The 71,771-nt window shown below is 43.7% G+C and overlaps 3 protein-coding genes across 7 annotated transcripts; 1 reads left to right on the forward strand and 2 right to left on the reverse strand.

Moving 5' to 3' along the window:
• Positions 1-13,149: 13,149 nt before the first annotated feature.
• On the reverse strand, positions 13,150-24,949 carry C4H5orf15 (chromosome 4 C5orf15 homolog). The gene is made up of 3 exons (XM_061188170.1): positions 24,762-24,949; positions 16,178-16,704; positions 13,150-14,647 (listed from the first exon to the last, which is right to left on the reverse strand). Exons 1-3 carry the CDS (start codon positions 24,898-24,900, stop codon positions 14,516-14,518), a joined length of 798 nt encoding a protein of 265 aa, XP_061044153.1. The 5' UTR covers positions 24,901-24,949; the 3' UTR covers positions 13,150-14,515.
• A 3,202-nt stretch (positions 24,950-28,151) lies between these two features.
• VDAC1 (voltage dependent anion channel 1) lies at positions 28,152-53,456 on the reverse strand. 5 transcript variants are annotated; one of them, XM_061189600.1, is made up of 10 exons: positions 53,215-53,423; positions 45,002-45,118; positions 42,285-42,357; positions 41,702-41,751; positions 40,873-41,025; positions 40,726-40,778; positions 35,283-35,510; positions 31,770-31,920; positions 30,045-30,102; positions 28,152-29,098 (listed from the first exon to the last, which is right to left on the reverse strand). In XM_061189600.1, exons 3-10 carry the CDS (start codon positions 42,349-42,351, stop codon positions 29,007-29,009), a joined length of 852 nt encoding a protein of 283 aa, XP_061045583.1. In that variant the 5' UTR covers positions 42,352-42,357; positions 45,002-45,118; positions 53,215-53,423; the 3' UTR covers positions 28,152-29,006. The 5 variants fall into 5 exon arrangements, with proteins under 5 accessions (XP_061045583.1, XP_061045585.1, XP_061045584.1 ...); XM_061189602.1 differs by lacking the exons at positions 45,002-45,118; positions 53,215-53,423 and adding an exon at positions 53,438-53,456 and having other exon boundaries at positions 42,285-42,354; XM_061189601.1 differs by lacking the exon at positions 45,002-45,118 and having other exon boundaries at positions 42,285-42,354.
• Positions 47,745-48,478, forward strand: LOC133089951 (CDGSH iron-sulfur domain-containing protein 2). The gene has a single exon (XM_061188171.1). The coding sequence runs from the start codon at positions 47,865-47,867 to the stop codon at positions 48,270-48,272; it is 408 nt and encodes a 135-aa protein (XP_061044154.1). The 5' UTR covers positions 47,745-47,864; the 3' UTR covers positions 48,273-48,478.
• Positions 53,457-71,771: the final 18,315 nt, after the last annotated feature.

A 71,771-nucleotide genomic window follows, 5' to 3' on the forward strand; every position in this document is an offset into this window, starting at 1 on the left:
CCTGTGCTCCGCAACAAGAGAGGCCACGATAGTGAGAGGCCCACGCACCGCGATGAAGAGTGGCCCCCACTTGCCACAACTAGAGAAAGCCCTCGCACAGAAACGAAGACCCAACACAACCAAAAAAATAATTAATTAATTTTTTTAAAAAAAGAATAGCTCTTTTAAAAAAAAAATTAACTAAACACAAAATAAGGCAGTAACAGAGGAATGAGGGACCCAAAAAAAAAGTATAAGACATACAGAAGATGGGAGGAGATCAAGATGGCAAAGTAGGAGGATGTGGAGCTCAGCTTCCCACATGAACACATCAAAAATATATCCACAGTTCAGACCTTTTGAGCATAGCTGCCCATAATTCTCGCTGGGCCCTGCAATCAACAAATGCTGTACTTCCCTTCACCAAAAAAAAAAAAGTCTACATATGGAGCAATTCTCACTGAAAAACAAACTGGAGACTGGCAGAAAGACTCTTATACAACCAAGACTGTAAGAAAGATCTACACGGAATCAGATAGGAAGGGAAGAGAAGCAAGCAGTTCAGGATCTGCACCCCTGGGAGGGGACACAGAAGAGAAAGGAGGTTACATGGGCTCAGAGATCCTCCCTGGGGAGTAAGCAGTTCCAACTACATATTGGGCACCTCAGTTCTGGGGTTCAACACTGGGAGGACGAGTCCCCCTAGCTGATTTGAAAACCAGTGGGAATGACAGTGGGGCTGTAAGAAATCTAGACTCCACTCATGAAAAGTGCACACACTTGCTTACCCTCAAAACAAGGCAGAAGAAACTGCCCTGGACTCTGGCCGATGTCCTGCAATCACCTAAGTGTGCACCCCAGCCCAAGCTAAGCACCTATTCCAGCCCACCTGCTCCAAGGCACAGCTCCACACTAAGGTGAAGGCTACCACAGCCAAAGAAAGTGAGCAGCTGTAGAGGACAGAGCCAGCTCAGACCCAACACAGCATCTGAACAGGGTGAGGGCAGCCATTGCTGGTGTTCATGGAGGCAGCCAATCAGGAGTGGCCTGGAACTCTGACTGACGATGGGACCACCCCAGCCTGCACCCCAGCCCATACCAAATACCCACTCCAGCCCCTCTTGCTCTAGCACTGCTCCTCTCTGGGGCAAAGCTACCAATGCTGGGGGTGGGGGGGAAGCACACATTTAGAGGGGACCAAGACAGCATGGACCTGAGCCTCAGGGCTGCCACTCCAGAAACTTGGGACCCAACCCCACCCCCAATAGGGTGGTGATGGTCAGTGAGCAGAGGAGAAGCCCTGCCTCACACCTGGCTGGCTCTAGCCCCTCCATCTCCAGCCCCACCTCAGTGATAGCTGCCAGCACACCCTAGGGGAAAACATGACTCATACTCATGTCAGACCCACTCTCCCAGCAAAGCCACTGGGCACACACAGACTGTATAGGGACATTCCCACACAAGGACACCCTTCAAGACCAGGATAGGTAACTGTTTCACCTAATTTAATAGATACAGAGAAAGTTAAGCAAAATGACAAGACAGAGGAATTTGTTTCAAATAAAAGAACATGAAAGAACATGAAAAAAGAACGCTGAAAAAACAAATAATGAAACAAAGATAAATAATTTACTAGATAAATAGTTCAAAGAATTAGTAATAAGAGTGCTAACTGAATTAGGAAAGATAAGAGATAAACACAGTGAGAATTTTAATGAGGAACTAAAAAAAATTTTTTAAAAGACAATCAAAACCGAAAAATACAATAACAGAAATGAAAAACACACTAAAAGGAATTAACAGTAGACTAGGTGATACAAAAGAATGCATAAATGATCTGGAAGATAGAATAATGGAAATCACCCTATCAGAACAGCAAAAAGGAAAACAAATTTTTTTAAATGATAACAGTTTAAGGGACCTCTGGGACAACATCAAGTGTACCAACATTCTCATTATAGGGGTCCCAGAAGGAAAAAAAGGGGTCAAAAATGTATTTGATGAAATTATGGCTGAAACCTTCCCAAACCTGAAAAAGGAAATAGATATCCAGGTACAGGAAGAACAGAGGATCTCAAACAAGATTAACCCAAATAGACCCACACCAAGACATATCATAGCTAAAATTACATACAGAAAACAAATAGTAAAATGGCAGAAGTAAGTCCTTCCTTATCAGTAATTATTTTAAATGTAATGGATTAACATCTTCAAGTGAAAAGGCAGAGATGGGTAGAATGGATTTAAAAGCATGATCCAACTACATGTTATATACACAAGAGATTCACTTTTTTAAAATATTTATTTATTTATTTGGCTGTGCTGGGTCTTAGTTGCGGCGTGTGGGATCTTTCGTCATGGCATGGGGGAATCTTTAGTTGCAGCATGCGGGATTTTTTTAGTTGCGGCATGTGGGCTCTTAGTTGTGGCATGAGGGATCTAGTTCCCTGACCAGGGATAGAACCCTGGCCACCTGCATTGGGAGCATGGAGTCTTAACCACTGGACCACCAGGGAAGTCCCGAGATTCACGTTAGATCCAAAGATACCAATGTGTTGAAAGTGAAAAGACAGAAAAAGAAATTCCATACAAAGTGTAACCAAAAGAGAGTTGGGATATCTATAGTAAATCAGACAAAATAGACTTTAAACCAAAAATTTTTGAAAGAGACCAAAAAAAAGACATTATATATTGAGAAAAAGGCCATCAAGAAGATATAACAATTATAAACATATATAAACCAAACAACAGAGCCTCAAAATATATAAAGCAAACATAAACAGAATTGAAGGAAGAACTAGACAGTTCTATAATAATAGCTAGAGACTTCAATACACCACTTTTGATAATGGGTAGGCAATCAGACAAAAGATCAACAAGAAAACAGAACACTTGAACAGCACTGTAAATCAACTAGACATAACAGACATACATAAAACACTCTATCCAACAACAGCATATACTTTCTTCTCAAATCCACATTGAACATTCTCCAGCATAGACCAAATATTAGGCCACAAAACAAGTCTCAATAAATTTTTTAACACTGAAATCTTTAAAAGTATATTTTCCAACCACCATGGGATTAAGCTAAAAATAAATAATTCAGAAGAGAAACCAGAAAATTCAACATACTCTTAATCAATGATCAAACAAGAAAGCAAAGATGAATGGAAATGACAACATATCAAAACTTATGAGATGCAGAGAAAGCAGTGCTCAGAAAGTTATAAATGTAAATGCCTATAATAATAAAAAAAAGGGAAAGAATCTAAAGTCAATAACTTAACTTTATTCCTTGAGGAACTAGAAGAAAGAAGAGCAAAGTAGCCCAAAGCTAGCAGAATAAAGAAAATAAAGATTAGAAAAGAGATAAATAAAATAGAGAATAGAAAAATAATAGAATCAATGAAACCAAAAGTTAGTTTTTAGAAAAGATCATAAAATTGACAAACTTTTAGCTAGACTGACAAGGGGAAAAGCCAGAAAATACACATAATTAAAATCAGAAATTAAAGTGGAGACATCACTACTGACCTTACAGAAATAAAAAGGATTATAAAAGAATACCATGAGCAATTGTATGCCAACAAATTGGATAACCTAGATGAAATGGACAAATTTCTAGGAACACACAAATTACCTAAATGATTCGAGATAAAATAGAACATTTCTACAGACCTATAACAAGTAATGAGACTGAATCAGTAAACAAAACCTTCTGACAGAAAAGGTCAGGGCCAGATGGCTTCACTGGTGAGTTCTACCACACATTTAAACAAGAATTAACACCAACCCTTCTCAAACTCTTCCAAAAAATAGAAGAGGAGGGAACACTTCCTCTCCTTCTATGAGGCCAGCCTTACCATGATACCAAAGCCAGATAAAAACCTCAGAAGAAAAAAAATATAGACCAATATCCCTATGAATATAGATTAAAAAATACTAGCAAACCAAATCCAACAGCATATTAAAAGGATTATAATTCATGACCGAGTGGAACCAATGCAAGGGTGGTTCAACGTAAGAAAACCAATCACTGTAACATACCACATTAATAGGAAAAGGGGGGAAAGATCATCTTAATTGATGCAGAAAAGGTATTTGACAAAATGAAAGAACTTCTCTTCATTTTAAAAAATACTCAGAAAACTAGGAATAAGGGGGAACTTACTTGACATGACAAAGAGCACTTACAAAAAATACACAGCTAAAATCATACTCAGTGGTGAAAGACTGATGAGGAATAAAACTAGAATACCCACTTTCACCATTGCTATTCAACATTGTACTGGAAGTTTTAGCCAGAGCAATTAGACAAGAAAAAGAAATTAAAAAATCCAAATTGGAAAGGAAGAAGTAAAACTATATTTGCAGATGATATTATCCTATATATTGAAAATCCTGAAGAATCCACAGAAAGCTGCTAAAACTAATAAGCAAGTTCAGGAAAGTTGCAGGGTACAAGATCAAAACACAAAAATCTATTTGTTTCTATACACCAGCAGTGAACAATCCAAAAATGAAATTAAGAAAGCAAATTCACTTACAATAGCATCTAACAGAATAAAATGCCTAGTAATGACTTTAACTAATGAGGTAAAAGCCTTATACACTGAAAACTTTAAATATTGCTGACAAAATTTTAAAAGACCTAAATAAATGGAAAGACACCCTATGTTCATAGGTAGGAAGACTTAATATTATTAAAATGTCTATACTACTCAAAGAGATCTACAGATTCAATTCAACCCCTATCAAAATTCCAACAGACTTTTTTGAAGAAATAGAAAAGCTGATGCTCAAATTCATATGGAACTGCAAGGGGCCCCAAACCACCAAAACAAACTTGAAAAAAAGAATAAATTCAGAGGACTTGTACTTTCTGATTTCAAAACTTATTACAAAGCTACAGAAATCAAAACAGTGTAATACTAGCATAAGGATAGAAATATAGACCAATGGAATAGAACAGAGAGTCCAGAAAAAAAACCCATATATCTATAGATACTATTTTTGACAAGGATGCTAAGCCTATTCAATGGAGAAAGAACAGTCTTTTCAACAAATGGTGCTGGAAAAAGAAAACAAATGGTCCTAAGACAACTGGATTTCCACATGCAGAAAAGAATGAAGTTGTAACCTTACCTCACAAGATGTTAAAACTAACTCTAAATGGGGAATTCCCTAGTGGTCCAGTGGTTAGGACTCTGCACTTCCACTGCCAGGGGCCCGGGTTCCATCCCTGGTCGGGGAACTAAGAGCCACAGGCCGTGTGGCCAAAAAAACAAAACAAAACAAAAACTAACTCCAAATGGATCAAGACTTAAATGTAAGAGCTAAAACCATTAACTCTTACAAGAAAACAATGTTTCATGACCTTGGATATGGCAGTGAATCCTTACAAAGTCAAAAGCATAAGCAAGAAAAGAAAAAACAGATAAATAAATTGAACCTTATCAAAATTAAAATCTTTTATGCATCAAAGAACATAAAATGGGAGAAAATATTTGCAAATCATATATCTGATAAGGGATTAAGATCCAAAATACAGGGCTTCCCTGGTGGCGCAGTGGTTGAGAGTCTGCCTGCCAATGCAGGGGACACAGGTTAGGGCCCTGGTCTGGGAGGATCCCACATGCCGCGGAGCAACTGGGCCCGTGAGCCACAACTACTGAGCCTGCACGTCTGGAGCCTGTGCTCCGCAACAAGAGAGGCTGCAATAGTGAGAGGCCCGCGCACCACGATGAGGAGTGGCCCCCACTTGCCGCAACTAGAGAGAGCCCTCGCACAGAAACGAGGACCCAACACAGCCAAAAATAAATAAATAAATAAATAAATAAATAATACAAAATACAAAAAGAACTCCTAAAACTTAACAACAAAAAGACAAACAACCCAATCAAAAAAAAGACAAAGAGATATACAAATAGCCAATAAACATATGAAAATATATTCAACATTCTTAGTCATTGGGGAAATGCAAATGGAAACTACAATAAGATACCACTTTATACCTATTAGGATACATATAAATAAATGAATGAATGAAAATAACAAGTGTTAGCAAAGATGTGGATTTAAAACCCTCCTACATTGTTAGCAGGAATGTAAAAACGGTGCAGCTTCTGTGGTAGTGTGGTAGTTCCTCAAAAAGCTAAACATAGTGTTACGATATGACACAGCAATTTCACTCCTAGGTATAAACCCACAAGAATTGAAAACAAGGACTCGGATATTTGTATGCCAGTGTTAATTGCAGCAATACACAATAGTCAAAAGGTAGAAACAACCTAAGTGACCATTAACAAACGAACAGATAAACAAAATGTAGTATATACATATAATGGAATATTAGTCATCCATTAAAAGGAATGAAGTTCTAATACAAGCTACAACATGAAAACATTATGCTAAGTGAAATATGCCAGATACTAAAGAATAAATAGTATATGATTCCATTTATGTAAAATATCTAGAATAGGCAAATTCATGGAGACAGAAAGTAGATTAGAGGTTACCAAGGTTTAGGGGGGTTTCTATTGCTTAATGATTGCAGAGTTTCTGTTGGGGTGATGAAAAAGTTTTGGAAACAGTTAGTGGTGATGGTTGCACAACAGTATGAATGTAATTAATGCCACTGAATTATATACTTAAAGTAGTTAAATGATAAATTTTAAGTTATATTTTACCACAATAAAAAAAAAAATTTTTTTAAAGCCAACAGCAAAAAAGCAAACATTCCAGTTACATAAAGAGACATTTCACCAAAGAGAATATACAGATGACAAGCACATGAAAAGATATTCTATATCATTATCTATTAGGGAAATACAAATTAAAACCATAATACGACATCACTACACACCTATCAGAATACCTAAGTAAAAAAATAGTGACAACACCAAATGTTGGTTGGAATGCAGAGAAACTGGATCATTCATTTGTTGCTGGTAGGAGTGCAAAATGAGACAATCACTCTGGAAAACTCTTTAGCACTTTCTTAAAAAACTAAATATGCAACTACCATATAACCCAGCAATTGCAGTCCTGGGCATTTATCCCAGAGAAATGAAAACTTATACTTACACAAAAATCTGTATATAAATGTTTATAAGCAGCTTTATTCATAATAGTCAAAAACTGGAAACAACCCAGACGTCCTTGAACAGGTGAATGGTTAAAAAATATGGGGTACACCCACACCATGGAATACCACTGGGCAATAAAAAGGAAGGAACTATTGCTACTCGCAATGACCTAGATGAATTTCCAGATGATTATGCTGAATGCAACAGTCAATCCCAAAACGTTATATACTATATGATTCTATTTATACAACATTCTTGAAATGACAAAATAACAGAAATGGAGAAGAGCTTAGTGGTTGCCAGGGATGAAAGAGGGTTCGAGGGTGGGAGGGAAGTGGGAGTGGCCATAAAAGGGCAACAAGTGAGACCCTTGTGGTGATGGAAATGCTCTGTATCTTGACTGTATCAAGATAACACCCTGGCTGTGATAGTGTATTATTCTTGTACTAGTTTTATAAAATGTTATCAAGGGAAACTGGGTAAAAGATACACAGGATCTTTATACTATTTCTTATAATTGCATATTAATCTATAATTATCTCAAAATTAAAAGTTTAATATTATATATTAATTATTAAACATAATTAAATTTCTAAAATATATTTAATATGTATAATATATATTAAATCCAGATATATGTGTATGACTATATCTAGAAAAAATACAAATGTCCATCAATAGAAGAATGAATAAATTATGGCCTATTAGTCCAATGACCACTACTCAGCAATAAAAAGTAATAAACTGCTGACAATGCAACAATATGGGTGAATTTAAAAACAAAAACCAAAAGTAAAACCATTGTGCTAATCAAAAGAAGTCAGACACAAGAGAATACATGCTTTTTACTCCACCTATATGAAGTTGTAGAACAGGCAGAGCTAATCTATGGTGAAAGAAATCAGAAAATGGTTACCTCTGAAAGGTGAATAAAGAAACACCTGGAAAGAGGCACTACGGAAATTTCTGGGGTGATGGATCTGTTGTCTGGGGTGGCAGTCACACAGATATATATAATTGTAAAAACTGATTGAACAACTTAAAATCTGTGAATTTAAGTATGCAAAGTAGACCTCAGTAAAACAGAGCTATAATTTCCTCAAAAAACCTTAAGAACTTCTGTTCATCAAAAAGACACCATTAAGACAGTGCTAAGGCAAGCCAGACACAAAGTAAGAGAAATGATGTCGCATATACAACCAACTAAGGGCTCATATCCAGAACAGAAAACTCCCACAAAACAGTAAGAAAAAGACACTCCAATAGAAAAATAGGTGAGAGACTTGAAAAAGAACTTCACAAAAGAGATATTCAAATGCCTGTTAAACATATGAAAAAATGATCAATATGATTAATCATTAAGGAACTGCAAAGTCAAACCACAATAATAGCACAATGAGATATCCACCAGATGAGCTAAAATTAAGAACACTAACCAATGCTAAGTGTTAGCAAGAATGTAGAGCAACAGGAACTCTCACACCCTGCTAGAAGAAGGAGTGTACATTGGTTCAATCAACTTGAGAAAATTGTTTGACATTAGCTATTCAAGTTGAATGTATGCATCCAGCAATTCAACTCCTAGGTATATACCCAGCAGAAATGCAAACACTCCTGCAAGCAACAAAAAATGTGTATATAAACGTGTATATGTATAAGAATGTTCCTAATAGTTTGAAACTGGAAATAACTCAAATGTCCATCAACAGTAGACTAGATAAATATATTGCAGTATATTTTTACAATAGAATACCATTCAGCAATGAAAGTGAATAAGCTACGGCTACATGCTGAACTAAGATGAATCTCACCATCATAACGTAGAATGAAAGAAGCTAGTCACGAAAGAATATACACAATGCATACTGTATGATTCAATTTATATGAAAGTCCAAAACTTACTAAATTGTAGTGTTTAGGAATATATATTTACATGGCAAATCTAAAAAGAAAAGCACGGTAGTGATTGCCATGAAGGTCAAAACAATAACTCCCTACGGAGGGAGGGGGAGGGTGATGATTGGGAAAAGGAGCGTGGGATGTTGGCAAAATTCTATTTCTCTGCTTGGACAATAGCTACATAAGCATTTGCTCTTTAATAATTTGTTAAGCTGTATATTTGTTTGATGCATTTTCTTATAGTGTGTTATGTTATATTCATAATAAAAGCAATTTTTAAAGGAAGAAAACGAGAATACACCTAAATGTTTAGGGCCTAAGGGGACAGGAGCTTTGGATAGTTTTTCTTCTTTTGTGTAGCTGTCTCATTTTCTATAATAACAGACAATTAGTGATTAAAAAAGAAAAAAAACAGGGAGTCTGGAGTCAGACCTTACCTTAATTCAAACTCCAGCTCTCTCTTATCAGCTCTATGACATCAGGCAAGTCGCTTGTGTGCTTGTTTCCTTATCTGTGAAATGGGGATAATAATAGTAACTACCTTATTTGGCCAGTGTGCACACACGGAAGAGTGAGTAGCTGATCCATGGGAAGCCCTCACTGTTAGTTGCTATTGTAATAAGTCTAAATTACCTTGACCATGAAGAAACAAAGGTGAGGGAATTCCCTGGCAGTCCAGTAGTTGGGACTCTGTGCTTTCACTGCCATGGGCCGGGGTTCAATCCCTGGTCAGGGAACTAATATCCCACAAGCCAAGCAGCGTGGTCAAAAAATTTTTTTTAAAAAAGGTGCAATCTGGTATTTGGCATATAACGTTCATCACACTTCACTGTGACTGCTTAATTCCTTTTCTTCTCTGCCTGACAGAGGGCACCATGGGGACAGAGACAGTGTCTGCCTTGACCTACTGGCACCCCTAGCTCACAGCACAGAGCCGGAGTGAAAGGAGCCCAGGTGTTTGGCTTTCAGTGCGATGCTGTGGTAATGGCAGAAGGTGGACACCTGAGGGTGAACCTCGGCTCCCAAGCCCTGCCTCCATCCTTGCACGCCTCCCAACCGTCACCCCCGGCAGAGCTGCAGGCTCCCTTAGCTCAGGCACACTGAGGAGCCTAAAAGCAACCCTCCCTGGGGTCCTGGGTCTCACTGCCTTTAGGCAAAGTTCTTGGGAACAGCCCAGGGCATGATGGGAAGGACCCTTTGGCCTTGCTTCAGGGAAAGGATGAGGATGGGAAGAGGGAATGGGGTTGGGAGGCTCCAAGGAAGCCCCATCTGTTCCCTAGCAGGCTGTACAAGCCTGGATGACAGGGTATAAACCCAGCTCTGACAAGCTGCGTGGTTCCAGGGAGCCCCGGGGGAGCTGGGCAGGCAGTCCCAGGACTGTGGGCAGCTTCTAGCAGCTCCTTCGGGCTCTCACTCCTTGGTGAGCCCAAGGCTCAAGCTGGCTCTTCTGTCGTCAGTGATATGTTGGAAACTCCTCCCCGTACACAAAGTCCTTTCACAAACATAAATCCATTTTTTCTTCCTGACAAACCCGGAAGCTAACCAGTTGCCCATTTTATAAGGTAGGAGGCTAATGCAAACACAGAGCTCAGACCAAAGTCATCCAGCCTTGACCTCATCCCACACTCCTCCTTCCCCTCCATTTCTCCCCATGTCTGGCTTCCTAGAAGAGCAGGTAGGTGCAATGTGGGCCAGGACGTCCTTAGCCTCAGCAAAGCCCAGGGACGTTCAAGTTAGCCCTGGAGATCCCGGACCCTTCCTCACTCCCAGGGGATCAGGAAATGTGTTTGGCTTCTCCCTGGAGGCTGCAAAATGGCACGTGAGGGACTCTGAGTCTAGAGGTCAGGCCTAGGGTGGGAATCCAACCCAGAACTGTCTGACACAGGGCCCACCAGAGCTCTAACCCACTGCAAGGCACTGCCTCCTTTGGAAGGGTCTCGGGAGTGCTGTCCAATCCACATTCTGAAGGGTAGCCTGGGAGAGAAGCACAAAGGGCCTTATTAGAAGGGCATGCAGGAAGTAAAGGATTCCCAGAACACGGCATCTCTAGGTTTCCCAGCAGAGAAATGAGGGAGTTTTGGGGTTTTGAGAGAAAGATCCATAGGGTTTCAGAGCAGAAATATTAGTGTGTTAGGTAGAGAAAGGCTTCCTAAGAAGCAAGGGCTTTTAAATCTGAAACCTCATCAATAGTGGCAGAGGGGTCTGGGACTCCTTAGGAGGGAGCTGGAAGAGAGGTGGATAAAAGCTGGGGTAAAAGCTGCTGCTTATGGGTCCAAATTCAGGCTCCCTGGAGTCACTTCAGCAGCCTAGACAGCAGGTCACCACCACACAGGGCTCTTGAGAGGCGAGTCGAAAATGGCCCCAGCTCCATTTCCACAATCTATCCTAGCAACTTCCCCTCCTCAAGTAAATGTCAAGTAAGTAAAACGACAGGTGAACAGAATCTAGCTACAGACTGACCTCAAACCTCAGGACAGCCCCATTTTCAGCTCCCTTGGAAGACGTCTGGCCCTCACAAGATACTTTTAACCTCTTGAATTTCTGCTGGGAAGTTCCCACACCGTTTTCAGCTTACTGCTGAAAAGAAGGCAAACTGTTGCACCACCAGATAGGACTGAGAGAGGGCAAAAGGCGAAATACAAAAGGCAAAGTCAGCCAGAGAGGTAGAGAGAACCAGAACACTTTAGCAGCTGTGCCTGCAGTAACCTTCTCCATGCCTTCACCTTCATGGGCAGCAGCTGCTTTGATCAGAACCTGGGATTTGAATGAAGAGGTGATATCTCACACAATTAATGTGGGCTTTAGCCTCATGTAGGAATGTGGATATTCAGATAAAGCTCACACACTACATCTTGGTTCTCCCCCACTGCCTGCAGTGCTAGGTCCCAGATGTTAGTAGTATTAGACTGTATGCCAACTACATGAGCCAGTGCAGGGCCTGTTTTCTCCTCATCTAATTTCGCAAGTATGTCATCGAATGATTTCAAGGGGCCTAGCAGGTGTCAGGCAGTGCTGAGTAAGGGGCTAGAGATGAGTAAGGGCCAGTCTCAGTTCTCAAGCTCACACTCTGTGGAGCAAACCATAGCGAGGGCCGCCTCCTGCACACATTCTACTAAAGAGCTTGCACTCACCCTCTTGAGTTCACATCTAAAATCAAAACCGCAGTCAAGACATGCCTGCCTGCACAAATTCTAAATGTCTGTTTCCGTCTGCCTCACAACTTTCAACACATTCTTTTTCAGATAAGATAGAGAAACAGGAACTAAAGTGTTTTCTATTTTGCCGTTAGTACCAACATTTGGTGCAGTGCTCCTGGCCTCTCCAGAAACTGACACTGAAAGAAGGCAACAGACAATACCACATGTAAGTAGGATGTATTAGTGCTGTAAGACTCAAATGTGGGTCTTATCTGTGCCATTCAATCCCGTTTACGCCTTTGCCTCATTTAACCCAACAAACCAATTCCAGTACAGAAATGTTCACCACAATATTATTTCTGAACCAAAAATTGGAAACCATCTAAACATTCAAGAGGAAAATAGCTAAATAAATTATGTAGCTATTAAATGTTTTTAAAGAATATTAATGATAGGATCTGTTAGGTAAAAAGCAAGATACAAAACGCTATAGAGGTCAAATTCATTTAAAAATTGTTAACATACACATATGTGTGAATTATATACACATTTATAGACCAGTGGCTTGGGTGCCTCTGTAAGACACTGGCAGCATTTTAAATCAACGTACAGTCTGATGCTCCAAAAGTCAGAGGCTACTTGATTGCAGCACTGGGACATGGGTAGCAAAGACTGTGCCATCAGGAAGCACCCAAGAACACCAGATCCACCAAGGGGGATGATCCTCCAGGATCGGGGGGCTTCAACAGGGAGACAACAGGGAAGCTAGGATGCTAGAAGTGCACATTGATTTAGCTGCTTTACTTTTCTTTGCAATCCTACTTTGCTACAGTTTTCAATAAACTTCAGTACATAACAGTAAACTAGACCTAAAGTAAGATCTAGAAATGTACGTGGAATTCATAGAAGCACAGTCCTATTGCTAAAAGGAATAAAAGCAAGCTAATCAGCTTACCTTCCTCCCAGACACAGCACTACCCATCTATCACCACCCAAATGAAGGACCCCATGCCATCATTAAAATGAAACACATTATAAAATCATGGATTTATATCTTTGCCATTTATTTTTTAAAATCTTATTCAAAATATTAAATAATACAATTTCAGATATGAAAAAAATTACTGCAATAAATCAGTTCAGGTGTACTTCCACTCTGCTTCCCTTCCTTATTGTAACAGTAAATTGTCCAGCCGAGAGCAACAATGGACTGCCCTGCCTCTTCCATCTCTACACAAACCGCATGCCCACTGGCTCATCCGGGCTTTGTGAGTGGTGTTTAACATATATCAGGGGTTATGTTTTCTAAAAAGTTGTCGTGACACTTGTAAGAAGTCAACCAGGTTTCAAATCACATATTTACATATTGATCAACACCTTATGATAGAAAGACAGGCTAAAATTAAATACAGTAAATAATTTCCAGTTTCTATTAAAAAAGAACAAGAAAACAAAACAAATACAGGGGGAGAAAGAGTCAGCGTACACATATATCCTTCATGTATACAAACAACTTCATTCAGGTATAATTTTAATTTGAAAGACTTAGATACAATATTATTTAAGTGATATGGCCCCTAAAATTTATTCAAACTTACTATAAAAAAATAAACAAGTGAACAAATATGGTATAATTTTAAACTCTGCCCCTAGCTTGAAAGCTTGGAGAAACCCATGCTACAATCAGTTGCTAAGTAAAAGCAATTATTCACGTATTTAAAATTTTATGACAATTTCTACCTCTAAATTTAATTCAGTAATTCAAACCAAAAAATGCTCTCTATAACATTTTATTTATGTCCACTGCAAACTGCAGAGTCTCTACTGCCAGAATTTCTAGACAAATTTATTAATGTGTTACTTAAAATTGTGGTCAGAATGAGCAATAATAAATTATGTATAAGTTATCCAAAAATATCCAAAGCAATTTTCCTGGAAGAAAAAAATGTTACTTATATATAAAGCATTATTACATACATCCTTACATACATAGATACAGTTTGACAGCACAAAGAAATGTGTGCTTAAGAAACAGTATTTGGATGGCAGAAAGAGAATCTGAGTCAGCAGTATCAGATGTGTTACAATTTAATTGTAAGTTTGGGATCTTTTAAAAGTAGCATTACTAACACTTCCAGAAAAAGCACAATAAAGAAATCTAAAACAATAAAAACAGGTAATGCTTAGCTCCACATTTTGGACACCTGATTGAATTCAACTCTAAAAATGTAGATAAAAAAATTATATACTCCTTGTTCATGATACTTAACTTCCAAAGCACCAAGGCAAAATAAAGAGAGGCCCACCTCTCATTTAAGTACTAACTGCCAATGGTGAACATCTGCACAATATCATATAAAAAGTCAAGCAAATAAAATTACGTAATAAGCAAACGCAAATCACAGTGCTTTAAAATATATAATCATTGGTAATCTTCAGAGAAGGCATTGCCTCATTAACATTCTGGTCTAGACGATGATATTCCACTGTTTTGGAACAAAGACCATCACGCCATTTCCTGCTTTGAACCAGAAGGAAAATCTGGAATAAAGCAAAATAAATCAGATATGCAAAAAAGAAAATAGAGGACATGCTAAAAGTTTTTTATAACAAGTGAAGTATCTCTCTCCTAGGTTCCCAAATACAAAAGTAAAATGTCAACAAAAGGGCTACTTTGTTTTCCATCTTGTAAACAAGGTGAGACAGTGCTTTTTAAATTTTAATGTACATAGGAATGCCTATTAAAGACTGATTCCTGGCCTCTCTCTTCAGAGGTGAGTTACTAGATTGCAGTGGAGTCCAGGAACCTACCTGTTTAACAAGTCCCTTAGGTATTTATAATAGAGATGGTCCAACACTAAACACTGGAATAAAATATCACTGGCATTCAAAATTTTGTCCACCTACAAATATTTACAGAGCTAGTGATAGACCACTAAACCACAAATAACCAAAGGGTTTGTTTGCTTGTTTTCTAAGTCAAAACAACAAGCAAAATATTAGAATCACTGATTCTCAAAGCTGGAAGGCATTGTGAAATTCTCTGGTCCAGTTCTATCATTTCGCAAGTGAGAAAAAGGTCCCAAAGGGGAAGGTGGCTGCCAGGAATGACAAAGCAAGGTACAACAAAGTCAAGACTGAGATTTCCTGGTCAATAAGTATTAAAAAGGACATTGTGCTTGATCTCCCTTTAAATGTTTAAAAAGCTTAACTATTTAGCTCTGGGACTACACAGTGCCCAGATGAACCCTCACACTAAATTATCCATCCAGTCCTATTTATGCCTCCTCTGCCTCATGTAGTCCAACACACCAATTCCAGTACAGCAGTGTTCATCACAACATTATTTCTGAACCAAAAATTGAAAACCATCTAAATACTCAGCAGGAAAAGGAAAATAGCCAAATAAATTATGTAGCTATTAAATCATGTTTTTAAAGAATATTAATGATATGAAAAATGCTCATGATTTGTTAGGTAAAAGGCAAGATACAAAACTCTATATGAAATAATCAAATTCATTTAAAAATTAACATACACATATATGTCTGAACTATACACACATTTACAGACCAGAAATATACCAAAATGTTAATAATGCTCAGCTTTGGGTAGTAGCTTATATTCTCTTTTCTACACTTTTCTGTGTCCCTAAAAAAGACATGTAATACTTTAACAACCAGGGGAAAAAGTTATCAAAATATCATTAAGTTCAGTGCTTAATAAATTAGAAGTCCTAAATTAACAATCTCTCTCCACAAGTACTCCCAATGAAGTAGCAATGCTAAGTTAAGATACAAAACCTTTTTTTTAAAAAATCACTGGGCTTTGGTTTTGCTCAATAAAAATATTTTGGCTTCTTTTTTTAGAAGCACATGTAGTAAAGCATTCTGTCTTTCATTTGTTAAAATACACCACAGATTTATAAACTGATATGAGACATCTTGATATTTTACCATCAATTGAAACCTGACCAAAAAAGAAAAAACTCTGAATCAGCAAAAGCATTAATAAGAAATATGACTGAGATGATAGAGGGCAACTAGAGGGGGTGAAAAATCCCAAACTTACCTTCCTTTTGTTGTGATATGTAATATAAACAACAGCAATACAAAAAGCAAAAATAATAAGATGGAAAAAGAAATGGCTATCTTCTTCTTCTATATTTGAGGGTGGGGTCTTAAAAGGTCTCACTGACTGTTCAATTTCCATATAGCTCCTGTTTTCTTCCAAGGCCTCATTGGACTCATCGTCCCGGGGGCTGGTGGTCCAGTCGTAGTCTGGTTCTCCATAATCTCCATTGTCCAGAGTGTCTTTGGCAGTGGACGGAGAACTATTCAGTGTGCGAAGATCCTCCTCCTCTATGCTAGGATCTTCATTGTTATCAGCTTCCTCTTGGGACAGAGAAGTAGTAGGCGAGGGATGAGGGGACAGAGATGCCACTCCACTTTTTTCTGTACTAGTTGTGGGAGGAAGAGTGGTGCTGATTTGGGAAATAGAAGGTTTGGTTTGGTTTTCATTTGTTAAAGCATTCGTATTTGGAGAAGAAACATGTGTCTCGAGTACAGTCTGGCTCAGCGCATCAGTCCGTGATAGAGCTAAAATAAGTAAATAAAGAACATTAAACTGAAATCTTCAAATTTATCTCCACCAAGCTAGAAGCACATATACCTAAATTTTTCACTAAGCTAGGATCAGCCACCTGTCTTTCTGTTCTGGGGTTGGGGTAGAGTCTGGGTACTGAAGTCAAACCTCTGTGAAATGAAAACAGAGGGTACAAGCTCTGTGTGAACTTTGCCACTGTGACCTAAAGTCAAACCCCTCTCTATTCTTTCTTTTCTTTTTCTTACAGTGGCAGGCTATGTAATGCAGTAGGTCTCTTATGCTGCATAAGTTGTTACTATCTGGCAAGGCAATTGTTATCTGATGAATATTTCATTTTTTATTTCAATTTATTTCTTTTTAATTTTTTAATTTTTTCATTTTTTTATTTCATTTAAATTCAATGCCCAAAACTGAGATATACATGTAATGCTGTCAGCAATTATACTGTATTTTCCTAGTCCGTTCACCCTTCTACTCCCTTAGTAGACCATTCACATTTTCCTCTGTCCTCAAACTTCTAACACCTTCTCTGTTGTCCTCATTTTTAAAGGCTAACATCACTTCCTAACTTCTCTGAGAAAAATGAAGCCATCAGAAGAGAACTTCCATGTACTACCAGAACTCTAGGCTCATAAGTCCAACTGCCTACCTGACATCTCCTCTTAGACGTCTGTCATTCAAATTAACATGTTCAAAATGAATTCTGACTTTGACTTCCAGGAAGATGGAGTAGATGTATTTTTCCCTATTCTTCCCACTAAAAACAAATTAAAACCCTGCATATTACATATAAAATAACATAAGACGACTCCGAAAGGTGGAAAGAATAAGGCAGAGTGTTTAGAGACCTCACGACAGGAGAAACAACCCAGTGGTGACTTTTCTGGATTTTCTTTTTACCTCACGTATTCCAGACTTGAGTTGAAGAGACCAGCAACCTGGAAACACCAGGGGTATGGACAAAAAGGGCCACCCAAAAAGCCTGCTCTCTCTTGCCAGGAGATCAGGAGAGAGGCAGCCTAGCAAGAAAGAAAACTTTTAGACAGTGACTGCTCTACTCCAAGCAAACAACACAGAAAAAACTGTGGCTCCACTCACACCTCCACCAGCAAAGACCGAGTGGGGAGCCTAGATTTCCACCCTCACCAAGCTGTAATGAGGTGCCCTTTCCCCTCCACAATAGGATGATGTCAGAGGAGGCCTAGTGAACAGTCAAGACTTTAACCATGGTCTAGCAGTAATGAGGCCACCCCCAACAATATTTCAGTGCAGACCATGAGAGGAGCCAAAACTCCCACCACTGCCCAGAATTAACAGGACCACCACCACCCTTCAGGTGTCAACACAGATCAAGTGGAGACCCTAGATTTCTAGCTCTACCTGCCAGTAATGTGCACCAATCCCCACCTCCCCTGCCAGAGCAATGTCATAAAAAGCCAACTAAAAGAGAAAGTTTAAGACCAGAGTCTTAACAACACAAAGTACCACAATTTACCCCATACAAAATACATAATTTGAATAGCCCTTTAACTATTAAGGAAACTGAATTTTTAATTTTAAAACTCCCCAAAATCAAATCTCCTGGCCTAGATGGTTTCACTGGAGAATTCTACCAAATGTTTAATGAAGAATTAACACCAATTCTACACAATCTCTTCCAGAGACTTGCAGAGGAGGGAACACTTCACAATTCATTTTATGAAGCTAATATTATTATCCTGATACCAAAACCAAAGCCACTACAGAAAAAGAAAATTACAGACTGATATCTTTCATGAACAGAAATGAAAAAATCCTTAACAAAATATTAGCAAATAGAAATCAACTTTAGGACTTCCCTGGTGGTGCAGTGGTTAAGAATCCACCTACCAATGCAGGGGACATGGGTTGGAGCCCTGGCCCGGGAAGACCCCACATGCCGCGGAGCAACTAAGCCCGTGCGCCACAACTACTGAGCCCGCGCGCCTAGAGCCCGTGCTCCGCAACAAGAGAAGCCACCACAATGAGAAGCCCGCACACCACAACAAAGAGTAGCCCCGCTCACCGCAACTAGAGAAAGCCCGCGTGCAACAGCAAAGACCCAACGCAGCCGAAAATAAATAAATGAATAAATTTTTTTAAAAAAGAAATCAACTTTAATATAAAGTTCACTGGTGGCCTAGTGGTTAGGATCCTGGGTTTTCGCTGCCATGGCCCGAGTTCAATCCGTGGACGGGTAACTGAGATCCCACAAGCCACGCAGTGCAGACAAAAAAAAAAAGAAAGAAAGAAAGAAATCAGCAATACATAAAAAGAATGATACTCCATGATCACTAAGGTTTATTCCAGGGATGCAAGACTGGCTCAATACTCAAAAATCAATGTAATCCACCATATTAACAAGCTAAACGAACCTCAGCCTAAGTCTCACACCTTTTACAAAAATTAACTAAAAATGTATCACAAATTTAAATGTAAAACTACACAGATTTTTTTAAAAAGACTTAGGACAAAATCTTCAGAATCTAGGACTAGGCAACAAATTCTTTGACCTGATACCAAAAATACATAAAAGAAAAAATTCATAAATTGAATTCCATCAAAAGTTTTATTTATTTTTGGCTGCGTTGGGTCTTCGTTGCTGCGCATGGGCTTTCTCTAGTTGCGGCAAGTGGGGGCTACTCTTCGTTGCAGTACGCAGGTTTCTCATTGCGGTGGTCTCTCTTGTTGTGGAGCACGGGCTCTAGGCACACGGGCTTCAGTAGTTGTGGCACGCAGGCTCAGTAGTTGTGGCTCGCGGGCTCTAGAGCACAGGCTCAGTAGTTGTGGCGCACGGGCTTAGTTGCTCCGTGGCATGTGGGGTCTTCCCAGACCAGGGCTCGAACCCATGTCCCCTGCATTGGCAAGCAGATTCTTAACCATTGCGCCACCAGGGAAGCCCAATTCCATCAAAATTTAAAAACTTTTTTTGGTGAAAGACCTTCCTGTAAGGATGAAAAGACAAGCTACAAAGTGGGAGAAATATTTGTAAGCCCCATACCCAACAAAGGCCTAGTATCTAGAATACATAAAATCAAAAAGCAAACAATCCAATTAGAACATGGGCAAAAGACATAAAGAGACATTTCACCAAAAAGAATATACAGATGGTAAATAAGCACATGAAAAGATGTTAACCATTAGGGAAATGCAAATAAAAACCTCAATGAGAGAGCTTCCCTGGTGGCAAAAAGATTAGTGGTTGCCAGGATTTCAGGAGGGAGTAGGGATAGGAAGAAAGTGAGGGTGACTATAAAAGAGCAACAGGAAAGATCCTTATGGTGATGGAAATGCTCTGTATCTTGATTGTATCGATATCAGTATCCTGGTTGTGATATTGTACTACAGTTCTGCAGGATGTTATCACTGGGAAAAACTGGGTGAAGGGTACACAGAATTTCTGTATTTTATTTCTTACAACTGCAAGTGAATCTACAATTATTTCAGAATGAAAAGGTTAAAGAAATGCATTTTTACTCCCCACTCCAAAAAGAAAAAACAAACAAAAACAAAAACTTGATCTATCTATAGTCTCCCTCTCAGTTAATGGCAACTCCATTTTTCTGTTACTCAAGCCAAAAGCCTTGGAGTCATTATTTTAACACCCCACATCCAATCTGTTTCTCTGCCTTCAAAATATATGCAGAATTTGAAGAGTTTTCACCCCTCCATTGCTACTGCCTAGCCGAAGCCACCACAATCTCACCTGGATTATTATGGTAGTCTTCTAAATGATCTGTCTGCTTCTACCTTAACCCCTAGTGTCCACTCTCAACATAACAGCCAGAGTTATCCTGTAAAAACTTAACTTAGATGACGTTACTCCTCTGCTTAAAACCATCTAGTAGCTCTCCATTTCTCTCAAGAGTGAAATTCAAAGTCTTTATAACAGCCTATAAGATCCTATATGATCTGGTCCCCATTATCTCAGTGCTGCTATCTCCTACTAATCTTCCTAACTATTCTATCCCCACTGCCTACTTAACAGATAGCAAGCATTCAATAAATATTTATTGAAAATGCTCAACTCTCACCACAAATCCTACACTGCTTCCCAAGTAGCATTTTTGCACCTACTACACCCTCTGAAAAGCCTTTCTCATAGTTCTCAGCCAGGTAAAACCCCACCACTCTTCTAAGGATATCTCCAACATCACCCTATTTGTTGTTGTAACTCCAATACCTAGCACCAAGTAGGAGCAGAGTTAATAAATACTGTTCAAGGAGTAAAAATGTGGAAGCTGGAACTTCCCTAGCGGTCAGTGGTTAAGACTCGGCGCTTCCACTGCAGAGGTCAAGGGTTCGATCCCTAGTTGGGGAACTAAGATACCGCATGCCGTGAAACGAAGCAAAAAAAAAAAAAAAACACGTGGATGTTATATACAAGAAAACAAACTAGGACTTTATCTGAAACATTTGATGTAAATTAGATCAACCTCCTGGACTGCCACTCCTTCAAATGAAAGAGGTTGATCCAGTCAGCTATAAAGAGTATTCAGAACAAAGTGATAACTCTGACTTTATGGATTTAATTGTTTGAGTTTATATATATATATATATATATATATATATATAAAACTTTAGACTTCTAAATATTGATATATGTTCCATTTCTACCCTTTCCTATTTGATATTACCTCTCTAATTAAAACTTAACACTTTAAAAATTAAAATTTTTTAATTTAATTCTCTCCTACTGGTACCTTTTTAAAAACTGCCTTAAAATAAACTATATCAATATTTCTCAAACAAGAATGCAGAAGACCCTGAGAATTCATTCACACACTGAATTCTGGGAAACAATGCCTTAAAAATTAAATACATTACACATTAAATAAATTTAGGCAACATCTAGGAGCAATATGATGGTCAATGTAGAAAGTAGGCACTTTTGAAATGGCATGGCAAGACTAGGTCATATGGTGAGCATCCAGTGATCCAAAATAACACTTACATTAATTTTTTTAAACTTTATCAAAACAAAAACATCTGTAAAAAGTCTTACAGATTGCCAAGAATACACCCAAGCACTGAAATTTTAAGAAACTTAATATGGAACAAGTTTAAATAAATCTGATATGGAAACTTTCTAACTTCCTATGCTTACTTGAAGTTTGGAATGCAATATAGTCTAGCTAGACTTTAATTTTCTTATTACAAGAGTAATTACTTTGAAATCACTTTACCATAAGGCACACTTACAAAGAACATTTATATTACCCAAAGCTTTACACATGCTACACTGTACTACAATGGAGCTGCTTCCCTATTAAAAGCATACACGTTAGTTTTCATTTAAGTTATTTTCAGTAGGGAATAATCTGAATTTAAAATTGATATATACAAAAACTTAATAAAAGAAAACCATTCCCTGAAATGTCCCAGTATCGTTGGAGCAATGTTTATGGGGCCCTAACAAATAAAAAAAGACAAGAGGACACCTTAATACTCCACACTCACCCTCGCTTACCCACACATCAGAAAATTTTCAACCATCTCTTAAGAGAAAAAGTTGTTTCTGAAACTACAGTTACCAGCTACATATTCCCCAAACTGTATATCTTAAGCACTCCAGCAAGAAATATAAATGCTTAAATGTCAGTTTTTTCTTAGACGATTAAATGACCAAAACAACCATGCTACTTAAGTACTTTAGGAACAGGAGTATCTGCATCAACCAGAGAAATCCTCATTATATTTTACTAACGATAAAAGGGCCTTGGGAAAATGGGCCACAGTCCTTTCCCACAGACTTACAAACACTTCTGGGAGGGTGGTCCAGGTGCCCTGCCCTCACTGCTGCTGGGGAAACCCAAGTAAGTAACCGCAGCACTGTAGTACAGGAATGTATGGCTAGACGGCCCCTGTTGGCAAACAAATGAACACTATCCCATTCATACTGTTTTTCATCTGAACTCAAACAAGATTTAGGCAGAAAAAGCAGGATCGTGTCTTGGCCTGAAATAAAAAAGGGACTACTAAACAAGATACTGCTTAATCATTATAAATTCTTACTAGTGGATTTGTTCCCCCTAAGTCTCAGGCCCTGGTCTACAGGTTTCCTCTTTTCTCAATAAAGCCTTCAATATCTTGATTCACAATGTAACATTTCTAAGAAAAGGAATACTTAATCGTGCAGCACTATTTACAATAGCCAAGACATGGAAACAACCTAAGTGCCCATGGATCAATGAATGGATAAAGAAGTTGTGGTACACATACACAGTGGATTATCATTCAGCCACAAAAGAGAATGGAATCTTGCCATTTGCAACAACATGGATGGATCTTGAGGGCATTATGCTACGTGAAATACGTCAGTCAGAGAAAGACAGATATATGGTTTCATTTACATGTGGAATCTAAAAACCAAAACAAAACAAATAAAAACAAATAAAAAAGCTAAACTCATAAATACAGAGAACAGAATGGTGGTTGGAGGGAACGGGGGCAGGGTGGAGGTGAAGGCAATCAAAAGGTACAAACTTCCACTTATAAAATAAATAAGTCATGGGGATGCAATGTACAGCACGGTGACTATAGTTAATAATACTGTACTGCATATCTGAAAGTTGCTAAGAGAGTAAATCTGACAAGTTCTCATTATAAGAAAAAAATGTTAACTATGTGTGGTGATGGATGGTAACTAGACTTATGTGTGATCACAGTGTATGCAAACATCAAATCATTACGCTGTACACCTGAAACTAATATGTCAATTATACCTCAATAAAAAATAAATAAATAAATACTTAAATCCTACAGATCCATTAAAATGAAGCAGGGTTGTCTGGTTAACCCAGGACACAGAGAAGGGGGACCATGTTTACAAAGAATCTCCCTTGTCCCAGAACTCCTCTTCTCCTCCCAAGCCCCTCAGGAGTCCAACGCCCCAGCATTCTGGCTCTTTACCAAGCCCCAGAACCTCCCAGTCCTCACAGATGCACCAATACTCAAAGACAGCTCTTTTCCTTTCACTTTCGCTCTCCAAATTATTCCATCGGCTCGGTCCGGTCAGTGCCCCTACCCACCTTCGTCTTTACCGCTGATCTCACCCGTTCTGCAAAGCCCCCGCCTTCCCTTGGCCCAGCTAGACCCCTGGGCACCCGCACCTGACCTTGGGACTCTCTCTAGACACCACACCTCCTACTCTCGGCTGTCTCCTCAGCACCTGTCCCCTCTGTGCTCTCTTCTAGACCCTCCTAACTCCCATCTCTGTAAAGAAAAAAAAGAAAAAAAAAAGTTACATGCCATTCCAGTTCTACAAGAATCAAGCTATTAGCCACTGCAGTTGCCCACCTACAGTGGATCTGAGGGGAACTCAGGATGGAGAAAAACAGGATAAAGTATTCTGTTTTGGATACACGGGTCCTAGACAAGTAAGATGCATACCTAAGGAAGAATTTCAATAACCCCAGAATCTTGCGTCTTTCCATACAAAGCACTAAAATTATGAACTTCAGATGTCTGTTCTTTATGATGAGCAGTAATCTTTTGATGTTTGACTACATGTTTTTTTCCCAGCAAAAAATTCATGCATTAACCTGGCTCCTGCCTCACCTCTTCGAACAATTTCTCAGAACTGAGAAACTGGCTCCCCCCGCTACAGCCTTCAGTAAGACACTGAATAAACTCACAGTTCTTACAGTTGTGCGTTTTTGTTTTTGTTTGTAATCGACACCTCCAAGGAATCTTGGAGACCGCATCACCGCCATTCTCTGTGGCAACCCATTCTACAAGACTCTCTAGACACCACCACCACTCCTCCCTCCCCGCCCATCTACACGCTCGCTGCCTGGGTCCCTGCAGCTCTCAACCCCACTTCTCAGGCCTCTTGGAGACCCCACCTCCACAGACCCCTTCAGACAGCCTACTCTCCCTCGTCGGGGCTGTAGAGACCCTGCCCCTCTAGACATCGCCACCTGCTCCGGACACTCGGAAGCGCCCGTTCCCTGGCCGGGCCCGTCTTGGCGTTCCGCGCCCGGGCTCTCCCCGTCTTCCCGCGACCTCCCTACCGCCGCGCCCCATTTACCACTGGACATGGTGGCGGACGCAGGCAGAAGCGCCAGAACCAGCAGCAGCGCCAGCCCTCCGGGGACCTGGATGGCCGGCCTGGGCCGCAGTTTCGCTTGCTGGGATCCCCTCATCCTCCTCAGGGCGGCGGCGGCCATAACGGTCTCGGCTGCGAGCCTGCGCGGTTGCTAGGCTCTACGTCATGACGTCAGACGCTGCGTATGGCATCGCGGCCGTAGGCGTTTACGTCCCAACGTGATGACGTGGCAGCCTGGAGTGGGGTTCTGGGAGCGGGAATGAGGGAGAGGGATAGTGGGAGTTAAGGCAAAGAGAAGCACCAGAAACTCGGCTGCAAGCTAAGGATGTATTGTGTAAGGTGTGAAGAGAGTCACAATGAGCCCCTTCTTCCCACGTGATGGGCTACTATACAGCTAATAACTTTTAGAACATTTTTAGAAGGAATATCCAGCTGTGTAATAGACTGATCCCAAAAGAGAAGTAACTGCCCCCCCACTCCTAAAGGCAAAGGAGGGCTTCCCTGCTGGCGTAGTGGTTAAGAATCCGCCTGCCAATGTAGGGTACACGGGTTCGAGCCCTGGTCCGGGAAGATTCCGCATGCCTCGGAGCAACTAAACCCCTGTGCCACAGCTACTGAGCCTGCGTTCTAGAGCCCATGAGCCACAACTACTGAAGCCCACGCGCAGGGAGCCTGTGCTCCACAAGAGGAGCCACCGCAATGAGAAGCCTGAGCACCACAACAGAGTAGCCCCTGCTCGCCGCAACTAGAGAAAGCCCGCGCGCAGCAACAAAGACCCAATGCAACCAAAAATAAACAAAAAAAAGGCAAAGGAAATAAATGTTGAGTGGGTGGTGGAATTTTAGGTAAGTGTTCTATTTTTAACATTTCCCCATAATCATTTATTACTTCAACAAATACTTAGTACCTCTCCATATTTCAATATACAGCACTGAACAAAACAAACTCCCCACCTTTGTGGAATTTATTTTTCTGTGAGGGAGACTATAGTGTAAAATACATACTATATACAATGGTAAAGGTATTATGGAGGAAAAGCAGGGAAGTGGGCTAGGAAGGAGGTGTGCAAACAGCTTCCACATTTCCTACAATAAGCTTCTTTTAAATTTTGTTAACTTAAACCCCCCAGAATATGAAAATGCAAATTTAGAAACTTCCAGGAAGTTCCCTTAGGGCCCTAGCCACAATGCTTTGGTCTGTGTGTTCCGTGAATGTTTTCTTTTTTTTTTTTTTTTTTTTAAAGAGCGCCGCTTAAATGAGCTCCAGAGACGGGCGCGAGCCCGTGAATGTTTTCTTAATGTCTATAGGCTTCAGCTCGTAAAATTACATTTGATTGATTTGCAGGAAAATCAGCATGGCATGAAGCAAGACATTTATTTTACCCCACAGCTTCACCACTCTGGTCTCCATGATTTCCTCAGAGGATCGCTGCTATCCCCCAGAGACAGTTGAGCTGCCTCTGAAGAGAGAAAAGCCTGTGTTCTCCTGAATCTGGTTTCCCTTAACATTTTATCTGGCACTAGTGACCGCTCAAAAACACACAAACTCTGTGTTGTTAAGAAAACTAAGAGGTCATTCATCTATTCATTTCCTTAAGCCCACCACAAGCCCAGATAGACTGAATGGTCCACTCATTGCAAAACTTCTAGGGTAGCCAGGGTACAAAGTCCTCCCAAGTTCCCCTGGAGCTTTCCCTCTGTGAGTACAGAAACCATCACTCAGTTTAACGAATAAGCCTCTCAGTTCTAGCTTGTGCATGTTGGGAGATTCAGACTTAATCAGGCCTTTTTCCTGTAATAAACACACCTTCAATCCTCTCTTCTTTGTCCACTTTGTTCCTTTGGCCCCATACCAGATTATTTCAATTCTCTTACTAGTGAGATATCATGAACTCAAGGCATTTTGCACAATACTCTGACATGCTACATGCAACAACCAGAAAATATGTAAATGGGAGGAAAATATTCCCTCAGAGGGCCCTTTGTACATTTCAAAATACCAGTACTGCACCTGGCTTCTGACTGGATGTACCCAACAACCATTATGCACCAAAATCTCTGGACACATTTAATAAAGTGAACTTTGAAATAGCTGTGGGTCCTTATGAACCTGATGAAGACAGTATAACAAATACTGAGGCCAGCAGGTTTGGGGTGACCAGTTACACAAAATGCTATAAGTAAATCTGATACCTGTTGGGAATTGTCACTTCCAAACATCCATAAAAAGGAATTCTGCCTAAAAATATTTATCATTGAATAGAAAAAAATGTCTACATTTGATGAAGCTGGATAATGTATATGCAGAGTTACTATTCTATTGATACTTCGTAAACATTTGAAATCCGTTATTTTTTTATATATGGCAGAATTCTGAAACCATATCCAATGACCCATGCCTTTATATGATCCCCTGCCCTTGAGTGTGGGAGGAATCTGTGAATATGATGGGATATCACTCCTGTGATTAGGTTATGATGTGTGGACAGTTGACTTTAATGGGAGATAATCCTCAGTGGACCTGACCTAATCAGGTGAGCCCTTAAAAGGACTGGAATGCTTATAAAATAAGTAAGTTATGGGGATGTAATGTACAGCATGGTGAGCATAATTAATTGTACTGTGTTATATATTTGAAAGTTGCAAAGAGAGTAGATCTTAAACGTTCTTATCCCAAGAAAAAAACAATTCTGTACAGTGATGGATGTTAACTGGGCTTATTGTGGTGATCATTTCACAATATATACAAACATCAAATCATTATGTTGTACACCTGAAACTAATATGTTATAGGCCAATTATATCTTAATTTTAAAAACAAATTTTTTAAAAATTATAAAGGTGTTTGGGCTCTTCTGGAGGACTTGAAGTAGGGAAGGATTTGACAGTGAAATTTTTCTGTTCCAGCTCTGAAGATGGAGGACACCACATGGCAAGGAATGCAGGTGGCCTCTATTTGCTGAAAGTGGCCCCTAGCTGATGGCCAGCAAGGAAACAGAAACCACTATCTTACAACTAAAAGTAACTGAATTCTGCCACAACCATATGAGCCTGGAAGAGGACCCCAAACTTCAGATGAGAACACAGTCCGGCTGACATCCTAATTTCAGCACTGTGAGAAACTTAAGAGAGCCCAGGCACCCGGTGCTTGGACTTCAGACCGACAGACCTGTGAAATAATTAAGTGTTGTTTTAAGTCACTAAATCTGTGGTAATTTGTTATGCAGCAATAGAAAACTAAAAATATCACACACACACACACACACACACACACACACACACACAGCCACACCAAGGGGCCAAAGAACAAGACCAAACATATGCCCTGTTTATTTACACTTCTATTAATAAAGACAACAAAAGAAGGATAAGGTTTCAATATTTTATTCAAGTTTTATTTTAAGTGATGTTAATTACAGCATTTGAAGGGGAGGAACTAATTCCACACAAAATGGAAGACTAAAATGTACCCATTAAACTGCTAAAAAATAAACTGAGTGGCGAGAATACAACAGAAGTTCAATTTAGATTCTGAGTGTTGTCACCATGTGATTACAGTCACAGAGACTCTTCCCAGCTTGCAGCTGGAGCTCTTAGAAGCTATTTCATACTCTGGTGCAAGGGCAAAAAAAACACAACATGAGAAAAAACACAGTTAAGTCCTGAATTATTGGCTTCATCACATCCACCTTCTCCACCCCAAAATGGCACAAAAGAAACAGCTACCACGCCCTGCAGACTACTTTTGGTGTAAAAGAGGTGATGGATTGGGATGGAAAAAGTCCCTGCCTAAAAAAGTCCCTTTCAGATGAGTTTGTATACACCATCAAACAGCCTCTCCTCAATCAGGGTAGGAAACCAAGGTTCAATTCTCAGGAAGTCACAATTTCATTCATTTACTCAATACGAATTTACAAATTACAAAGTGCCTGCAAATTATCAACTTCCACTTGCAGCCATTTCTAGGTAAAAAAGAAACCTGACATCTCTAGAGGGGCCAGCAAGCTCCCCCTCAAGTCTACAGCTGAAAGGACCTTTTTTGAAATTGGGTTTCTTCTGTACCTCTGAAAGGGTAACACCCTAAAGCTGAATCATCTTTAACCTGGAAGTCTAACATGATATTTAGCGATACTTGCATCCCAGACATACAACATTAAAAGGTACACTAAATTCTGAAGGTAGCTATGCTGCAAAATAGTTTAAAATTAAACGATTGTACAGTATTCATTTATGCTTGAAACTCCAGTCCTAGACCAAGCTTGTGGCCACCAGCGTTGACATTCTTGCCATCCAGCAGAGCTGACAGTGTCAGTTTGATACCTGCAGGGGGAGAAGTCAGGGAGAGGAAAGGAGGAGAGAGGGAGGAAAGAAAAGAGAAGAAAGGTTAGCAAATGGAGGATCGCTGAAGCACACTGGTGACACCACACCCGATTCGGAACCTGCTGCAGCTGAGTGTGATCAGCAGGAGCAAAACCACACGGCCCTTCAATCCCTGTTACTCAGCACCACCCGACTCATGACTAGGTAGCCTAGGATGAGCGTGTACAACAATAATGATTATTCCACAGCTCACCCAAATCCACTTTCCTTCATCCTCTCATCATCCCCGCTACAAAATCTATAATCAGCGCCATGCAGAAAACTTCTTTAGCAAAAGCCCCTTGAAACCCCAACCATGAATCAGACTCCACGGTCTTACACTCCCAATCACAGCATGCACACAAATGCAAACACACACGCACACGACTAAATGCTATTTTCTCTAGAATAGCTTGATTCTGCCATCATGTAATCTTAGATTTCCAGGGTTCAAAGCCCCAGTTTGACCAAACTAACCCCAAGGTGGTATTATTTCCTGTAGCTGTAACATACTATGGACTGGCCTGGCTAACTGTGCAGAGGAAACGTACAAACCAGTTTTACAATGGGGATGACTTATAGGCTGGTTTTAAGAACCTGCTGGAAATAAGTATCAAGCATTAGGCACACACTGGGAAAAAGAATGGAAGAAAATAACCAAAAATGTAATACATGTTAGCCTTGGCCTTTTTTCTCCTACTTACTACTTCTCCTATTCGCCAACCGTTTTATAATGACTCTGCACTCCTTTACAAACAATCAACTATAAAACTTTATATACTCTCATTTACAATGTACTACACAGTCATTTTATAAGCAATAACATAAAGCAGCAAACCAGCACCACATCTTTTTTAATGGCACAAAATGTGCCATTGTGAACTAATTTCACACAACCAACACATACCTGGCTTTAGGGTCTGAGTATATCCTAACCCTATCAGGCTGGAATTGTTCACTTTAGCCTAGTCAAGGAAAAGATAAGAGAGTGAAAATGTTAAATACTTCACGCTTCTGTCTCCAAACTGAATAACAGCTTTTTAATCAACCAACTCTGGACTTCAGTATCAAATTCTCTTTTTTCATGACCACTTTGTTTATAGGATTCATTAAATTCAATATGAAATATATCAAATTTAGGAACTAGGTCTGAGAAGGGTAACGCAAAGAAACAACACAATTTTCAAGTAAAAGGAAGTTATTATTTACATTTGATTCCTTACAGTATGTGTGCCCAATTCCATTTATACATAGTAGGTCTGTATTTTTAAGTTATAACAGGTGAGGACACCTTTATTTATGGCCAGAGACATAAAAGACTTTCTTGTATTTGTTGGGATAAAGAAAAACAGACCAAATGTCAGATGGGGTTTTGAAGCGTTGTTTTAAATGGCAGAACATTGTTCGAATTTTTTCTTCATGAAAAAGAGAAGCAAAAATCAAAAAAATTTGGCACTGACAAGCCTGAATTTTTGGAGCAAAACAATAACCTAGCCAATCACTTAAATCTCAGCACTTAGTGAATGCTGATTAATAATTAATAAAGCAGTTGAGTCGATAATAATTTTGCCCTTATTCTTCTGCCTGAGTTGTAGGGAAATCTGGGCCTCTCCCTGACCCCTTTCTGGGGAAATAAGGAGAGGTCAGGAGCAGAGCAAGCTCAAGCTGTGAGAACACCGAGTTCTGGCAAAAGCTAGAGCTACCAGGGTGGGTGTTTTCCTGCTCACATGCTGTTTTTAGACCCAGCATCTCCTACAGGAGAAAACAGGAAGGTAGGCCTCCAGGCAGTCAGTGCTCCATCTAGATGTTCAATTTTGCCCATGCCCTCCAAATAATAAGGCCCCTTTTCCTTTGTTTTAAAGTGCCTAACATTAAGGAAGCCAAATTCAGTTCCTATTTCAGGAGACTTAAAATAGGCTGTCTGTAAATTACACAAGTCAGCCCAGAAACCATCCTGCAACATGAGATTTCCTCATTCCACCCCAAAAAGGATACAACTGGCAGTGCCCTGTGACAATAGAGATGAGCTCAACAAGATTTAATGCAAAAACTGTGCGGCAACGCAAGGGTCCATTAGCTATGCTACAGGGTCTGCAAAATAAGATGCCAACCACCCAATGCCGGGCCTGATTTCTTAATATGCAGTACAGGAGCTCAGCGAGAGAATGAAAACTGAGGGGGAAAGGAACATTTAAAACCTTCAGGCTCAAGGTAACCCCCTTTACAGTCTGCAGCATGGACCAGGGACTGGTTAGAGAAGGAGGCTCCATAGCAAGGCAGCCTGGGTCAAACACAAACCCCAGCACTTACCACCTGCCTACACTTGGGCAAGTTACTCAACCACTCTAAGCTTTCAGTTCCTCATTTGTGAAAACATGGATGGGATAATTGAAAAGGGCACCTATCTCAAATGGGTTGTATAAGAATTAAATACAGTAATCGACATATAATGGTCTCAATACAGTGCCTGGCAGCCATAGTAAATACTATTACTATGATCGTTTTACTCACTGTGAACCCTTTCACAGTGAGAAAATCTCTAGCCAAAGCATGGAACTCCATCAATCCAAAAGGATTCCAACCTAAGGGTCAGGGTAAGGTCTCAGAGATACATGATTCCACAGGTACCCACCGAGAAGCAGGCGTCAGGGTCGATCTGGTACTTGGCTGCTATTCCGAAGCGAGTGTTACTGTTTCCTGCTGTCCAGGCCAGATTAACAGCAGTCTCCAACTTCTTATTCACCTTCTGATAAATGGAGCCACCAAACTCTGTCCCATCATTTCTGCAAATAAGCACAGCACAGATGCCAAGCAGCCCAGGAAGGCGACCTGAGCTGGGCAGAGCTGACCAAGTCTAACAGAGGACAAGCATGTTGTAAATGGACTCAACTGATAACAAAACAGGCACCAAATTACGGCAAGCCTGATAGGAATGGCACAGACACCAGGGTCAGGAAGGTTCAGAGGAAGGGAAAGGCTATCTCAGCCATCACTGGGAACACCCAGAGGCAGCTCAGTCAACTACTCAGGCTGCATGGAACTTGAAGTTTGCTTCTACATTAATCTTTAAAATAAAAGCAGTAACTAGGGCACTGGGATTCTGGATTCTGAGTGATTTCTTTCTTCTGCTGCTAAGGTTATTACTTTTATAAATGCTCTATTATAAAAACGGAAAGAGAGAACAAAGCCAGAAATGGCAAGAAAGTCTGGGCCACTCATGTTCCTCAGAAGGCAGCTTATAACCCTTAGCACCAGCAGCTGCATCCACTGCTGAGGGTGCACAGCCAGAACTGACCCAGGCCCTAGGAGGAACAGCAATTACAAGAGAGCTTAACCTATTATTCAGGCTCGTTGGCCTATGCATACTATTGGCCCATGCTGCAACATCTATGGTCCTGGTGAGATTTGAAAAGGAGCAACTCGCTACATTACAAAATGTTTCTGTCTTTCAAAAATGGAATGAAACCCAGCAAGCCAAACTCCTTCCTGTCTTCCAAACACACCGTATTGACCGCAGCCTCTGGGAATATCCCCTTCCCCACCCTAACATTTTTAACATAAAAATACAACGTCAGGGGACTTCCCTGGTGGCGCAGTGGTTAAGAATCCACCTGCCAATGCAGGGGACACGGGTTTGAGCCCTGGTCCAGGAAGAACCCACATGCTGCGGAGCAACTAAGCCCGTGTGCCACAACTACTGAGCCTGCGCTCTAGAGCCCACGAGCCACAACTACTGAGCCCGTGTGCCACAACTACTGAAGCCCACGCGCCTAGAGCCCGTGCTCTGCAACAAGAGAAGCCACCGCAATGAGAAGCATGCGCACCGCAACAAAGAGTAGCCCCCCCTCACCGCAACTAGAGAAAGACGGCGTGCAGCAACGAAGATCCAATGCACCCAAAAATAAATAAATAAAATAAACAAATTAAAAAAAAAAAAATGTCAAAGTTCTGCCTCATCATTTTGGGTGTCTCCAGTGGAAATAGCACTGGAAACTATTAAGGCAGGTCCCATATGCTTTGGAATCCAGCAAAGAGCTTAGAACTCACTAACCCATGAATAAATTGTTGCTGTTTCATTGCAAACTCTGCTCTTCACTAATACACTCTCTCTAAAGTAGATGCTCATTAAATACATTCTAAATGCTTAAGTTTTCCCCTGAAATTCAGCCAGACAGACACTGTGCTTCCAGAAAGTACAGGAAGAGCATAGACACCACCTGATTCACAGAGAATCCTGACTTCTTCAGAAAGTCTGAGCATGCTACAAAACAGCAGCTTGTCAAAAATAATAGATTTTTGAGTGACTGTGGTATAACTCAAATGGGGAAATTTCCTTCGGCTTAAATGTGTTTAAACATTAGATTTTTCAATACATTCTAAAACCAGCAACACTGCCTTCCTGTACTGAACTCTTAAAACCATAAAGGAACTCGTAAAAAAAATCATCTAGGGCTTCCTGGTGGCGCAGTGGTTAAGAATCCACCTGCCAATGCAGGGGAGACGGGTTTGAGCCCTGGTCCAGGAAGATCCCACATGCCACGGAGCAACTAAGCCCGTGCACCACAACTACAGAGCCTGCGCTCTAGAGCCCGTGAGCCACAACTACCGGAGCCCACGTGCCACAACTACTGAAGCCCACGCACCTAGAGCCCGTGCTCCGCCACAAGAGAAGCCGCTGCAATGAGAAGCCCGCGCACCGCAATGAAGAGTAGCTCCCACTTGCCCCAACTAGAGAAAGCCCATGCACAGCAACGAAGACCCAACACAGCCAAAAATTAATAAATAAATACATTAATTAATTTTTTTAAAAAGTCATCTACATGAAGCACACAGAACATCTGTTACACACCTGGGCCTCTGCAAGACCAGGGCAACCCAGATTAGCTGTGTCAGCTGTTTCCATGACAGTTCCAAAAATAAACCATGTCCACTTATTAAAAATCTTGAAACTCAGGTAAGTAAAACAGCTAAAAGTCACTGCTCTTCCTGGAACTGGTGCAAGTTCCCAATTCCAAACCAAGGAAGCACTTTCCATGTCAGCCAAAATTCTCAATTAAAAAACACTTCTATGCATGTGATATTTTTCCTATGGCTTTTTTGCATGTTACCTTTTTTAAATTTACATCTTTTTTGACCTTTTTCAGTATACATTTCTATGAATTTTAATACAAAGACTCGTGTGGCCAGGATACAGAACAGTCCCACTACCAAACTCCCCTGTGCCACCCCTTCAAAGTGACACCCTCCCTGTTCCCCTCCTCCAACCACTGGGCTGTCCATCTCCATAGTTTTCTTGTGATTTTTTTAGTTTTAAAAGACTCAAATTTTATTAATTTATTATATTAATGTATTATATTAATTTATTAATTATAAAAATTCCTCAAAAATTTTTATTATAGAAATGTTACTAGTTTAGACCCAAATACCATTTACTTGTCTCTAAATTTTAAAAGTCACTTCTTTAGTGACCTCTAGTGGAAAGAGAGAAATTTGGTAAATTTGTACCCAGCTTGCACCATGCATTAGTTCTTCATGTCTACAGAGATTTCATGGATGAAATTTGTCTCCCTTAAATCTAAATCAGCACTCTGCTTCAACCCTCAAGTTTGATTACAAAGGGCTCTCTCTAACCTACCCTGTAATTTCCTCTTCCCTTCATGATACTGTCCAGTTAATAAACTTTTAAATGTTCTGCCATGCAGAGAAGACACTCAGTATTTAACTGAGATAATCAACTCCTAATTTGGCTCCCATGCCTACATTTCATTAAAGCACAGCAAGCTGGTCCTCAGGCAGTATACAGAGAAAGAGAGCTACACCTCCCCACCCCCATTTCGTTAACTAAAATGAAAGGCCCTCCAATGTCCATAAAGCTGCAGGGAAGGGACACTCCTGTGGACTGACATCATGCCCTTGCCGTAAGTGATCAGCCATTCTGTGTGTACCAGGGACAACATTTACTGTTCACAGAATAGGAAGAACCTACATCACTTCAGGAAACGGGTAGGTGGGAAACAAGAACAATACTAGCAGGCCATTTGGCTCATCTGATTCCAACAAACTCACTTCCCAGTGATTAAAAATTGAGCTTAGAAAAAAATTATGGTAAACAATCCCCCGACTGCACACACTCACATACACTTACACATTAGTGTGAAGCTGGAACTCGTCGGTCTTGTAGCCAACTGCAAAGTTGCTCTGGGTCACTCGAGACTTCGCGGTCTCAAAATTCATCTGGTAGCCAGCCAGCCAGCCCTCGTAACCCAGCACCAGAGCACCCCGGATGGAAGGCCCGGCAATGTCGAAATCCACGTCACAGCCCAGGTTGATATGTTCCCGCTTGTACCCGGTCTTGATTTTAGCATTTTTTTTCCTGGAGGAAAAGAAATTGTATTAAAATCAGAAGCTAACTCATCTTGCGACAAGCATGCCAAGAAACACAAATTTAAAAAAATAATAATCCCCGTTTGAATAGGGGGGTAGGAAGGCAAAGTCAGGGCCCCAGATCTCCCTTAAGTAACTTCTGTGCCACAATGGGCAGAACACAACCTCTCTTCAACTGGAATCCAGAATAATGAAGAAACACCACCATAATGAAGTGAGAACACAGGCAAGAAAAGCTGGAAAAAGAAGCGCTAAGTAATTTTTACTATCCTCTCCCTGTGCTTAATGGAGTGGCCTACACAGGCATTCATTACGCAGAGCACCACCATGTAATTATGAAACAGATGCATCTTTGCTATTTTCCAAGTCTGTGGAAAAGATACATCTGTCATGAAGGCAGCTATCTAAACAGCAGCTTTTAATGAGATCGTCATCTTCTTACTTTGTGGCTCACTTAGTAAAGAAACATATACTAAATCCCTTCTAAGTAAATACAACAGTTAGACAGCTTTTAATTCAGTATCCATGAGATCCCAATGAGTATATATTTCAGAGAACTGGATAGTGAGGTAGAACCTGGGGCCCTGCAGTCACAGGGGGCCAGGAGGCCCTGGTGGACTGGACAAGATCCCAGGTCTAGTCTGCCGATCCCAGATTTGCGTATACGGCCAGATAGCGCCTCCCTTGACTATTACTCAAGACCCAGCATTTCTCAGGAAAGGCAGGTGAGTCATGTCACCTGCAAATATATTATCACAATGCCTTTTACCAAAAGTCAGCATTAGAGACAAGATCACATCTATCAAATAAAATTTAGACTATTTTCACCTGATTGTTTCTGTCATTCAACTGCAAAATGGACATCTTCCACAGCAAGAAACATTCTCAGCAGAGACCACAGGAGAAACCAGATATGCTTCAAGGTTCAAGGACCACATAGCCCTGGCCAGCCCAGCTTCATTCACACTGAGATTAAAGCTTCATCCCCAGCACCCAAATTGGCGGCCCTAAATACCATTCCCTCCTAAAAGGAACCAGCACTCCTCAGAAAATTGCAGATTACAGGTTGGGGCAGGAAAGGTGCAAGACGAGCTTGAAGCATCTATCAAAGCTATCAAAGACTTTGAGGTTGGAGCAAAAGGACTTGAAAGCTAAGATGAAGAGGCTCCCACAGGGACTTCCCTGGTGGTCCAGCGGTTAAGACTCCATGCTCCCAATGCAGGGGGCCCAGGTTCGATCCCTGTTCAGGGAACTAGATCCCACATGCCACAACTAAGAGCCTGCATGCCGCAACTAAAAGATCCCGCATGCCGCAACTAAGACCCAGCACAGCCAAATAAATAAATATGTAAATATATTTTTAAAATAAACAGGCTCCCAAGGGCTTCAGATATGAGACAATATAAGCATCAAGAATAATATCAGCAGCGACTGAAGCATATCAAATGTTTAAATCTATGAACTCATAATGACACTCAAGACACACACACATTGGTCATCTTTAGGGACTAGAGAATCAATTTGTTATTTTGAAAAGAGTAAATAAAAAAGAAATCAAACATGTATCCCACCTTTCCTATACTAACTATATCTCAAGATAAACAAAGATTTGATAAGTTTCTCTTTATAGAAATATTCCAGCTAAAAATGAAGAAAGAAAGATAAAGGTGGAATTATCACCAATTTGTAACCCCTTATGAGTAGATCATGAATGGCACTAACATACAAAGAGAAAACCAGGCCTTCTGTGCGCATCCCTATGGAAGCAGATTTCAGCACCCTCCAAAATGGAATCTAAATGTGATGAAGCCTCTAGACTTAGCAATTAACAGGAAATGTGGGGGACAGGGGAACAAGTTAAACAACACCACAGAATGCAAACAGCAAAATTTACTCTATATATAATTCGAGAAGACAAATGATCTAGTTTTAACAAATAAATTGCAAGGGGAAAAAAAACAGAAGAAGAACCTAAAAACTAAGATTTAGGAGCCATATGAACCAATTTTTACAATTTTGCATGGACAATTTTTGATTCTTTAAAAAATTTTCATGAAATCATGTAAATTTGAAGAGACTAGGCTTGACAATATTAAGAAATTATGATTAGTTTTCACAATGTAATGATACTGTGGTTATGCTTTTTTTTAAAAGGAAACTTATTTAAAGATACATATGAAAATATATACAGATGAAAGTATGTGGTATCTGTTATTTACTTCAAAATAATCTGAGGGTGGGAAGGGTTGATTATGGATGTATAAATAAAACATGATTGGCCATGGGTTGATAATTATTAAAGCTGGGTGATGAGAACATGATGAAGGTATAATATACTTTTCTGCATTCGTTCGCATGTTTGAAATTTTCCATAATAAAAAATTTAAAGATTAAACACTCCAAGTTCCAATGAGTCGGAATTTCAGAGGTCATAGGTGAAAATAAAGTTAACACCCTTCCCTAGTGACAATGAAACTTACAACTTCTGTTCAAGTTGCTTCTGTGCATTTTTGCAAGCTTTGAAGGAAAGGAGTGACAAACTAACGCTCAATAAGAAAAACTTAAAATAAACCTATTTTGGTCTGCCGGCTCTTTAGAGGAAGAAACCTGGGTTATGACCAAGTATCCAGTTGGCACCAAGCAGGGTAGGATGATTGATGAAAAAAACAGCTGCTCAGAGGCTGACATTTAGAAAGAAGGGGAAATGAAGACATGTAAAAATCAGGCATCTTTTAACCACTGGGTAAAATGCTGCTGCTGACACAAAATGTGACACCTGTATCAGGGCCTCTGACCAGTGGTATGCACAAGCCACACTGGACAGTTACACAGTGCCTCCACACACCACCCCACTGGATTCTGGCCAGAGGCACCAGGTCCCCAGTGAACGGGCACTGGTGGTGCAGTGACTAGGTTTCTCTCCAGGCTTGGCTCTAAGGCAGCATTCTATGCCTTTGGAGCTTTTCCTCTTTCAAATATTATTGGGATTTTTTAAAGCTATTTAAATAATGGTGCTAATTTGACAGCACCTGAGAGAGGTATACTCTTAATCTGTGGTTAACAAGCTGGCTTTATCTGTGGTAGGCACTCAGTGTGGGTGCCAGTCCCCTGATGAGGTCTGTCTGCAGCTTCATCCAAATGTGGTATATGCTTAGCTCCTTAAAGGAAGCCAGGACACCTTCCCAGGCTGTACCCCTCAGACACTTTGGAAAGCCAGCTTTCATTTCCAATCTCCATCGAGTCATCAAAACTTTCCTCAAATACCCAGTAGCAATGAGTACATCTTGTGCCCACAGTCTTAGTTTCTAAACTCCATTCTTCAATAAAAGGAACAAAGGCTCCTCAGAGAAATAGCTGATAGCAGGACTAGGGAAGAACAAGTACACTTTCTGAAGAAGTGCTCCCAAAAAATGACAGGGGCTTGTCAAAAGCACACAGGATGTCAACTTGAGGGCTCCCAATGGCCATATCTGGGACATATGAGTAACAAAATATAGTAATGGATTACAATCCATAGAATAAAATAAATGTCCAAGAATCCATACTGATACAGATAACTGATCAAATAAATAAAAGGTGGAGAAGGAAGAGCTCTTCCTTTCAGTAAAATCCCAATTAATAAATGTAGAAGGAATGATGGGAATAGAAATTCACCATTTGGGGGACTTCCCTGGTGGCGCAGAGGTTAACAATCCGCCTGCCAAGGCAGCAGACACGGGTTCAAGCCCTGGTCCAGGAAGATCCCACATGCCACAGAGCAACTAAGCCCGTGCACCACAACTACTGAGCCTGCGCTCTAGAGCCCGTGAGCCACAACTACGGAGCCCGTGTGCCACAACTACTGAAGCCCACGTCCTGCAACTACTGAAGCCCGTGCACCTAGAGCCCGTGCTCCGCAACGAGAAGCCACCTCAATAAGCCCCCCGACTCGTCGCAACTAGAAAAAGCCTGCGTGCAGCAACGAAGACCCAACATGGCCAAAAATAAATAACATATAAAAAAATAAATTAAAAAGAAAAAAAGAAAGAAAGTCACCATTTGCCAAACATAATTGTTGCAGGCAAGAATCACCAATGGATGCTAATATTTGTGAGTCAAAGTATAAAAATTAGAATATTTGCATGGTCTCAAAGCATCTCCCCACAAGATACTTGTTAATTATAAAGAGAAAAATAGTACCTTTACAGAGAAATCCGGCAAACGCCACTTTAATCAAGTGACCTAAGTAACGTCACCAGTAATGAGGCACATTGATATATACCCCCTAATGTCATGTACCAAGATGGACAGAACACAACATCCTATCTACAGCTATCAAAAATAAATAACCTGAGTTTAACCATGAGAAAACATCAGACAAATCCAAATCAAAGGATTCTACAAAAAAATTGGCCAATCATCTTTGAAAGTGTCAGAGTCATGAAAAATAAAGACTTAAAGATGGTTGAGATGGTAAATTTTATGTGTATTCTACCACAAATTTTATTTTTGGCCGCACCACACAGCATGCAGGATCTTCCCCCACCAGGGATTGAACCTGTGCCTCCTGCACTGGGAGTGTGGAGTTTTAACCACTGGACTGACTGCCAGGGAAGTCCCCACAATTTTTAAAAACTAAAAAAACTAAGAAATGAAATTCAATACATGCCCTTGGCCTTGTCATCAGTGTGCAAAACAACCTTCCCAGGCCTAGGAGACCCACTGCTCTGAGTGGAAAAAAACAACAGTGTGTTCTAGAAGAGACTGACTCCCTCTAGCCACTTTGAAAAGCACCAGGAGCTGAGGCAGATCAACATGCCCTCTTGCCTCCTGATGTGCCCAATAACCAGCAAGCCTAATCTGTCTGTGGCCGGAGGGCCTAAAGCAGGAAAGTGCAGTCTCAGGAGCCACCTTGCAATTAAGCCCACACACTCTCAGTGTCCCTAAGTAGGAAGCTGGGGAAAAGGCCCTCCAGCATGAAAAATGGGGCTGGCAACAGTGACCAACAGCCCTTGCTTCCAAACACTGCCTGCTGCCCTAGAGCCTTGGCCACTTACATTACCAGCAGCCTCAGTCACATGGAATGGAGCATTACTGGACCAGAAATCCTGCAGCCTCCACAGCTGAGGCCAGGAAAACAATAACAAACAGCACAGAATGAATCTTAAATCTTACTATAAAACACCACTAAAGGTCCTTATGGAGAAAACAGATGATATTCTTACCCAGTGTTTGGTGAGAAGGATGAATCAAAGGTCAGCTTCAGGCCATGTGCAAGCTGAACAGAAAAGAAATTCACCAACAGGTTTAGTCACAAGACAGGTGGCCAATGTCACTTAATAAAACTGTGTCTTTTCACAGGTGACCATTACCTGATCTTCCACAGTAATCTCCGTGCCTAGTGTGTTGTCAGTGTTCCATTTCTCCGTAAACGTCAGACCATATTCGGTCCATCTGTACTTGGTTTCCAGACTGCCCGTCACTTTGGTGGTCTCGGTGTTGGCTGAACCTGAGCTTGTAAATTCCTTTAAAGAAGACAGTCACAGCCTGCATGCCAGCACTTCATTCTGCGTTGCTCCACCCCTAAATGGACTGTACTTTCCTTTATGCAAGAGGTGAGACCCTGAATGCGTGCGTGCAAAAGCTCATTCTATAGTTCAGTTAGATATCTGAAGTACAGATGGGGTCTGCTAATTAAAGGACTCTTTCAGGGAATTCTTTATCAGGAGAAAGCTTCCTTCCTCCCCTGTAACTCTTTAGTCTAGACAGGAAGGCAATTCTCCTTCTGTCCTACCTCCAGGCTCATACAGAGAAAAAGCTTGAGCTAAAGCTGACATTGTAGTAATTCTACCCAAAACTTCTTCCTTCCAACAATTCACAATCTAAAAGGGATTACTAAGATTTGGGGGTTTTTTTCAATAATTATGTGGTGTGGAACACAGATCAATTTTGAAATAAGAAACATGAGGAAAAATAAAACTGAGGTCTGCCCCATATTCCTATGAGTATTAACAGCTGCTGAATTGGGGACTTAGTCACATGGTTCCCCTGGACCACCCATGCCACAGAGGATGCAATGAATGTGACAACCACAAGCTGCCACAATCAGAAAAGTCCCTTTGTTTGCCACCCAGACGGAAGTTATTTGTTATTTATTGATCTACAATAAATACCCATGCTCCATATAGGCAGACAACTTACCAGTCCATTCTCAGATTTTGTTTTCAAATCAAGTTTTATTAAGCCAAACCCTAAAGAAAGAACATGGTAACTGTTAATACGTTAAATAACTAACTCAAGAGCAGCATCTCTGCCTCCCTTAGGTTGTTGAAAAATGAGATGAGTGCAGAGGGCACCGGTCTCCACTGCTGCCTGCCTCTCTGTGTGTGGAGCCCGGCTGCCATGGAACAGTGGCAGGCAGAACAGACACAGGCCCCACCTGCACTCCCAGTGGAGTCTGAGAAAAGGGTGCATGACAGCGTGAGCACATGCCTAAGGACGAGCTCCAAATTTAGAAGCCGCATTCCACTGCAGCAGCATCCACAGACCTGCTCCCGCCTAGGAGAGGAAACAAGAATGTCCACTTGTCTGCAGCAATTCACAAGCCTACCCGTACTGGGTGCACAACCAAAACTGCTTCACTAGCCATAGAAGGCTTATCTTTTTTCCCTGACATGAAGTTTCTGAGAGCTGACTGACCCAAGTCTCTCAAACTGTAAGGGGTGAAATACCAAACATGCCAACCCAGTTTCTGAGCTGAAAGGCCACTCCATGCAACACTCACCATAGCCCTTGGTAAAGACATCCCTGGCAGATTTGCCAAGATCAGCATACGTGGGAGGCACAGCCATCTTCTGCTATAATAAAAGAACCACCAGAATAAACACATTGGTAATTATGGATATTAGTTTTCCACCAATAAAAATCATCAGCACTGAGTTCCAGGTACCTTATTCCCCCAGGTGTGGACAAAGAAGCCTGTGCTATCTCCTGCTTCTTTCTGTGGGCAGAGCTTGAAACACCCAGTAAGTTTTTATTGACAGCAGACCAGCCTGACTTTGGACCTCTTCTCCTAGGCATCCCCAGAACTGAGCACAGGCCCAGAATACGGTAGGAGTCAGTCAATATTTGCTAAATGAATTCATTGGCAAAGACACAGTCCCATAAGCCAGCTACTTTACTGAACTGCAGAACTCTTGCCAATAAAACATATCTTCTTACAAAATATCGACTGCTAGGGCATTAAATACACTGAAGAGAAATCAGAGCTTTTCATGGCAACGTATTTTCTATACAGTTCTGATTTCATTCATTCAACAAATATTTATGGAGTACCTACTATGTGTCAGAATGGACCCAACTTTTCACAAAACTTTTGCATTCTACAGGAACCCACTTTTAGAGTATCATATTCCTCATAGAGAAAACAGTAAAACCTACCTACCTAACTAGGCAATTCTTCACATGGAAGGAAATGCAACCACATCCCCTCCAAATTTAATTCAAATAAACATCTATTGAGCTTCAATGTGACTTTATTTTTAAAACCAACTATCAAAGTACTACTTGGGATTGATGCACATCACTGAGTCAGTCAACAAGCATTTATTAAACACCTCGCTGTTCAAGGAAGGCAAGAACTTCAAATAGTCCTTGCCCTAAGGACCACACTGCGCTGCTGGGAGGCTCTGCACTGACACATTATGTACACAGAATTAAAACCCTAATCCGGACGGCACACACTCTGTGCTGCACCCAGGAGGAGAGGGGAATGCGAGAAAGCACCATCTTCTGCATCTTCTCCATCTCCAAAATTGTTAGCCTCAATTAGCCAGAAATTCAATTAACCCGAGGATGGTTCCATCCATTTTAAATACAGTATACCTAAATTACCAAACTGCATACACCTCACCTAAAGTCACATATAAATGTAGTCACACAAATTAACACCCACAGGGCATATTCCTGGTTAAATGGGAACCCAATGAAAAGTGGTGCAAGTGATCTCAGGGGAACGATATCACAATTGGAAGTTGCATCCTGACCAAAGCCTCAACTTCAAAGACATTGTGGGGAGCCCAAAAAACCAATGAGTATAATGTTAAAAAACTATAAACTTCCACAATTTTAAATTATAAAACTGTGGTCCTGGTCCTATTTTACTTTTTTCAGAGGTTTTGCTAATTCTGTCCCAGCTCCCTTTTGTGTCAGAGCAGAGAGGAGCAGCCCAGTAAGCTGTTTACGCGATCCTATTTTTGTTGCTGTTGTTATTGTATTTCTCACACATGATCAGGCTGGAACCATGGGCAACTCAGTCCCCATTAGGATCAGGGCATAAAGAACACGGTGGAAGAACCATTTCAGGCTGCTCCCACTGGCTCTTTCAAGGCTCTCTCCCCTCTCCCCTTCCACCCCAAATGAACCCCATAGGCACACCCACCCCAGGGACAAACCAGGAAACCATCCACCAGGTCCTCCAGAAATACCCCCTGCCTTAGGCACACGCCCCAGCCACAGATGGGCCCGGGCCCTTCCCAGGAGAAGCAATGAAACAACCCTGGACTGAAGGCTGAGGTAACAGAGCCCCAAGGAAACGTGCAAAACATCTCAGCAAAGGGCCCAGGACATTCTCCACACACACACCAATTGCTAACAGTTATCAGTGGACAGAACACCCCTCTTCAGTGCTGTCCCCTTCCCAGCTGGGCCACAAACTCAGCCCCAGCCGGGTGACAGGGAGAGCAGTCCAGTGGCAATATCTCCGGGTCAGCTAAGACCTCCTGTACCTCAGAGGTCAGGGCCTTCCCGAGTACCCTCCCCTGGCTCCAGGACCCGCCTCACCAGGCACACGTGGCTTTCACGTCTGGACTGGTCCATCCCTCAGGAAAAAGTCAGAACGCTCATCATTTAATGCTCCCCAAACGCCCCTGCTTATCCCTAATCCCCAAAACTGAAAAGCAAAGCCACCTGTCAAAACACACTCCACCCACAGCAAAAATCACCCTAAAGTGGCCACTGAGGAGATTACCATGCAAGGACAAGAGAGGTGGGATGGCAGAGGGAGCTCACATAAGGCCAGGCTCTCCTTGCATCCCCAGCGCAGCGGCTGGCAGGGAAGATGCACAGGAGCCACGAGCTGAGTGGAGCCAAACCCACTCCTGGCCCTGGGGTAACACCCACCAAGGGGGGCAAGACGCTGACTCCCCTTCACCAAAGGCTGTGTGGCTGTAGCTTCCCCTTTTGCTTTTCATGGAGTCTTCCTCTTTCCCCACCTCTCGTCTCCTGCTGCACTTATCTGACAGGACTGAAGCAGCTCTGCCTCTCTGAGAAGCTCAGCTTTCCTACAACTGCAAACAGCACCCAGCACAGTTCTCAGTACCTGCTTCAAAAACAATTTTAATGTAAACACAATGATTGCCATCCATGCTTTCTCAGGCCAGGACTAGATGGGGAGAGAATTCAGCATTCTGCTTTCTCACTTAACACCCTGCCTGCACTGACCTGGAGACTGAACCCTGGTCCTGGCCCCTTCCGCCACCTCGATCAGCTCCAAATCACTCCCCATCTGTCTCTGCAGCATCCAGCCCATGTGTCTTCAGAAAAGGGAAGCCTCATACGCTGTTGGTGAGAATGTAAACTGGTATAGCCACTACGGAAAACAGTATTCTTCAAAAAATTAAGACTAGAACTATCATATGAGCCAGCAATTCCACTTCTGGGTATTTATCTAAAGAATATGAAAACACTAATTCGCAAAGACATGTGAACTCCTATGCTCGTCACAGCATTATTTACAATAGCCAAAAAATGGAAACAACCTAAGAGACCACCAACGAATGAATGGATAATGAATGGATAATGGATAATACTGGATAATGCGCACACACACACACACACACACACACTGGAATACTACTCAGCCATTAAAAAAAAAAAAAAAGATGAAATCTGGCCATTTGTGACAACATGGATGGACCTTGAGGGTATTATGCTAAATGAAATAAATCAGACGGAGAAGACAAATTCCCTGTGATTTCACTCATACATGGAATATAAAAAAACAAAATAAATGAACAAACCAAAACAAACACATAGATACAGAGAACAGAGTAGTGGTTACCAGAAAGGAAAAGGAGGGGAGGGGGTGGGAATGGGTAAAGGGATTGATATAGTGATGGATGGAAACTAAATTTTTGGTGGTGAGCACACTGTAGTGTACACAGAAGTAAAAATATAAGGTTGTATACATGAAACACAATGTTATAAACCAATTTACCTCAATAAAAAAGGAAAAGAAAAAGAAGAAGAAACTCAGCTTCTAGAGGCTGAGCATGAAGCAGGGTATTCTGACAGCACTGTCTGTTTAATAAGTAAATGTGCAGTGAGCATCAAAGTATTTTTACAGTAGAAAAAAAAAGGAAACTTAGTATCCGACAATAGGCACTAAGTAAATGACAATGTAACCAGTAGGCAGGAGCTCCCTCAACAGGGAAACTGCGGCACCACCAGGGATGGGGGGGAGACGCACAACTAGCATGCCCCACCGCCACAATGGCCTAAGGAGAGCTGAACTCAAGCTGAGGAGACCAACCAAGCGCCTTCAGAAGAGAGTACTGCCACTTCTGACATCAGAACCAAGCACGGACTTTATTAAAAGGGCCTCAGAGAGCCACATTAGAAAGACTGACACATCTGTGTTTGGGCAGCTCACTCAACCAATGGATTCGCAAAAATGTAAATGACAATATCTACTGTTGGCGTGGAAAATGATCACTCCCATTCTCCCCAAGTAGGAATACTACGTACAGTACAGCCCCTGAGGAGCCCATTGGTGGGCAGTGCCTAAGTGGACACACAGTAACTCTAGCGGCAATTCTACTGCTAGGAACACACTCACAGTGGCACCCAAGGCACCCAAAGATATATACAGGAGGATGCTCACTGCAGGGTTATTTTTAACACAAAACCCAGAAGCAACCTAAATGTCCACCAATAGGGAAACAAATGAATAAAAATTAAGGTGCTTGCAAACTAAGGAATACCATGTGGTAATCAAAAAGAATGAGGTGGATTTCTACGTGGTGGCATAGAAAGCTACCTATGATAATAGTTCAATGAAAAAGAGCAAGCCACAGAAAATGAATAATTCCATGTGATTGGAGGAAAACCTTTTTACATATGCATCTTTATATGTTCCACATTTGTGAATGGATGCAAAAGCATGTGAAAGGGAAGGACATGAGTTAACCTGTAAACTGTGGCTGCCTTGGAGCTGCTTCTAGAAAGGAAAGGGGGTTTAGGAAAGCAGTGAAGTTAAAATAGGATTTTCATTTTTGATTTTACTTAATCACTTAAGTTGTTTGTGTACTTGATAATTTTTTTTTAAACTAAGGACAGAAAATTTAAAAACCTAACGAATGTGTTCAAAATTAAGCCACGCTGCATTCATGATGCCACAAGTCACATTCCAAAAGGCTACTGCAGCAGAGGTGCCAGAAGGGAAAACCATCAACGTGTCTATACTGGTTCCAAGAACAGATTCAAATCACACCGAGGTGGCAGGGTTAACAGGTAAGGCCTGTGGGGGGCACATTCTACCCTCAGGTGACCATTGATGGCTTTGGCCACCCTGCCCAGAAGGTAGGAGTAGGGCAGAGCTCCCTAACTCAGTGTGCATGAGAGTCGCCTGAGGCACTTTTTCAAAAGCCTCCTTCCTCCCTCTGTCTCTCACTGCCTATCGCACAGGCAGGGCAGCCCTCAGATGCCACTGGGAAGAGTGGGCTGGCTCCCCACACCAAGCACCCCCCAGAACCCCCACTTTGAAGCATGTTCTTTTCTCTGCAGAAGCTCCCTCAGAAGGATCCAGGCAGGGGAGCCTTGGGGCTCTCAGAAAGCCAACAACCATTGCAATGGCTGATACAGAGAGCAGGGTGGCCATGGGTCCAAACGGCTCAGTCAGGAACAGTTGAGAGGAAAAGTTTTCTGAACACAGGGAACACCCAGTGGGTCAACAGACAACATTTTTAATGGCAAGGGTATAACTGGGCTAGGACCTAAACACCAAGAGCCACCCTGCCATGGCATTTCTCCACCCATCCAAGTACCCAGGTAGCAGGGCACAATGACGAATGGAAGGGGCTATGAGCCTGGCAGAGGTTCTAGCTGTGTGACTTTGGACAAGCCACTTATACTCCTAGGGTCTCATTTTGCTCATCTATAAAATGGGGCTGTCGCGTGCCCGCAACCCCGCCCCGCCCGGTCCGGGCTGCAAGCGCCCGCCGGCCGTTTCCGCTCTCGGCGCAGGCGCGGCAGCTCGGCCGGAGAGCGGCGGGGGTCGGGCGAGGAGTGGACGCCGCTGGCCAGGATGGTGCTGGAGAGCGTGGCCCGCATCGTGAAGGTGCAGCTCCCCGCGTATCTTAAGCGGCTCCCAGTCCCCGAGAGCATTATCGGGTTCGCCCGGCTCACAGTTTCAGAATGGCTTCGGTTATTGCCTTTCCTTGGTGTACTTGCACTACTTGGCTACCTTGCGGTTCGTCCATTTCTCCCGAAGAAAAAGCAACAGAAGGATAGCTTGATTAATCTTAAAATACAAAAGGAAAATCCCAAAGTGGTGAATGAGATAAACATTGAAGATTTGTGTCTTACTAAAGCAGCTTATTGTAGATGTTGGCGTTCTAAGACGTTTCCTGCCTGTGATGGTTCACATAATAAACACAATGAATTGACAGGAGATAATGTGGGTCCACTAATACTGAAGAAGAAGGAAGTATAATAGTAATGCATTAGAATGGAATTCAATTGTGTGCTGTAAAAACTTATAACAATATTTTTCCATTCTTTGTTTATAGAAGATCTTTCAAATGGTGGTCTTAATTATTGCTACTGGTTGAATAATTATTTCTGCCAATTTATTTTCTTGTTACGCTACTGTTTATATTTGATACTTTGTATATTCAGTCATTTATATAAAAATTAAATTGTGCAACCCTTTAAAAAAAAAAAAAAATGGGGCTAACAATAGTGCCTTTCTACCACTGTTGCTGCAAGGATTAAGTAAGGAAAATAGATAGAGCATGCAGAAATGTCTGACACACAGTGAGTACTCAATAAGTGGTAGTGTAACCACAATCCATTAATCTGGATATTCTTTGTTTGCCCCTCCAGATCCACCTTCCTCCTCCATCCTGCTCCATGCCCCAAGAGCTGATCATTATGGACTATTTTCAGTGGGCTATGGGTTGGGCTCAGCAAATAGGGGGCACCAGCAGAAGATGGGAGAGTGCAATTGGGGTATTCATCCCCCAGGCCTCCCTCCCTGTTGGTCGTCAGGTGGGCAGTGACTTTCCTCTACCCAACGCCACAGCTCCTGCCAAAGGACCCCCTCCTTGTTCTAAAGGACCCAGGGGCCCACACCCCTTGTCAGGTCCCCCACACTCTGCCCATACCTTTGCAAATGATCCCTTCATCACGCTTTCTTTAATTAACCCATGGGAGTATACATCTGACTCCTGCAAGGACCCCAACCAACACAGCAGTCATCGCCTTCACCATCACCATCTCGGGTTCCCCTTAGGAAGGGAGAATTGTAGGAAAGCCTTTGGCTCTGCTATTTCTAACACCATTCTAGGCAGTCTGTCAGGGCAGATCTGGGCCAGCCTATAAGAGGGGCATCAGACCAGCCAGGGATTAGAGCAAAAGCAACTACTCCTAACTCTGGAGAACAGGAAAAGCAACTTCCCCAGCAGGAGGCCAGAGCTGCTCCGAAAGCCAATATGTGAGGCCAACACCATCAGGAGCCTCCCTACACCCTTACCCCACACTTGCTCACCAGAAGTGGCAGCCCAGGAGAATGGCCCTGGTTGGATCTCCAGGATGCTGGCAAAGCCAATGCCCGGGCTCAATAAGTGGTAGTGTAACCACAGTCCATTATTCTGGATATTCTTTGTTTGCCCCTCCAGATCCACTCCAGACTCTGGTAGGTCTGTCCTCTCAGTGCATCTGTCTCCCACCCCCTTCCGTGAATGTCTCACACAGGGCAGCTGGGCTTTCCAGGTATTGCTTCTATTTTAAAACACCCTGGGAGGTGGGCCACCACCGGCACAGCCTTCCACAAGCCTCAAGAGAATGCAGCTGACTTGGGGACACCCTGCCTGCCCACCCACCCATCAAGAGGAGAAGACCTGGGCTGGCAGGCAGCATGCCAAGGTCTGGATCCCAGGTGCACCTAGGGCTCCTGCTCGCTGCCTGGCTTGACCCAGTGGAGATAAAATAGACAGTGCTTGGGCAGGTAGACTCGGGAGTGCAGCAGACCTGAGTTCCAATCCTACTCCACCACTCTCTTGTTATGAGATCTTGGGCAAGTCACAACCCATCGGCCCCTCATTTTTCTTCAGTTCCAGTACAGGAAAAGAGTCCCTGACTCAGCATCATTCTGAGGACTGAATGAGATTGCTAGTACAAAGCACTTAGTACAGTGGCTGGTACCCAGTAAATATGTAACAAACACAGATAGAACTTATTACAGATTTTCATTTTATATATTTCTTATCATAATTATAGCTGCTGTGCAGGTTGCTGAAAGGTCACCCTGAACCACAGGGTCCAGAGTTCTCCCCAACCATAATGAGGTATTGTTTAGCTGAATATTGTCCAGCCAGGTCCTGGAAGAATGCCTCCTACCTCATCCCACGGAAAACTGACCCTTCTCCTGATAAACACCCTGTGCCACTGTCCTCGCAACAAACAGGGTAACTCCACTGACTGCTGTCCACTGACAGCTAGACCACACCCAGCCATGCACATGCTCCCTCTGATCAGTGTAAAAGAGTAACAGTTCCGCTCTGAATAGCAAATTCTACCTTTCAAAAGGCACTCAAATCTATTAGCTCCTCACAGTGGCCCCTTGAAGTGGCAACTGCAGTGTGAAAGCATCAGCACTGGAGCTAGCCAGTCCAGGCCCTGAATCCCAACCCCGTTCCTGCTGAGCTGTGTGACCTTGGGATGGTTACCTCACCACTCTGTGCTCAAGTCTCCTGACCCGTGAAATGGAAACAACAGTACCTCTCTCCCAGGGCTTGGAGGACAGTGGATTCAACGTCATAATACGTATGTCAACCAGCCAGGAGAGTGCTGGGCAGGCCCTCAATAAAGAATGACTGTAATAATGACGATCACACTTATAGTGGAGAAACTGAGGAACGAGGAGGTAACTTGGCCTGTAACTAGACCCTATGGCTCATGTCAGAGCTGTGTTATATGAGCTCAATCTGCTCTCCAGGACTCTTTCCAGCAGAGTTCTGGGTAAAGGGCGAAGATTCTCACTTACCCTCACCTCTCTGAGAGCAGGCAGTGAAATGGAGGATTGTGCCCAGGCCCAGCTGATCACCTGATCACCTTTCCTCAGTGGCAACCAGAGGGGAGCCCCTGAGCACCCTGAGGGGCTGCCTGCAGGCTTGGGCTGACTCTCAGCCATACATGCCTCTCTCTTACCAAAGACGTCACACCTTGAGAAATCCCATCAAGGGCAAAGTGGACTTTGGGAGCACCTTACCGGTAAAGGTGGCGGTGAATGTTCCCCATGACCACCAGCTTGGAGGTGGTTGTCCACGTGTGCCTACTGTCCAGTGGGGCCAGAGGCCCAAAGGCAAATCCTCACTATATTGTCCCCCTGAGCCCCTCTGTTTGTCTACAAACAGCCCCTGCCTATAGAATAGCAGAAATAAACTAATTGACTGAGAGCAGCCCCCCATACCCAGGGTCAAGCACTTTATTCAGGACAACTCCAGTAGAAGCCATTGACCCCCTCACCATCAGAGAGGGAAGAGGCACCAGGCCCAAGGGCTTTAGGAGAATCCCCTTCACCAGTGTCACCCCCAGCCCCGCAAGCCCAGAAACACCAGTTCAACAAGTTTCCCAAAGGACTTGGAAAGTCACAGAATGAGGATAACATGTTCAAAGCAATTATTTCAAATTAGGAAACAGTTCTGCCTCTCACTGCTCTAGGGCTGTACACACCGCTGTAGCCCTTTAGTTATTTGTGACTCTCTGCTAGGCAAGGCGATTTTCTGAAAGTGAATGAGATGTGTGTCCCTCAAAAAGGATGTCCAAGATCAAGGGACTATGGTCTGGGCCTGCAGCCACTACATATACCCATTCAATAATCCCACAAATACTTAATGAGCACCTACTATAAGCCACATGCTGGAATGGTGAAAACTATCTTTCTGTCAGCAAGAGTCCATTCACCCCCACAGACCCTTCTCAAGTACCTAGTATTGCCAGGTGGCACCACCCCACGCACTGAAAACAAAGTTGTATAAGGCTTAAGCCTGACCCTGTAGGAACTCAGTCCAGAGCTGGGGTGGAAAGAAGGCACACCCAGGGCAGTCTGCCCTGCCCTTGCCTACAGCACATTAGGCAAAGGAGGTGTTCATTTCCCTGTCTCCTCTGGAGAGGGGAGGCTGGTCCAGGGGCTGGGGGCCTCAGGTGGAACAGGCCTAGGCTTAGCCCAGGTCTGAACCCACATTCAACTTTCTGCTCCAGCCTGACCCTGTCTGTCTGTAATCTTAAAGGTTTTTTAAATTACCCTGAAAGTTAATGCCTGGCACACAAATGCTTAATAATAATGTTTAAAATAACAGAGGCCACCTTTATTGAACCCTTTCCAGAGCACCACGTGGAGCAAAATAGTCTGCAGGGGATGGGCTAGATCCTCCCCTAAAAGCCTCAAGGGTAATTGTCAAGGTTTCTGCCCAGACCTTCTCCCTACCAGGCACTGTTCTGAATGTTTGACGTTAATCAACTCATTTTCTTCCCAAAAACCCAATGAAGGAGAGGTGTGATTGCTCCCATTCTACAGATGAAAAAACAGAGGCTTAGTATCTTCCCGGCTGTGTGACCTTGGACAAATCACTAATGCTGCGTGCCTCAAATCCAAAGGGCTCAGAAGCAGTTTCGTGAAGGCACCGCTGCATTTGGTGAATGAATGAGCGACCGAATCAGGCAGGAATCCCTCCTAAGGCCAAGAAGGCCACATCACTACCCGCGGGACCTCTTTTTCCAAGGCCTAACCTTCTGCCCAGCCCCCAGCTCCGGCCCTGGTCCCTGCGGCCTAAGTCGACTGTCAGCCTCCCATTTCGCCCGGAAGGTGCTGGCAGGCGCAGACAGTGCCGGGAGCCAGCTTCTTCGGGCGTGGACCCGACAGGGCGTGAAGGGCCGGGGCCGCGGGACCACGGTCGTCACATGAGCTCATCCCCTAGGCGACAGCGTGGTCTGCACAGGTCCGTGAGCCCAGCCCCGCGAGCTTAGGTGGCGGGCGGGTCCCTGCCCGACCCGCACTGGCGCGATCGAGGGCCAGAGATCGCCTCCAAGGAAGGTCACCTAGACCTGCGGCGGGCCGGGCCTCCACGCGGCGGCCCGTGCCCTTCCGCCCGAAGGTCCCCGCGGGCTTTGGTCCCCAGCCGCAGGCGCCTCCGGATGTCCGGCCACCCGCTCCCTCGCCCGGGCCTGCTCGCCGCCCGCCCGCCCCGCGCGGCCTGCTCTGCCAGCCGCTGACCCGCCAGGCCCTGGCGGGCCGCTCCCGCTCCCTGCCCCGGCCCGGCTCTGGGCCCCTCGCCCTCACCCGCTCCCCATCCCATCTCCTCCCCCAACTCCCCAGGGGCCGGCCCGCGACTCGGGGCGCAGTCAGGGGCCTGACCCCTCTCCGCTGCGCCTACCTCAGAAGCGGTGGCAGTGGGCTCCGCAGCGGCTACGGCGGGGGCTGCAGCGTGAGCAACAGAGCAAGCGGCGGGGCCGAGGGCGGGGCGGCACGGACGGCGGCGGCGCAGACCCGCCCCGACCCAAGGAGCCCGGCCCCGCGAGCTCCGCCCCCTGGGCCCTCCCGGGACACCGCCCGGGCCCGGACCGGGTTCGCTTGCAGCGCGTGAGGTGCGCGCGGACCTTTCGGGGCCCTTCGGTACCCGCGGCAGACGCGTGTGCCGACGGGCGAGTGCGGACACGCGTGATTGCCTGCGTGCGCCCGGGCACTGGGCGGCGTGGGGCTGACGTGTGCAGAGCTGTGTGCGTGCGTAGGGACAGGCGTGCCGCCGCCCGCGCCGGCCGACCTTGCTGAAGGTCCCTCCAGGTTGAAGCATTCGGGGCGGGAGGGGTCTTCCGGTTAGCTGAGCAGTGGCCGAGGTCCCCTGCGCTAACAGAAGACACGCGGGGACCTGGGCCTCCTGCTCGGCCTCGGAGCTGGGAGACAACACCCCTCCCCCTGGAGTTGATGTGGCGGGTGGCTGGACCAAGGCCTGGCCTGGGTGGACGAGGTGACCCCCGGGTCCTCCCCAGCAAAACCTGCTCAGGGTGTTAAATCGGACTCCGAGCCCCTGAGGGCAGTCACAGACCCGGCGAGGGGAATGGGCGCCCGAGGTGGCGCGGATACAGAGTAGCGCCCACGAATGCTGCTCCTTGGCCCTCGGCCCTGGGCTCCCGGCTCCAGACACAATGTTTCCGGCGCCTCCGACCCTCCTTCTTGCAACTCCAGGCTCGCAAATCCCTGCAGGGGCCTGGAACGGAACGCGCCGAGAAAACCCCTGTGTGCCGAGTATGCACTCAAGATGAGTAGGCAGTTTACCCCTATAGGGAAGCTGCTAGCAGCCATTTTCGGAGCATTTGAAACGTGAGAAAAGTAAATTGCCTCTTGCAAGAACGTCCTCTGCTGGGTCCTATGGCGCGCGGACCAGCCTAGGGCCCCTCGGGAACCCGCGTTCAGACAGGGCCTACCTGCCCGCGGGGCTCGGTTAAAGCGTGCGCAGTCTCCCCGCTAGGCCTACGCGACCCACCCCTAGCGGACTTAGAGAATTAACGAATGCCTGGCTGGATAAAGATTCTGCACATCCTTCGCCTTTGGCCAAAAAACGTTCTCCAAGGCTTGAGGCGTCTAGGGCCCCTTGGAGGAGGCGCCAGTCTACAGAATCAGGACACCCGCTCACAAGCAGTTGTGGCACAAATTAGAGGAGTAGGCAACTGGGGCGTTCAAAGAGGCAATCAGGCCAGGCTGCTGGAAAGAGGCAGCAGCTTCAATGAGGAAAGTGGCAAGTAGTGTTCCAGTGCCCTAGGGGTGTTGAGAAAGAAAGGAGCTTATGGTGGGGGAGCGGGTGTGAACAGAGTGCCCTGCCCCTGTAGGGACTCCGGTCTGACTAAAATGTGAGGAGGAGCTCCTGAACCCCTTGAGGTCCTGAAGAGTAGAAGACTAACACCAGAACTCTCCCCAGGCCCATGACCTGCTCCATGACTGACTGGAGACTCGGAGCTCCCCAACCTGGCCATCCCCACCCCCATACAAAGGCCCCAGCCCACTCCTGGAAAGCCACTGAGTTACCCACCAGGGCAGTGAGGAAGAACTTGGGAGGACAGGACCTCAGAGAGGTAGGTAGGACCAGGTGGCTCTTCTAGAAGATGCAGCTTCAGAAACCTCACGAGCTAGGAGCAGATGCCTGCCCAAGGTCAGTAAAGCCCAGGTGTGACACTTGGACCAAATGTCCAAGGTGCTCCCTCCCCTCCAGCACCTCCCTGTCAACCCCCCTTTCACTGACCTTCAGCCTGGGGAGAGTTCCCCATGCCCCACCTTCTCTGGGTCCCTTCTGGGGCTCCCCTAGGTGCTACTCTTGAAACAGGAGGGAAGGGGTCAGGGCACATCCTCTGAAAGAATGACATAGCCCGAGGACATGGCATAAACTGATTAGAACCAAATGGGTCCAAGATGGCGGACAAGTCGACTTCCACTAGACCTTGAGCCTCAGTATACGCTCACTGTAACACATCAGCAAGCTAAATGACACACCCACAGGCGCTGTGACAGTTCCAAAACAGACCTTAAGGATCAAAAAGTGGTCGGTGGCCCAATTCCTGGAAATCCCCACCTCTTCCTGAAATAGCTGGAATACTCCTCCCACTCATTAGCCTATGAAATTACCCACCCCTATAAAAACTGACAACCCCATACCCTGGTGCCTTTTCTCACCTTTTGAGATGGCCCACACTCTGTCTATGGAGTGTGTGTCTCTCTAAATAAATCCACTTCTTACCCGTCACTTTGTCTCTCACTGAATTCTTTCTGCCATGAGGCATCAAGAACCTGAGCTCCATTAAGTCCTGAAACCTGGTGTGTGATCTCAGTTGAAAGACTGTGGGTTTTGGCCGGGTTCGAGTCCCAGCTGCATGGGTTCGAGTCCCAATCTGAGTTTTGGCTGGGCTTGAGTCCCATCCGCGTGGGTTCAAGTCCCAATCTGAGGTGCACGGTTTCACTTTCAGATTAATCACCTGAGTGCCCTTTGAGTCACTTACTGGCTGTGTGACCCTGAGCAAGAGGTGCAACCTCTCAGCTTCAACTTCGGAGGGTTGTTGTGATTTTAAAATGAGACACATACAAGTAAGCACTCAGAAAACAGTGAAGGAATCAGGTAGGACACGGAAGCCTCAGGACCTAGTGCTGACCCCTCCCTGAGGGAAGAGCTGAGCAAAGGCAGCCTGTCCTACCAGGCTTACCACACCACCAAGAACCACACTGCCAGCCCTGCCTCCACTCCTTCTGCTACAGCTGATTGGGCTGGGGATAGAAACCTGACCCAAGAGTGGCCAATCAGGTCCTCTCTTGCAAACTAAGAAATCCAGGTCAAGTCTAAAAGTTTTCATTTGGGGGAATGACCCTTCTCTTTCTCCTCTCAGTACACAAGGTTTAATGGAGCTGACTACATCCCTGACTCCATCCCTAACTCCAGGGCTGTCCTTGCAGTGACCCTGGCTCAGCCTGACCAATCAGAGTACTGCACTCCCCTGGCTATAGGGATGGACCAGTGAGACCCGCCCAGACTTCCTGGGTCTATTGAAATAAAGATTTTCCCTAAAAATGAAGCCAGCCCACAAAATAGACAGAAACCAGGTCCTGGGGACCTCTTGCTCCAGGATCTAGCCCTGCCTCGACTACCCCCTGTGCTTTCCAGCTCTCTGAAATGAAAGATTCCCTTTTTGCTTAGTCCAGTTTGGATTAGGTTTTCTTCCAGGTCCTAACTCTGTTCCTCTCCTCTGTGCAAGCAGAGCAATGTACAACATCCAGGAAAGAGGAGACTTTACTTTCATTTTTAATATTGGAATGGGTGATCAGTGTAAGTATATGTTGTCTTCAGTTTCTTTAATCAGCGTCTTATTGTTTTCCAAGTATAGGTCTTTTACCTCTTAGATTTATTCCTAGGTATTGTATTCTTTTTGATGTTTCTCTGATAGTCCATTGTTAGTATATGGAAATGCAAGAGATTTCTGTATATTAATTTTGTATCCTGCAACTTTACTGAATTCATTAATGAGTTGTAGTAGTTTTTTGGTGGCGTCTTGAGGATTTTCTATGTACAGTATCATGTCATCTGCACACAGTGACAGTTTTACTTCTTCCTTTCCAATTTGGATTCCTTTTATTTCTTTTTCTTATCTAACTGCTGTGGCCAGGACTTCCTCAATATGATTTCTTAATACTGTCTGTGTCAAGTAACCAGAGCTTGAAGATGAGGTCCATGAAAATAGAAATGGAAGATGGAAGATGGAAGATGGAAGATATATATAAATTATTCTTTAAAAATATTCTACTTGTAGGGCTTCCCTGGTGGCTCAGTGGTTGGGAATCCGCCTGCCAATGCAGAGGACACGGGTTCGAGCCCTGGTCTGGGAGGATCCCACATGCTGCGGAGCAACTAAGCCCGTGTGCCACAACTACTGAGCCTGCGCTCTACAGCCCGTGAGCCACAACTACCGAGCCCACATGCCACAACTACTGAAGCCCACGTGCCTAGAGCCCGTGCTCCGCAACAAGAGAAGCCACTGCACAGCAACGAAGAGCAGCCCCCGCTCGCTGCAACTAGAGAAAGCCCGCGCAGCAACGAAGACCCAATGCAGCCAAAAATAAATTAAATAAATTAAAAAAAAAAATTCTACTTGTAACCAGCATCAATGAATTGGATTATAAAGCTGAATTGTTATAAAACTTAAACTTTCCAACCATTTTTCAGGCTAGAGACTGGGTAGGAGGAGTCAAGACTGAGGATTTGTGGTCAAGAATCCCAGTCCATACTCCCTACAATGTGCCCTGTCACTCATTATCCAGGAAAGGACTTGACCAGGCCTCCAGGTTCTGAGTGACATGGAGAGCAGAAATCAATTGGAAAAACAAGATGGTAACCATCCCAAGATAAGAACAATAAAAGTTTTTCTCCCCCATATCCAAAACCATGAGGTGTCCTACAACTAAAATAGTTCCAAGAAGTTCCAATATCATAACCATGGTGGTGGTGGTGTTTATATATACACTCAAAGACAGAAATATTAGAAAGAACAGCATTAAATACTAATGAAAGCTGTGTTTCAGTTTATGGGACTATGAGGTATTTTTATTCCTTTGGCTCTTTCTATATTTCCCAGATATTCTTTAATGAGGATATAATACCTTTCCTATAAAAAGAACTTTCTTTCATTTTTAAAAAAGCCAAATGAGGTTGATTAGGAGAGATCACGTAAAGTGATACAATCCGGGATAGCAATTAGGCAATATGTAATACAAATCATAAACCTGCTCCCTTTGACCTGTTCTTGAGAACCTATGCTAAGGCAACAATCCCAAGTATGGGGAATGCTAGCTTCAGAAAGATGTATAGCAGCCCAGAATGCAATACAGACTGGTTTCCAGCATGAGCAAACAGAAGCACATCCCCTCAATGGAGCACTCATGGCCTTGAGGAAAGAAGGTTACAAAGACTTCCTCTGGGGAAATATTTCTGTTACAGTGCTCATTGAACACAATTGTATTTCAGTATTACTGCAACCACAACTTAAAAACCTTAAAAATAGTAGACAGAATAATGACCTCCACAAGAGGTCCTTGCCCTCATCACACAAGACTTCCATGTCAAAAGGAACTTAACAGGTGTGATTATGTTAAGGATCTTGAGATGGAAAAATTAACCTGGATTGTCCAGTTGGGCCCAATGTAATCACAAGGATCTTTATAAGAGCCTCAGAGTGAGAGAAGGTGATGTAACAACAGAAGAAGAGATCAGAGAGAAAGAGAGAGAGAAGCCAGAAGATGCTACATGGCTGGCTTTGAAGATGTAAGAAGGGGCCGTGAGCTACATGATGCAGGCAGCCTATAGAAGCTGGAAAAGACAAGGAAATGGATACTCCTTTAGAACCTTTAGAAAGGACCAGCCCTGCTGATACCTTAACTTTAGGCCACTGAGACTGATTTTGGACTTCTGACCTCTAGAAATGTAAAATAATAAATCTAAATTGTTTTAAGTCACTCAATCTGTGGTAGTTTGTTATGACAGCAATAGGAAACTAATACATGAACCTTTGGAAGACAATATTAAAAATGATTTGTTAGAATGCTGTCAGCTCAGGCTGCTATGTGTAACAGAAGACCGGGTGGCTTAAAGCCATTTATTCCTCACAGTTCTGGAGGCTGGAAGTCTGAGATCAGGGTGCCAGCATGATCAGGTTCTTGGTGAGAGCCCTCTTCCTGATTACATCCCCACATGGTCTTCCTTGATGTGTGCAGGCAGAGAGATCCCTTGTCTCCTCTCCTTTTTATAAGGGCATTAATCCCATCCTGAGGTCCCTACCCTCATGACCTAATCTAGCTCTAATTCCCTCCCAAAGGCCCCATATCCTAAGACCTTCCCATTGGTGGTTCAACAATGGAATTGGGGGTGGGGAAACACAAACATGTGGTCCCTAATAAATGGCAAGGTTCCAAGTGGCTTTTTTCTTTTATATTCTCTACTTTCCAACTTTTAAATAATGTGGTAAACATATTAAAATCAAACAATCATGAAAAGAGGCAGGGATTTCTGCTATATAAAACCAACTGCAGTTTGGAACACAGACCTTCCTATCATTGTGCAGCCAACCCAGGCCTCAGTCCAGGCCCGGCTCTGGTACTTGTCCGGTCCCCTAAAAGGGACATCAGTGTGTGTGCCTGTGCACATGGGTGTGGGTTGTGAGGGTGGTGAGTAGAATTGACCCGGGCTGGAATCCTACCAGAGACTTCTGAGCTAAGAGAAGCAAGAGTTTCTCCTTTGCTCAGCATGTGCTGGCTCCTGAGAGAGATGAAGAAAACCAGGGAAAAATTCAGCTGGGATCCCCTTTTATTGCAAGGGACAGGGAACCCCTTTTCCAGACCTCACCAGTAAGTGGACACATGTGCTTTTCCCTAAAGGCAGAAATGGAGCTGCCTCTTCCCCATGACTTGCCTTCACTGCACAAGAGTCTGGGGTTTGATGAAGAATTTCCCAATTTCTACATCATGGACTCTGCTAAGAGGCACAACTTGTTTTGTTTTTTAATTTAAATTGTGGGTGAAGTCAAATGGAGTTAAAATGGTTTTATATCTGGTACCAACCTTGTAGGGCTGCCCAGGGATGCTGGCTTCCAGGCACTGTCTGTCCAAGCCTGCCATGTAGGGTGGAGTGGTTTACACACTGCACAAGCACAGGCCAAGGGGATGCGTGGGGCTGAAATTCTGCCACAGCTCACGGAGCCTTGGGTCCCAACAAGACTGTGTCAGCCACAAGGAAAGGACTGTGTTTCTGCTTTTGGCCACCTTTTCACAATCTGTTTGGAGGCGTCAGCTGGCAGCTGAGGCCCATGTGTCTCTCTGCCAGGCATTGACTTCTGTCGTTTTTTCCCACAGCTGGTGCGTTCTCATTCTCTGGGCCTCAGCTTCAGTTGGACCGTCTCAAAGCTGCCTTTCCCCGCCCACAATCTAAGGCAGGTTCCTTTCTCCCCTCCGTCCTTACTCGGAGCTCAGCCCTGTTTTCTCCATAGCACGCAGCACACTTTAAAATGACTTAACAGCTGGTTTGCTCTTTGTTATCTGTCTCCCCAACTAGAATGAGTGCTGATCACATTGAAGGTATTCAGTAAATGGGGAGTAAATAAATGACTGAATAAATGATGAGGGACACGCAGCATAAAGAAAGGGGACTGGGGCTTCCCTCGTGGTGCAGTGGTTAGGAATCTGGCTGCCAATGCAGGGGACACGGGTTCGAGCCCTGGTCCGGGAAGATCCCACATGTCATGGAGCAACTAAGCCCATGCGCATGACTGCTGAGCCTGCGCTCAGGGGCCCGCGAGCCACAGCTACTGAGCCCGTGCACCACAACTAATGAAGCCCGCACACCTGGAGCCCGTGCTCTGCAACAAGAGAAGCCACCGCAATAAGTAGCCCACTCACCGCAACGAAGAGTAGTCCCTGCTCGCCGCAACTAGAGAAAGCCCGTGCGCGACAAAGAAGACCCAATGTAGCCAAAAATAAATAAATAAAATAAATAAATTTATTTTTTTAAAAAAGATATTGTTTAAAAAAAAAAAGAAAGAACGGGGACTGACTTGGAGTCACTTACCACCCCTCTTTGCAGGTTGCACACCTTGGCAAACGCTGTTTTCTGTCCTAATGGCCAGACATCTAGGAATCATGCTCCATGCGTTGTGAATCCTCCAGGAAGAATGGACTCACAGCCGTGGTGTGGGCTGGTACTGTTTAATCTGCCTTCGTAAATAATTTAACCTCACCCAAAGGAAGGTCTGGCCTTTGCCCTAGGCTTCTGGAAAGAAACCTCTAAGCCCTTGCAATGTCATGCCAGATAGGAGTATCTTTACTTAGGGCAAGGGCTGGCCACACAGGATAAACTAACAGTGTGATTTAGGGTGGGGACTGGCCACACAGGATAAACTAACAGTATGATTTAGGGTGGGTGCTTTGACTCACACGGTATCAGCTGAACCTCCAGGGGGACTGGAGGCTGATGTCAGCTTTGTGGATAGTCGACTACAGAGCCCCAGTGAATCTCTGGACACCAAGGCTTGGGTGAACTTCCCTGGTTGGCAATAGTTCACGTGTATTGTTACACATCATTGCTGGAGGAATTAACAGTGTCTGTGAGTCCACTGGGAGAGGACAGCTGGAAGCTCCACGTTTGGAACCCTCCTGGACTCTGCCCCACGCTTCTCATCTTTTGGCTGATCTTTTTTTTTTTTTTAATTTTTTTTTTAATTTTTTTATTTTTGGCTGCATTGGGTCTTTGTTGCTGTGCGCAGGCTTTCTCTGGTTGCGGCGAGCGGGGGCTACTCTTCATTGCGGTGCGGTGGCTTCTCTTGTTGTGGAGCATGGGCTCTAGGCGCGTGGGCTTCAGTAGTTGTGGCACACGGGCTCAGTAGTTGTGGCACGTGAGCTCTAGAGCGCAGGCTCAGTAGTTGTGGCGCACGGGCTTAGTTGCTCTGCGGCATGTGGGATCTTCCTGGGCCAGGGCTCGAACCCGTGTCCCCTGCATTGGCAGGCGGATTCTTAACCACTGCGCCACCAGGGAAGCCCTTTTGGCTGATCTTCATCTGTACTCTTTCCCTGTAACAAACCATCAGTGTGAGTATAACGGCCCTCAGTGAGTTCTGCAAGTCCTTCTACTGAATTATCAAATGTAAGGATGGTCTTGGAGACCCCAAACTTGCAACTGGTGTCAGCAGTGGGGGTCGTCCTGCTGACTGTGCTCCCTCTAATGTTGCACTGCCCTGACCCCCCCCACACACACACACGTGTACACACACACACACAAACACACACACGCACACACACACTCTGCCCGAGGACTGGCTTTTCCTGGTTTCTCCTGGCTGACTGAGGTCTGCTGTCAGACCACCAGGCATCTGCCCCAGCTGGGAGCACACTGCCTACTGGTTTTTATTCCCAAGGCCTCCTCCAGGAGCTGGAGAGTAGTTGCTTCCTCTGCTCCTCTTTCCCGGCTGCTGGGAAGAACTTTCTTTCCAGTGTGGGCAGTGACAGGTAGACAGACAACAAATCAGCAGCCAAGTTGGCTAGGAGCTCAAGTGTCCCTGCTATTGTCCCCACCCCAGTCTCTCATAGCCCCCTCCTCTGTGACCTACTCTAGTCTGTGCTGGAGAAGAGATTGTAGAGGGCGGGCTGACCAACAGGGTTTTCTATGGAAATGCTGGAGCTTTCCTAAAACTTGTTAGGACCCTCCTTTCTCTACTGCCCACCAGCTCCCCCAGCTGCCCAGGAGGAGACTGCAGAGCCACAGACAAAGTCCTTCTGGAACCGTGCACCTCAGATTGGGACTTAAACCCACATGCCAGGACTCGAACCTAGCCTAAACTCAGATTGGGACTTGAACCCACATGGTCAGGCTTGAACCCAGCCAAAACTCTAATTGGGACTTGAAACCACGCGGATGGGACTCAAGCCCAGCCAAAACTCAGATTGGGACTCGAACCCATGCATCTGGGACTCGAACCCAGCCAAAACCCACAGTCTTCCAACTGAGATCACACACCTGGTTTCAGGACTTAATGGAGCTCAGGTTCTTGATGCCTCATGGCAGAAAGAATTCAGTGAGAGACAAAGTGACAGGTAAGACGTAGATTTATTTAGAGAGACACACACTCCACAGACAGAGTGTGGGCCATCTCAAAAGGTGAGAAAAGGCACCAGGGTATGGGGTTGTCAGTTTTTATAGGGGTGGGTAATTTCATAGGCTAATGAGTGGGAGGAGCATTCCAGCTATTTCAAGAAGGGGTGGGGATTTCCAGGAATTGGGCCACCGACCACTTTTTGATGTTTATGGTCTGCTTTGGAACTGTCACAGCGCCTGTGGGTGTGTCATTTAGCTTGCTGTTGTGTTACAGTGAGTGTATACTGAGGCTCAAGGTCTAGTGGAAGTCGACTTGTTCGCCATCTTGGACCCATTTGGTTCTAATCAGTTTATGCCATGTCCTCGGGCTATGTCATTCTTTCAGAGGTTGTGCCCTGCCTCCTTCCTTCCTGTTTCACTTCCAGCCACAGTCAGCACAGCCCAAGACAGCAGCAGCTTTGGATGCCTCTCAGAAGTTTAGAAGTTTCAGGTTCAAATCTAAACTTAGCAGCCCTGGGCTTCCCTGGTTGCACAGTGGTTAAGAATCTGCCTGCCAAAGCAGGGGACACGGGTTCAAGCCCTGGTCTGGGAAGATCCCACATGCTGTGGAGCAACTAAGCCCATGTGCCACAACTACTGAAGCCTGCGTGTCACAACTACTGAAGCCTGCGCACCTAGAGCCCATGCTCCCAAGAGTAGCCACCGCAATGAAGCCCGCACACCGCAAGGAAGAGTAGCCCCCACTCGCCGCAACTAGAGAATGCCTGCGCACAGCAATGAAGACCCAACGCAGCCATAAATAAATAAATAAATTTTAAAAGTAAAATAAACTTAGCAGCCCTGCTGCTCTGGTATTACAAAACAAGTTCATCCATGACTCTTACATAAGGAGATTAGGCCCTTTATTCCCTCCCTCACTCCTCCCCAGCTCCTCCTAACGCCTGGGGAAATCCTTGCTTCCCCTTAAGTGTGCTAAACCACCCCTACCCCCAAGGACCTCACCCCTCCTCTCCCTAAGCCACAAACACAAACCTCATTATTCCATACACAGTAAATCTGAAGTAGGAGAGAACCAAGTTTAGCTTCCTCCCTGTCTGGTGTGGTTTAAGCATCATCCTGCCCAACCACAGAGGATTGGACCACATGACCTCTTCATGACCCTGAGCATCAGGCTCAGCAAAAGTAAGGAAACACTATTTATTTTCCAGGGATTATGGAAGGAACAGGGCTGCTTATTTACAAAGCCTTTCTGGGGAAATAAGTAAATAAAGCTACCAAGGTCTTAAGAGACGCAAGATAGCCTAAAGGAAAAAGTAGTCCAAGAAAATCCAAACTTAGAACACAGAAATGGAAAGGTGATGCTTCTGAACATGTGGTGTACATGAGAGTCACCTGCAGGGCTGGTGGACCGTGAAGGGGGCAGGGCCTCACCTCTCAAGCTTCTCCATTAATGTTTCCGGGGTGGGGCCAGCACCTGCATTTTTCACAAGCACCCCAATTGATCCTGGAACAGCAGGCTCAGAGAATGGCTGTGACCTTACATAACGTCACAGGAAGAAATTCGGGGTGTGGCTGCTCTGAACATCAGTCCCCTGGTGTGTAAAAGGAAATCAATTCAGAAGATTTTTTTTTTAACACTGCTCTTCTTCAAGGTCCAACATCTGTGTGCTGTAGAGAGGGATGACTCTCTAGGAAGATGCTTCACTTTTTGCCATTATCCTGTCCCTCCTGCTCGTTCACTCAGCCAATATTCATTGCAGGTTGCTATTTTCCAGACACTGCCCTAAGAACTGGGGATCTAATACAATGGTTGGTAGAAACAGACTCTGTCCCTTCCCTTGTGGAAAAGATAGACTTTGCTCAGATCATCATACAAATAAACATGTAAAGATGAACTTTGATAAGTTCTATGGAAGAAAGATTCTTAGAAACATTCATTCATTCATTCAACAAATAAGTATTGAGCTCCTACAATGGGCCGGGCACTGTTCTACGAGTTGGGGACTCAGCATTAAAATAAACAGATATAGTCCTTCCTCTCTTGGTACTTACTGTCTAGTGGGCAAGACTGACAGCAAATAAATATGAATTACAATGTCAAGTGCTGGTAAGTGTTCTTTAGAAAATTAAGTCAGGGTTGGGGTAGAGAGCAATGGCAAGGGGGTGATCTACTCAGGACAGTCAGGGAAAGCCTCTCTGGGAAGGTGACTTCTGAATAGAAATGAAGGATGTGAATGAAGTGAGCAAGTGGATATTGAATGGAGGGCCTGACCTGACCAGAGGGAGGTGGGTTGTCTGTAAAGATGGAGGTTAGTTTATCCCAACCTCTCCTCTCATCAAGAGGTAGAGTCTGCTTCTCCTCCTACTAAAACTGGGCTGGCCTCGGGGCTTGCTCTGGCCAACAGAACGTGGTGGGTGAGACACTGTGCCAGTTCTGAGTCTAGAGCTTAGAGGTCAGTCAACTGCCGTTCTCTGTCTTTTGCAGCCCGGTCCCCCCCCCCAAATAAGTTCAACTACCCTGCTGGAGAGAGAGGCCCAGCTGCCTCCACACCCCCACCCCCAGTAGCCATCTAGAACACTCCAGCTCTGCCAAGCTCCCAGCTAAATGCGACCACAAGTGTGACGCCAGGCAACACCACATGGAACAGAGGAACGGCGCAGCTGAGCCACTGCACTAGCCCAGGCTTGGGATGAGTGTGGCTCAGACAATGGTGAGAACAGCAGTGAAGATGGGGAGAGTGGAGGAAGTAGACAAACCTGTAGGGCTCAGTGATGGAGGTGATGCTTCTGGCTGTGTAATGAGGGGCTGGTGCTGTCTCTACTGAGCTGGGAGCACTGAGGAGGTACAGGTGTGGGAAAGATGGTGAGTTTGGGTTTGACCATGGGAGGCGCCAACCTCCTGCCTTTTTCCCCAAGCCCAGCCTGGTGGGAAAGAGAGTCTGAGGAGGAGGAATCATCACGTCTGTAGGAAAAGGGGAGAGAGCAATCAATGAAGTTGGCCTGATTTTTTCTTAACAAGTACATCGTTAAACATTTAACCAAAATGATGGGAAAATGTCCCATTCCCGCTGACTTCCCTGGTTGCTGCACACCCTGGCCTTATGTGGAGCTTCTCTGACCCAGCTTTAAGGAGTGGCCCCTAACTAGCCCGACTGCAGCCCACCTACCAAGGCAAGTTGCTCCACTTGGCTCTGGGCTGGCTGAGCCAATGGTGCACTCCCACCCACCTACCAACAGGTGGCAGCACACTCTGTGCCCATCACCGAGAGGCTCTGAACAACAAATTCTCAAAGAAGCTTTTCCAAAAACAAACAAAGGGACTTCCCTGGCGGTCCACAGAGGGCAACAGGTTTGATCCCTGGTCAGGGAGCTAAGATCCCACATGCCGCGTGGTGCGGCCAAAAAAAAAAAACAACCAAAGAAGCTTTTCCGGTGAGACAGGCATCAGTCTCCCTCAGTCTCCCATCATTATACCCCCAGCTCATCTTCATGCAAAGATTTCAGGCCACTAGGGTGCTGGGCTGGTTTTCTGATCCAGCTCCAAAGGCGATCCCCAGGGAGCATTTGGCAACATCTGGAGATACGTTTGTCACCACAGGGGAGCACGTGCTACTGGCAAAGACTGGAGAGAGGCCAGGGATGCTGCCAAGCATCGCACACCGAACAGCGCCCACAACGAGGAGGACCATCTAGCCCAGATGAGCAACAGCGCCCAGCATGAGAAAACCAATTTAATCAGAGTCTCAGGAGTGGGTGGCTTGTGGGGTCTTGGACATCTGCGGACCAGGGGCCACTGGACTAGGCTGACTCCCAGCCCCCCTCCCCCAGGCAGCCATGAGAGGCCTCCCGTTGCGTCCTTCACCTGCAGCATCTCCCTCCTCCTTCCCACAGACCACGTCTTTCATGCCTCAGTCGACAGTTCCTGATCTGCAAACATGTCCAAGACACTGTTCTGGCCCTGGAGAGACCACAAGGGACAAAAGCAGACACAGTCCCTGCCTTTTTCAAGGAACTCAGAGGCTGCAGGGAGAGACAACATATTTTCAAATGTTACGAGTGTTATGTGGGCACAAACAAGGCACTGAGATACCAAAAACTAGAGGGGCCCAACTTTAACCAAGATTGGAAAGGCCTCTGAAAGGTGACAGTTGAGGTCTGAAGAAGGAACCACTCTCTTTTATTGAAAAGACAATGTAACACTAACATGCATTTCTTTACATTACTCACAATTCTCTCCCCACCCACTTACCATAACTGCAACTATGTTGCTGTTTGTATAATAAATTCATCTCCAGACCTTGTCCCTGTATTGCTATAGCATTTCAACCATCCCACGAGTGTATATATTGTGTCATAAGTTTTTTTCTCCCTTGTTGCTATGTAGTTTGGTGATGGTCATTTGTAACAGCATTCAATGTTTCAGTGTGGCAAGAATTTTCTAAATTTTCTAAATGGTTCCCCATTTGTTGTTCCCTCATCCTGTGGGAAAGGACATCCAAGTAATCTAATAGAGCTTCAGGAATCATGCTCAGCTCACCAATCTCACTAGCCTTGAGTTGCCCTCCCCCTCTTCCCTCCTGTGAGTATCCACTGAGGTAAGTGGGATGACCACCATCTTATGGTGGGACAGGACCTTGAGATGGGCAAACGTGACTGCACATCAGGGGTCAACAGGGAACCTTGATATGGTTTCCTGGGCTTTGCCCCATTTGCCCAATCAGGATCTCAAGTATAGGCCAGTGTAGAGGGTTTAAAGTATGTCCACTAATTCTTTCACAATCCTTCCTTCAAAAGGAGGATCCTAATTCTCCTCTCCTGATTGTGGATCAAAGGATTTAGTGACTTGCTTCTAATGAAAAAATGCAGTAGAAGTGACGCCATGTGCTTCCAAGACAGGTCAGAAAAGACATCGGAGCTTCTGCCTTGCTTTCCCTAGGATCACTCACTCTGGGAGAAGCTGATGGCCATGTCATAAGGACACTCAAGCAGCCCTGGAAGAGGCCCATGTTGGGAGGAACTGAGTCCTCCTGCCAACAACTGTTCTCTTTGTCCAGGACAGTCCCAGTGTTCACACTAAAGTCCCACATCCCATGAAACCTCTTAGTCCTGGGCAAGTGGAGACGAGTGCTCACCCCAACAGGCAGCACTTTTCCAGCCATGTGAGCAAGTCAGTCCTCCAGCCCCAGCCAAGCATCCAGACACCACAGCCCTGACCAACATTTCACTGCAATTTCGTGAAAGACTCTGGGCCTACTTACACGGCTGAGTCACTCTAACTCTTGACCTACAGAAAGCATGCAAGATAATAAATGTTGACTGTTGTCTCAAGCCACTACTTTGGGGATAATTTATTAAACAGCAATAGATGAGTAATATACTCAGGACTCTCTATTTCATGACATTCCCGGGTGCCGTGGGCTATGAATCAGCATTTGTGAACCATGGATCTGGTATTATTCCCTAAAGCAGCACTTTCCAATAGACCTTTCTGCAACGATGAAACAGCGGTATATCTGTGCTGTCCAATGTGATAGTCACTAGTCAGCTGTGGCTACTGAGCTTAGAAATGTGACTGGTAAGACCGAGGAACTGATTTTTTTATTTGATTTCACTTTAACGAATTCAACTTTAAATTTAAATAGCACACGTGTATGATTCCATTTATATAACATTCTCAAAAAGACAATATTATGGAGATGGAAAACAGATTAGTAGTTACCAGGGGTTACAGATGGTGGGGGAAATAGTGATGGGTGTGGCTATGAAAGGGCAGCATGTGAGAGATTTTTGTGGTCATGGAGTAGTTCTGTATCTTGATTGTGCTGGTGGTTACATAAATCTAAACATGTAAGAAAATGATATAGAACTATACACACATTGTACCAACATCAATTTCCTGGTTTTGATATTGTACTACAATAAAATAAGATATAACCATTGGGAGAAACTAGGTGAAGGGTACATGAGACCTCTCTGCACTATTTTTGCAACTTCCTGCAAATATATAATTATTTCAAAATAAAAAGTTTAAAAAATTTTTAAATATAAGCATAAAGCATCAAATAACACATGTAGCTAGTGCCTACCATGTTGGACAGTGAGGCCCTATATAATGCACAGATCCCCCTGGAATATCTTCTGGTCATTTAGCCTCTGTTCAGAACTCCCAGTGACAGGGAACTCACTGCCTCACAAGGTTCTGTTTGGTGGCTCTAATAAGAAGAAAGTTCAGGCCAGCAGGTTTCAGGGTAGAAAAGTTCTCCCCTCACCTCTCCATTTGTGCTAGAATCATGAATTAGGCCCAGACGTTCTGGAACAAGTTCTCACCTCTAGGGACCCCAAGGGACGCAACAGGAAAAGTGCTCCAGTCACCCACCACTTTCATTACTATCACTTGTCATTCATGAGACAGACTACAAGGACCTCACACTTTGCCCCAATGCAGCCTTGGATGACCACCTTGTCAGATTTTGAAGCAGCCATTACTGACCATTCCAGCTGATCAAGAAAGAACTAAACACAGGTATAGGATTTTAAACAGTGAGGAACCTTAAAGACTTTCTGGATTTACCCCTGCCTTTTATAGATGGGAAAATGAAGACTTGGAATAAATCTGTAAGTATCAAATTCATTTAGTTCAAACAAGCATGAATTACCTGTAGTAGACTGGATAAGCCTACGTGCTAGCTTTGAAGATGGAGGAAGAGGCCATGAGCCAAGGGATGCAGGTCTAGAGGCTGGAAAAGGCAAGGAAACAGATTCTCTCCTAGAACCTTGGAGGGGACATGGCCCTGCAATACGTTGGTTTGGGCTCAGTGAAACCATTTCCGATTTTTGGTCTCCAGAAGTGTAAGACAGTAAATTCATGCTGTTTTAAGCCACAAAAATTATGGCAATTTGTTACAGCAGCATTATGAAACTAACATATTGCCTAACGAAACTACATGTGCACCTAAGTTTTGACCCAGCAACCCACTTCTAGGAATTTACTCTGAAGGTACACCTCCAATGTGAAATATGCATGCACAAGCTTATTCATTGTAGAATTGTTTGTAATTGCAAGACACTGGAATCCACTAAGTGTTCATGCACAGGAAAGTAGTTGAATAAACTCTGGTATGACCGCATGATGGAGTAGTATGCAGCTATACATAAAAATGAGGAAACTAGTACAAATTGATTCCCAAGAGATATTAAGTAAAGAAAGAAAAATGCAAAGGAGTATCTATGGTATCCTACTTTTTCATGGAAGAAAAAGGGGATATAAGGAAATATATGTATAGCTGTTCATTCTGCAGAGAAGTAAAATTGAGGAAGGAGAAACTATTAGATTGCTTACCTACACAGGAGGATGGGAATGGACGGTAAGAAGGAGGGAAGGGAAATGCGTAGAAGTCATGATGGGGGAGCGCTCCCTCTCAGAGTTTATCTTTTTGTATAGTTCTGAGTCTTAAAACCATGGGAATATTTCATATACCAAAAAAATTAATGAAAATCAACCAGGATACGGGGGAGCCTCAAATGGAATAAAAACAGTAACAAATGAATTTAATTATATTAGAAACGAATAGAACCAGTCACTCCAGAAAGTGAAGAAGAAAAGTGCTGACCTAAGTAACTTTGGAAAATATGATTTTGACTGTACATGGCTAGACCAAAAAAGAACTATACATATATATTTCAGTTAGTAAATTTGTTTCTCAGAAGTGTATGGGTTAGCAATTCTAAAACTACTTTGTGTATGTAGTGGATTGAGTTGTGTCCCCCAAAAATATGTGTCTAAGAACCTATGAATGTGACCTTATTTGGAAATAGGGTCTTTGCAGGTGTAATCAAGTTAAAGATCTCGAGATAAGAGGGGGCCCTAAATCCAATGACTGGTGTCCTTGTAAGAAAAAGAAGAGGGAGATCGGACACACAGAAACACACAGGGGAGAAGGCCATGTGAAAACAGAGGCAGAGACTGGAGTTGTACAGGCACGCCAACAGTGGCCGCAGTCCCCGGAAGCTAGGAGAGAGGCATAGAGCAGTTGCTCCCTCAGAGCCTCTAGAAGGAATCAACCCTGCTGACACCTTGATCTTGGCCTACTGGCCTCCAGAACTAGAAGAAAATTAAATCCTGTTGTTTTAAGCCACCCAGTTTGTGGTAATTTGTTACAGTGACTTTACAAAATTAATAAAATGTGTATACTGGGATTGAGCAAATAAGTAAACATATGTGGATAAAGAGGACCAGAGTTCTCATTTTTGAAGAAAGGAATTACAAATAAGGAAAGGGGATAAGTTAAAATAAATCCTGGGGTACTGAACTGGGTCAGAGGTATCAGTATAAAGTCATGATTGTTTTAAGAGACAGAAAAAAAAGAAAGAGATTGAGATGTATGTGTATGTGTCTACATGTCCATGTATTTCCTAGTTCTGTCCACTGACAGGGCCTAGAAGCAATGATGCTCCAGTAACGAGTCCACCTAGCCCCCAGATCTTGGTTTCTAAGCACCAGGCTCCAATAGAGAGGACCAGGGCTTTTTGGAGAAATGGCTGCCCCTGGGCTGAGGCAGGGACTGTACAAGGTGAGCCTGGTATATTTTGTGATTCCAGAAATTACAAATTTTTTAAGAAAAAAAAAAAAGGATAGGTATACCCAGGAGACCACCTGAAAGAGCTCTCAATTGCCAAACCTGGGACAATTTGAGCAAAAAATAATGCTATTAATGAATTATAATCCACAGACTAAAATAAATCTCCATGAATCCATACTGATATAAATAAATATTAAATAAATAAATGGGGGAGAAAGGACAACTCTTCCTTACATTAGAATTCCA

Source organism: Eubalaena glacialis, chromosome 4 (assembly GCF_028564815.1).
Source record: "Eubalaena glacialis isolate mEubGla1 chromosome 4, mEubGla1.1.hap2.+ XY, whole genome shotgun sequence".
Lineage (NCBI taxonomy): Eukaryota > Metazoa > Chordata > Mammalia > Artiodactyla > Balaenidae > Eubalaena > Eubalaena glacialis.

Excerpts from the sequence above, each read along its gene's own strand:
- VDAC1 (XM_061189602.1), bottom strand. The coding sequence starts at position 42,351 with ATGGCTGTGCCTCCCACGTATGCTGATCTTGGCAAATCTGCCAGGGAT. Across the intron at positions 35,511-40,725 it reads TCCTTCTCACCAAACACTGG|GAAAAAAAATGCTAAAATCA; the intron begins GTAAGAATATCA and ends CTTTTCCTCCAG. Across the intron at positions 31,921-35,282 it reads TTCCAGCTTCACACTAATGT|AAATGATGGGACAGAGTTTG; the intron begins GTAAGTGTATGT and ends GCTTATTTGCAG.
- LOC133089951 (XM_061188171.1), top strand. The coding sequence starts at position 47,865 with ATGGTGCTGGAGAGCGTGGCCCGCATCGTGAAGGTGCAGCTCCCCGCG.
- C4H5orf15 (XM_061188170.1), bottom strand. The coding sequence starts at position 24,900 with ATGGCCGCCGCCGCCCTGAGGAGGATGAGGGGATCCCAGCAAGCGAAA. Across the intron at positions 16,705-24,761 it reads GTCCGCCACCATGTCCAGTG|CTCTATCACGGACTGATGCG; the intron begins GTAAATGGGGCG and ends TACTTATTTTAG. Across the intron at positions 14,648-16,177 it reads CATATCACAACAAAAGGAAG|ATTTTCCTTCTGGTTCAAAG; the intron begins GTAAGTTTGGGA and ends GCTTTATTCCAG.